The following is a 72,089-nucleotide window of genomic DNA, read 5'->3' on the forward strand; positions in this document are numbered from 1 at the left end:
CCCGGTTCCTCCCACCTGGGAACCGATTCCGACGCTGTTGTAGCAGAAAAACCCCATTTTTCCAACACCGTATAAACCCGAATCCACACCAATTCGCACCCAAATGTATTATAACACCAAAACAGCAACCACAAACACAAATTAACACATTTATAACACATTTCAACCATCCAATTCACACCATACATGATCAATACAACATTATTACTCAATTCTCCCAAAACCTAACATTTCTACAACCTAAGCATAACTCAATTGACATAAACAACATGTTCAATTCCGTCTTACTACCTATAATCCCATAATAGAAGATAAATGGAAGAGTGCCCCCTTACCTGAAGGTTGATTCTTCGCTCTTCCCCTTTTCGCACTTCTATGCTTCTCTTCTCTTTCACGTTCAAACTTTTCTCTTCTCCTTGGTTCTATTCCTCTTTTCTCACAATCCTCTATTTTGTGAAAAAAAATAAAACTATTTTAATTAGTAATATGGCCTACCAATGCACTCCCTCTTTACTAATCACAACTTAAGCCCATTTGCTTAATTTCTCAATAATTCTCAATAATTCCCCATAATTCAATTAAATTAATTTCAAATTAAATTATGAAAATATGGAGTGTTATAGAATTGTCTTACTATGACTGGAAGATTGGAGTGTTGAGAAAAATGATTTCTAGCAAGGTAATCAAAGTACTCTAAAGGCATGAGACTTCGATCGGATGAGCATTGAATGGCTTCAGCAATAGAAGCTTGAGAGATGACTATTTCATTGCTGAGTATGCTGGATGAAATGTTGTGTCCATCATTGCTTACAGATGCATATAGCCAAAAACAATTGACAAGGTTAGGATAGATTGGCTTGTTCAAAATTTCCTTATATCCGTTCCAGCCTTGATATGCAAAGCATTTGTGAAGACAATATTCATCATTTGACTCATTGATGCGTTTTTCATTGATGATTTCGAGCATGCATTCGTTTCTAAGGAAGGTTTTAACAGCCATGGAACTGGAGTTTTGCTGGGTAAGATGAAGAGGAATATTTTTTATGAGAGGAGCAGTGAAGTTTTGGGTTGAAGGATGAAGGATTTTATAGAGGCGGTTAGGGAGTGGAAAGGTTTCAAGGAGTGGTGGTTTGGTTTTTAGGGTAATGATTTTCAAGGGAGATGAACCTAGTGTAGAGAGTTAATCATTACATAGAGACGCATGAGAGAAGTCTAAAGGATTTTTGAGATTTTTCATTTCCTCAAGGTCATTATTCGTGAAACATTATTATTATCCTGCATGATTCCTAGGGAGAGTAATTAATGGCTTTTGATTGTGTGTTAGTTTAGACAAACGAATGTGGTTGGGGTTCTCTAAAGCATTTTCATTATTAGAATCTTAACAAATTTTGTGGAGATGACTTATTTTGTTCCTTTAGTTATTTGAATGATGGTTAAGGCAGAAACATTTTTCAATCAGAAGCTTTACTAAGGTTGGTCATAGAATAAAAATCCAACAATGATCACAATATTTCCACAGTCCTAGACTTAGGTATTACAGATTGTTAATTACTGCTTCTTCCACTAGTCTCAGATGGCTTGCATGCTGGATACCTTGATCAGAACTTTTGAGTAAATTCCTCCGTAAGAGAAATTAGTATCTGAGTTCTTCAATCTTGTTCACCCGCTCACACATTTCCGAAGTGAGAGCATGCTTAGGCCCTACTTGTCCAACTAATCTCTAGATATCATCTTTTATGATAAGTTCAGACAAAACTCTTCCATATGGGATGTGGAAGTGTGTCTGGTTTCGGGATATCCTAATGGTGTCCCTTAGATGGTTGAAGATTGTTTTAGGAAGATCAACCCTATAGTGGTGTGTTAGAAGAAACACAAACACTCTGTCATCATGAGTTATGACATTCCTTACTTGCATCCTAGGATGAAAGTTTGTTAGAGAGAATTTGAACCACATTTTAGGATAAGGAAGGAGGTGTTCAGGATTATTTGGTTCATAAGGAACCGAGTCATCAAATAGGGTTTTAAAGGTTTTTACCAACCTTAAGTCAGATTGGAATTCTTCAATGGTGACTCCAGATGAGACACAGCCTGTAGCTTTGACAATTGATGAGATGGTAACAGCGATGGGTAGCTTGAAGATTTCAGACAAGATGGTGTTTCCATCATCACTGATACTGGCAAATTTCCAGAATTCTTTTACCAACAAAGGGAACACAGGACCTCGAAGCATTGTGAAGTAGTTTTCCTAGTACTGGATTTGAGAGCTTTGGATTAATTCACTTGCATCATCCATAAGAGAGGCAAGGTTTGGATCCTTCTCAGAGATGATCCTTAGGTAGTTTATATCTCCATGGTAGGTTATGGCAGACATAATTTTTATCTAGTTTTGACGATAACAAAACTAGATTTTGAACATAGATTCTCAATCTTGTTCTAACAATTATTTCATATATAAAAATATTTGAATCAACAGTTAATTATTCCTATATTTATAAATATTTTTGTTTTGGAATTATTTATAAAAATATTTAAATCAATAGTAAACTTATTCTCGTTATTATTCAATATTTAATTAAATGTGTTAATATCAGTACCATATGCACGTACCATATAATTACGCATGTGTATCCGTAATATATTATTTTGTATTTGGATGGAATTGACCTCATTAAAGTTTTAATTTTAATATTTCAATTTTATATATATATATATATATATATATATATATATATATATATATATATATATATATATATATATATATATATATATATATATATATATATATATATATATATATATATATATATATATATATATATATATATATATATATATATATTTGATGAACTTGTCCCATTAAAATTTAAAATTTTATAAATGACAAACAAATTGTATGATTAATAAAAAAATATCATATAATTTTGATACAATTTATTCATACATTACTTATGTTTCATTCTATTACTATTTATTCAGACAGTACTTATGTTTCATTCGATTACTTATGCTTATTAACATTCATAGTTATTTTTAAATATGTTTTTAAGAAAAATAGTCGATAGATCTACTATATTTATTTTATTTAATGATCTCTTCATTAATATATATATATATATATATATATATATATATATATATATATATATATATATATATATATATATATATATAATTTTAATATTTTATATTTTAAATAATTTAGTAGTATTAGTAAGATATCTTATGTCCATATTTTTTAAACAATGAAAATAAAGTGGACTCATAAAATAAATAGTGTATTTACAACCGCTTTTCAAATGGTTGAATTAGAACAAACAACTTCATCCTCTCAAATTCCATAAAACTTGGTTATTACTCATATACAATTGTTATTATAGTTATTAGTGATATTAGTGATATTTAATCAACAATATATTAATAAAACTTAAATATATGTTATGATATTCAATTAAATATATATTAATATATGTTATCTTAGACAATAAAAACTTCGATAATACAACTAAATGTTATGTAGAATTAATATATGTTATGATATTCAATTAAATAAAAGATTAATATTATCTTAGACACAAGTTAAGAACTAAATGTTTAAAATTATCGAATGATAGAAAAATTTATTTTTATTTTTGAATTGTAATCTTGAATTTCTTCCTATCATGTTCGGTATATCTTATATTAGAATGATTTGTTTTGACCAATAATATATATTATTTTGACATTTTTTATAAAAAAATTATTTTTTAAATTATTTTTACAAATCAGGTCAATAGTTACTCTTAATTTTATTCAAGATCAACTTGAAACTCGAGATTGCATAACGGCTTCATTTTCCTCTCATCTATGCTACAAACGGTTTCCTTTTTACTCTCTTCTAGCAATTTATAATTTATAAAGATAAAGATAAGCCTAGCAATTTATAATTTATAAAGATAAAGATAAGCCATTTAATATTTTTGGTAAAACAATTTTTAAATATTTAACTAAATATTTTTAAAAACTATTTAACATCTTATTTCTCTTTCCGTCAAATGTCTTATTAGGTTACTTCTTAAAAACTAAAGAAAAATATTTGAATGAAAAAGAAAAAAAAACAATTTTATCAAAATTAATTTGACAAGATTTCATAACCAATTCCTTTTACTTTCTTATGCTCAATAATGACTTCCGTATACTCTATTCAATTTAATTTATGATCATTTATTTGGATAAAGATAACCTTTAATTATTTTTAGTAAAATACAATAATGAAAAAAATATTTTTAAAATGTGATATTTTATTAAATAGGAAAATATATAGTATTTTTTAAAACATTTTTATAGAAATATTTATAAAACCTTATTAATTATAGGTTGGATGGTCATTATTTTCAATATTACAATTTTCGTTTCTATTTTATTCTATATATATTTTTTCTTTTTTGGTACAAAGAAGGGCCAAATTTTATTCTATAGGTTTTAATGCACCAAACAATGCATTTATTTTCATTTGTCAGCGGTGATCGGCCAAAGATAAGAGATCTTTCTTTTAAATCTATCACTACAGAAGAGGGGTCAGTATTAACGCTACCTTTTTCAGATGTTGAGATTACTACAGAGGAGGGTCAGTATTAACGCTACCTTTTTCAGAGGTTGACATTATACCTTTTTCAGATGTTGAGATTACTACAGAGGAGGGTCAGTATTAACGCTACCTTTTTCAGAGGTTGACATTAAACAGGCAATTTGAGATTGTGACAGTTTTAATAGCCTCAGATCAGATGGAATTAATCTTGGGATTATAAAATAATTTTAGGATGTCTTAAAAGATCAGTTGATGTACTGACTTTTATCATAATCGAAAGTTGACCAAAGACATAAATTGTACTTTTATTTCTTTGATTTTAAAAGTTAAGAGTCCTCGGCATTTGTTTGATTTTCGACCTATTTCCTTTGTCAATTATCTGTATACAATTCTATCTAAGTTTATTGCTAGTAGGTTGAGATAGGTGATTGAAAGTGTTATTTCTGATCTAAGTTCATTAGTTACTCTTGTATTACACATTCAAAAATTATAAATAATTTTGGTCTGCTGTTTAAATTCACGACATCAACTTGAAATTCAGCCTAGTACTAGTAGCCTATTAAACAAAACAAAAAAAATTATAAATGAAAACAAATTATTCAAATTAATTTTACTGAGATTGCATAACAGCTTCATTTTACTGTCCTATATGCTATAACGGTTTCCTTTTTACTCTGATCTTCTATACAATTTATTATTTATAAAGATAAGCCATTTAACAGCTTATTTCTCTTTCCTTCATGTGTCTTATTAGGTTACTTCTTAAAAACTAAAGAAAAATACTTGAATGAAAAAGAAAAAAAACAATTTTATCAAAATTAATTTGACAAGATTTCAAAACCAATTCCTCTTACTTTCTTTCTTGTACTCAATAATGGCTTCCTTATACTCTATTCAATTTAATTTATGATCATTTATTTGGATAAAGTTAACCTTTTATTATTTTTAGTAAAACACAATAATGAAAAAATATTTTAAAAAGGTTAATGGATATGCACATATAATCTTACACTGCTATTTAATAGAAAATCAATGTTATTAAAAAAATTTAAAATAAAAATAAAATAGCGTGATTCATGATCGTCACTCGCCGTGCATCACCCATTTTTTATTTAAAAAATATGATATATTATTAAATAGGAAAAATATATAATATTTATTAAAACTTTTTTATAGCAATATTTATAAAAACTTATTAATTATAGGTTGGACTGTCATTATTTTCAATAATACAATTTTCGTTCCTATTTTATTCTATAAGTCTTTAATGCACCAAACAATGCATTTATAGTTATATAAATAGCTTAGCTTTGGGAAATAGAAATGAGAAACAAAAACAAGTCAAGTATGGAAATCAATAGAGAGAGTATTAGCAGAAATGAAGCAAAAGTTCACACTGTTGTTGAGCTTGGTGGGTTTGAGTTTGACACACAGAGTAGTGAAAAACAACAGAAGAAACCTCTTAGAAACTCACTTTCTCCAAGACAAATGAAGTCACTTGTAGCGCTTTGTGATACTCTCTTGCCTTCAATCATTGACAGAAACGTTGTTGCTTCCTCTGATGAATCTGTCAACAATTTCTACAGAACTTCAGCTTCCATGGCTGGCACACCAGAACATGTAGGATCATTGTAACTTTCTTTGTTCTCTCTTTTTGTTTTACTCCCTTTTTTTTTTTGGTTTATCACCACCGGTATAGTCCGGTTCGGGGGATCAGCTCTGGCATCAAGTGGGTCAAGCCCCCTCCCGATCGCAGTTGCGGGGATCGAACCGTGGTACTCCCTTTTTGTTTTTCTTATCTTGATCATTTGTTTCTGAAAAAATAGCATGCAATTACTCTCTTAATTAAAGTCTAAGGTCAGTTTTTATTTTTTTCCTTTTAATTTCTTCTCTTTGCATGAAATCATCATTCTTCAAACTTTACTTTGAATGTCAAAACAAAAGGTAGTCAGATGTTTTCAATATTTTGGTCTGTAAATGTTTACAAGTATTTGTATTCATTTCAAATATTATATTAGTTTTTGGCAGGGGCGTCAAAACAGGTCGTGGTCCGCCGGGTCGGGCTGCATATCCGCCAAAAGTCCGTTGTCTATTTGTTCAGCTTATCCTTAAGTCCATTTTTTAAGTTAATTAATTATAATTCTTGATGGTTTAACTTATATATTTATTTGTAAATATATGCAACATTTTTTTAAGTAAAATTTGTTAAAAGTGATATTTTATAAAAAATTGTTTTGAAAAATAAGTGAAAAATTTAATTGAAAATTAAAAAAAAAAACTATTAATTTACTAAAAAAATATAAAAATAAATTAATAAAACAATAGCCCGACAAACCCACTATCTGTCAACCCGCCACTTTGACGGGACGGACTTCATTTTTAGGTCGATTTTAACTTAGCGGATTTGCTCTCCCTCATTTTTTGGCGGACATAAGATGAAGCGGACAGTACGTTTTGCCAATCCTAATTTTTTGGGTGAACATTATATGTTAACTAATTTTTTTCTATATATTCTTAATTAAGAAGAAATGGGTCTCTTTCAGTTATTGTTAATTCCCTTTCTTTCTGCATATTCACTTAATGACAGAAAACTGATTGATCACCACATTAATTGCCGGTACACACTATAGCATGTTTATTATTCACGCCATCTCAAAATTCTGGTGGTTTTAATATTTTTATTTTGTTTCAAAACAACACATATTTCATAAATATATGGCATTAATTATATATTTTTTCCCAATTACACTCTTGATATGATTATAAGAATTTAATGAGTTATTTATTTCTTTATATTGAAAATTAAAATTTATAAACATTTAATGATAAATATAAAAAACATTTTAATACATATATCCATTAATTAAATAACATTTTTTAGATAAATAAGTTAAGTGTCGCAGATTCGAATTGGCCTCCCTTCATCTGATGCCTTTGCATCCTGTTTTAATTTGTGTACAAAAACCTATTTTTAACAAGTGTTTGAAACCTCAAACCACTGGGTCACCCAATAAATTTCATGCATGTACAGTCTCTGTTATTCACATTCCACCCTACAGAATTTAATACTAAAGGTTGTAGTAGCAACTACTCTAATTAAAGCATATAGTATATATTATATAATATATTATTTATTATGTGTATTTTAATTTTTGGTTTAATGATTTGTAGCTAGGAGTTTTGGTGAGTGAGAAACTGGAACACCCAAGTACATGGCTATTCATGTTATCCTTATGGCTACTATCAACATGGTTTGGCACATTGATATACTGTGGTGCTGCATGTCTCTCTACCAAATTCCCATTTTTCCATAGCTACCCTCACTTGTCGCCGGAGAAGCGCGAAAAAATACTGCAGGGTTGGTCTCAAAGTTACTTTGGTCTACTTAGGATGCTTTTCAGAACCATTAAGCTTCTCACTCTCTTTGTATTTTTTACTCAGGTAAATTATACTAATACTACTACTTTACTTCCTTGTTGAATGCATTGAATGCTTTCAGGTTCTTTCGCTTTCTTTTCCTTTTTTGATCATTAATAAGTGTTGCCACTGTTGTGTTCTGTGCTACTGAATTATTACTATGATGTACATCTTTTTTTCAACACTCTTGAAAAAATAATACTGTGAGGCTTTCTTATTCCACAAAATAATAAGACTTGATTTCCATTTGGGTTCCAATTAAAGACTGGGCCCTACACTCATTTGTTATTCTCGTACAATTTCCGAAGATGTAGTACTAAAAAGAACAAACATTAGTATATACATGTATTACAAATTTGTATATTTACTCTCATTACTTGTCCTTCACAGCAAATAGAATGGAAAACCATGTCAGGAGTTAGTTAATGTATACAATTCTCTCATAGCTTTAGTGTGGTCCAAGTTTTTCAAAAGTCTTTTTCAATGAACCTTAAAGCCCACCATGCACATGAGGATAGGACAATCCAATTCGGTTCTGGTTACAAAGTCGTCTTAAGTTTTTGGAGATTCTGTATATGTTAGTTGTAGTTTAACTATGACAATTTTAGACCTTGTGCAAGTGACAAACTTTGGACCATGTGCAGTAGCCCGCCTTGCACGCCTTCAAAGACGGTCCTGTTAGTTAGGTCATTTGCAGTTGCCCGCCCTCAAAGACGGCGCTGCTAGTTAGGGTCCACAGTGAATTAGGCCAAATTCTTTTGGGCTGCTAACCCACTTTGCATGGGCCAAATCAAGAGAAAGGGACTAAAACTTCTTGTCCAGATTGTATTTTTAAAATCATGTGCAGTTTTTATGAAAATGTGCTGGGTGATTAAAGTTGTTCTCAAAAGAAATGAGTATGCTCCTCTATTAAGAATGTGTGCAAGCAAAAACTTGCCCACTACTCTTCCTAGATGAAGTTTCTACAGACACAATTGAAACACCACCAATTCTGTGTACCTAAAGGAAAACGAATATATTTATCTATGTATGGAAGCCAAATAACATAAACATCTAAAAAAGTGTTAATAATATAATGTTTTCAAAACTTGAACTCTCTCTGGAATGAGAAGTTGATGTATTTGGTCTTAATATTTAACTCAACTTTTCACATACCATTTTTGTTTATATTTTGTTTCAAAGTATGTCTTTATGATAGCTTGGGACCGTGTACTAATTATGCACGAACTCTTTTGTTTTCAGATAGATGAAGAAGAAAACAACCTATCATGGAAGGCAATTGGATATAGTGGTCCTGAACCAGAGTTTAAAGCGCAGAAGAAGAAGAAAAACGTTTTACATAAAACATCGAAAACAGAAGAAAATTGTGATAATGATAAAGATGACGAGGTTTTTGGACCTCTTTACAAAGGACTTGTCCATATGAACTACCCGCGTCACATTATTACAGATTCTCTAGGACGAGTTGGATTCCCTGTATCCGTCGCTCCTCCAGAGAATAAAGCTTCTACTGTCTCATCTCCTTCTCTAGTTATTCAATGTGATGCGGTAGTTGTTGGTTCTGGCTCAGGAGGTGGGGTGATAGCTGGAGTACTGGCAAAAAGTGGTTACAAAGTGTTGGTATTGGAGAAAGGAAACTATTTCGCTCGGAACAATCTTTCCCTTCTTGAAGGACAAGCCATGGAACAAATGTACCTCTCGAATGGTTTGGTAGCAACGGACGATATGTCTGTCCTTATACTAGCAGGTTCGACAGTTGGTGGAGGGTCTGCAGTTAACTGGTCAGCCAGCATCAAAACCCCTCCCCATGTATGCATGGAGTGGTGCCATCGCCACGAGCTAGAATTGTTTGAAAGTAGATTATACAAAGAAGCACTTGATGTCGTGTGCGAGAAAATGGGAGTCCAATCTGATATTCAAGAAGAAGGATTTAATAACGCGGTATTGAGAAAAGGGTGTCATGAAATGGGGTATCCTGTTAATACTATTCCGAGGAACGCTCCACCTGATCACTACTGTGGTTGGTGTTGCTTGGGATGCAAGGATGGAAAGAAGAAGGGTACATTAGAAACATGGCTTGTGGACGTGGTAAAATCGGGCAATGGAGCGATTCTGCCTAGTTGCGAGGCTATACAAATCTTGCACGGAGAAAAGAAAGGAAGAGACAGGAAAAGAGCGAAAGGAGTGGCGTTTGAAATTGACTACAATGGTAAAAAAGAAATATGTGTGGTGGAATCTAAGGTCACAATTGTTGCCTGTGGAGCACTCCGTACTCCACCGTTACTCAAGAGAAGTGGTTTGAGAAACGAAAACATTGGGAGAAACTTGCGTCTTCATCCAGTGACAATGGCTTGGGGCTATTTCCCGGATTCACCTTCTTCGCCCGAGTTGTGGCCGGAGGAACATAAGAAAAGCTACGAAGGAGGGATTATGACAGCAATGTCTACAGTTGTTGCAGACATTGAGAGAACCGGATACGGGGCAGTGATCCAAACGCCTTCGTTGCATCCGGGCTTATTCTCACTTCTCATGCCGTGGAGTTCTGGATTGGATATAAAAGATCGAATGCGCAAGTTTTCAAGAACAGCTCATGTTTTCGCGCTGGCAAGGGATCAAGGATCAGGAACTGTGGATTCATCTAACTGCATAAGCTATAAGATAAAAGATGTAGACAGAGACAATTTAAACAAAGGAATTGAGAAGGTGCTGAGAATTCTGGCAGCAGCCGGGGCTGAAGAAATCGGGACACACAATAATAAGGGAAGAAGCTTAAATGTTAAGAAAGTGAGCTACAACGAATTCGAGAAATTCGTGAAGGAAGAAAGCTCAAGGCCATTAACTGACCTTTCGACGCCCATATGCTCGGCACATCAGATGGGGAGCTGTCGTATGGGCGTTAATCCGAAGGAATCGGTTGTGAACCAAATGGGGGAAACATGGGAAGTCGAGGGTCTTTATCTTGCAGATTCAAGTGTGTTTCCCACAGCTTTGGGTGTGAATCCAATGGTCACTGTTCAGGCTATTGCATATTGCACAGCACAACATGTTCTTCAAGTCCTTAAAAGGAAAAAATGAAGTTGCAGAATTAATAAAACTACTAGGCTAATGGAATCAGTCTAGTTCATATATCATTAGATTTTTTTTTCTATTTTTGTTATGGTTACTAAATAATCGGTGTTTGGAAATTCGTCAGAGAGAGATCAAACAGTTTGAGCTCTCTCTGAAGGATTTCCAAACATGTACATGTAATTGCTTATAATATACTTTTGTTGTTGATGTTTCGACTATAACATGTGTCTTTGATTGTTAACTTTCATATTAGACAGTATATTGCAAACTTTGTAAGTATAACTGGTAAATCAGAAACCAATATCTATACAGTCCTAGCAAAAAGCAACACAAATTTTCATTGGTACAGTTATTTAAGAAGGAGTGAATTCAAATAAGTGAAGGAGTGAGAATGGAAAAGTGTCTCCAAGTTTAAGATGCCTACTTCTGCAAAGGTTCTGTTTTTTATATCTTAGTAGGTTATATCAATCTTTTTGCAATTTTCGTCCACGTTTAAATTAAAAACCTCTTAGTTGTGTGTGTGAGCAAGTTTCATCTATTAATGTTTAGCAGGCTTAGCTTTGGAAATAGTATTTTCTTTGTTTTGAGCAATTTGATGGGGATCTTGATTTGTTCTAAATTCCACTTTGAGTGCTGCAATTGCCGCTAAAGTGATTTTATACTCATGACTATTGACTCAAAAATTTTTAACTATGAAAGATCTTGATTGTTCTTAATGATTTTATACTCATGACCATTGACCTAAAATTTTTTAACTATGAAAGATCTTGATTGTTCTTAATTCCACTTTTAATACTGCGGCAAAGGTGATTTTATATTAGTGACTATTGATTCAAAATTTTCTAACTATGAAAGATTTGGAAATGGATCTCCTGCTGCTCTTTTTGTCCAGCCTTTCCTCATGTGCTAATCCAATGGTTGAATTTTCATCAAAAAGAAATAAACAGAAAAATACAGTTTTGAAAAGAGGGGTAAAATGTGGATGAATGGTTGTGATGGGGGCAGGAGAGAGAGAGCAGGAGATAGCTGACTGGAGAGGATCCAGATCCAAAAGATTTTGATTATTCTTAATTTCACTTTTAGTGCTGCAATTGCGTCAAAGATGATTTTATACTAGTGACCATTGACCCAAAATTTTCTAACTATAAAAAATCTTGATTGTTCTTAATTCCACTTTTAGTGCTGCAATTGCGACAAAGGTGGTTTTATACTAGTGATCATTGATCCAAAATTTTCTAACTATGAAAGATTTTGATTGTTCTTAATTCTAATTTTAGTGCTGCAATTGCGGCAAAGGTGATTTTATACTAGTGACCATTGACACAAAATTTTCTAACTATGAAAGATCTTGATTGTTCTTAATTCCACTTTTAGTGCTGCAATTGAGGCAAAGGTGATTTTATACTAGTGGCCATTGACCTTAAATTTTCTAACTATGAAAGGATGAGACCCACTTCAACACAAACTCTGGAGAATCTTCCACGCCGACTTTCAATGTATTGTTATAAATTTTAATCAAGTGACTTATGGAGAAGGCCATGGTTAACTCGAAATTCTCATCATAGTAAACCAAATCTAGTCCTAGAAAGCACACCCAAACGATGGTTCTTTCCACCTTTGCATTTGGAGAAGCAAACTCATGTGTCTAGTTGGAGATGACGAAGTAGTAGTCCAAGGTCATTCAAGGTCCCTATGAAATTACTTGTTCTCTGTATGCAGCTTTGTCTAATTTAACCATATAAAAACTTTTATCATTATCTATAATTTCATACCCTCTTTGCAGTCTCTAAATTCTTTGGGACATTCATTCATTATATTATAGCTAATGTTTTTACCTATATTTGATCCATAGACTACACATGTCTTTGAAAATCTTCGCCTCTAAGTGGACCATAAGAAGAAGGAAATTTCCATTTTTAAGCACAATACAGACCTGAGTGTGGCGATCATGTTCTCCTTTTCATGGACGACAAGGACTTGAGAAGTAGCATCGACTTGTCTAAGAAGGATATTTTAGATGACTCAAATATGTTGAGGGTTTTACGTGGGTTGGGATTAGGGATGAGAATAGGTCAGGCTGACCTACAGGGTGCTATAGCCTAGCCAATTTAAGACCATGTTAGACTTATTTAATAAAGATGTCAGACTTAAGTTTTTTTAAAAGCCTATTTAATTAAAGAAAAATGATACGATGACACTATTTTGTACACTAACCTGTACATTCTACCATTAATATGTACTCGTTATTTTAATAATTTTTTTATCATATTTTGATATATGTGCATGGCTAAAAAAGATATACACATCGCGTGTAAGTTATATATGATGCCATTGAATGGTGTCATCGCAGTATAGCCCATAATTAAATAGATCATATGTGGACTATTAAAAAAGTTTATGAAGCCTTATAGCTCTGTATGTATTTTCATATATATATATATATATATATTAGAAAAAAAACTAATTAAGTTGGCCTATATATACATACATATTAGGAAAAAATACTAAATATTTCAGCCTATATATGCATATATAGATCGTTCTATAAGGCTTCTTAAATAATATTGATTAATTGAAAACCTTAATGAGAAACAAACTTTTAAATAAGCTTGACTTTTAAAAAGGTCAGATCATGCCACAGAAAAAAGTAAAGCTATCAAATGAGCTGGCCTGACCCAACCCGCTTCGGCCCGAGGGTCCAAAATATATAAAGGTGTTGAAGTGGGTCGGCCCGATTACTTTATGGACTGTCAAAAATGAGTCCAACCCAGTTACTAACAGACCTTATGGCCCGGTGGGCCGGTCCGATGGACCAGTTAGTCCTTTATTTTAATATTATAGTTTTAAATTTATAAAAAGGATGTAATAGATAAAAGCTACATAACATAAATAGAGAGTAATAATAAAATTAGTTAAATGATATTTAAAATATTCATCAAATCAACATCCATATATACAATCTCACGAATATATTTATGTAAAAGTATAGTGAAACTAAATATTATCTCCTATACTTATCAAACTTTCTCTTTTTCTCACAACTATTTCTTTAATCATATCATCTTGAAATATATCTTCATCCTCTTTAACTTTTTTTTTCACTTGAAATACACTTATGCAATTATATCTTACCTCAATATTTTTTCTCCAAAATTAACTAAAATTATTTTAAAATTTTATTTTTAATGGACCATCCCAAAATCCGCTTGGCTGATCCGGCCCGACCCATGAAAAACATAAGTCCGGTGGACTGGGCAAAAAAGATAGTGTTGTGTTTTTTTTAAAGGTTTTTTTGCAGCAAGACCCACGATAAAATATAGGGCTCATGGGTCAGCCTGATGAGGCTAGTTCATTTTAATAGCTCTAAAAATAAATAATAGACCATAGGCCAAACTCAAAATTTGTAAGTTTGTCGTAGGTCAAACTCAAATCTTTTAAAGTCTAACTTAACCTAACCCATTTTCATGATTATTATGATATAAGAGAAAACAAACTCAACTTGCATTTTCTCTAAAATAAATTTACGTTATCTTAGCATCTATTAGAATGAGATTCCTCACATGATATAGAAAAATTCATTTACAAGTTTTTTGAGCATACAATTTTTTGTTTATATATTTTAAATGAAAACAAAGAAATTAAATCAAAATAATAATAAGAAATTAAACACAACCCATTGAATATTCAATTTTTATTTCATAACCTAAATTATAAAATTAATTAACAATTTTTAAAAATTTTGAAATTTGTTTTACCGTAGTTTACATATTTTTAAAAATAAATATGAATTAAAGATATGTTTAAATTATACTAATGCAAAATTAAATATGAATTAAAGATATGTTTAAATTATATTAATGAAAAAAAGGTATCTACTTACTATAAATCTAAAGAAGTCATGATGGCAACCCTAGCCACATGTCTTCTTAGTAATAATATTATCCACATGTCACTTGATAACAATTCTAAATAAAAATCCTAATTATACAAACCTTTTATTAAAATAAATATTAATATAATAATTATTATAATTGTACAATTTTGAAATTTAAAATTAATAATTATTTCAAAAATTAAGAATTGAATTCTCCAACAATCAATATTAAAACCTCAAAAAATTAGTATTTAAATTTTCTAAATAATTTTAGAATATATTTTTAAAATAAGTATTTAAATTTTAAGGTTTAAGAATAATCCTACTAATAATAGGAAAACCTCAAAAAATAAGTATTTAAATTATATATATAATTTTAGAATTCATTTAAAAATAAGTATTTAAAATTTTATATATAAATTATAAGTATTTAAAATTTTATAAATAATCTATATAATTTTAGAAAGCATTTTAATATAATTTTAACCTAAGGAATTTAACATACATACAAAGATTAAAAAAAATTCTATCTATTAAATTTTAGGATTAAATAATCAATTTTATATTTAATTCAGATACAATCAAAGTAAAATAAACGAAAAACAAGAAAGATGGAAAAGGTGGATCAACTCAATATTGGAAATAAAGATTATGAATATACCATTTAAACAATAATAAATACTAAGAATAATAATATATTTAATTCAGATACAATCAAAATAAAATAAACGAAAAAGAACAAAGATGGAAAGGGTAGATCAACTCAATATTGGAAATGAAGATTATGAATATACTATTTAAAAAATAATAAATACTAAGAATAATAATAATCAATATGTAACTGCTTATGTTAAGAATAAATTTTCTAAATTAAAAAAAAAATTAAGAATAAGAATAAATATCAAACGTTATACAATTATAATAATGACAAAATTAAAATAATAATTATTGCATAAAATTATTATGTATAACTCTTATAATAAATTGTAATAAAAATTGAAACCTACTTTTTATGTCATTGGTAACGATAAAAAATTTAGACTTTTCAATTCTAATGAAATTAAAAATGTTGATTCACTATAAATATGTCTTTTTTAGAACCTCTTATCTCATATGAGAATTCCTTGATGGAAGAGATTGTATTCTGTGTGTGCAGAAAAATATTTTTATTGTGTATTCATATTATGCATTTGTATTTCATTCATAGTTTGAATTTATAATTATGTTTTCTTTGTGTATTTGCAGGGCCCTCTTTGAGGGCGTGCAAGGCGGGCTACTGCACGGGGACTCCAAAAAATTGAGACGGCCATGTGTATTTGTATTATGAATTTGTATGTCATTCATAATTATAATTTATAATTTTTATCAATTCCAATTTATATATTTATATATAATATGAAAATCTTGATTAAGTGTTATATTTATATATAATAGTTTTACATATAGTAGAATAAGAATAATTTGCCAATTTTTTTAGTTTTATTTGTATGTTGTTTTTTCTTCACTACAATGGTGATACTATTTTATATATTTTTTATAATATGCTACATTTGATTATAGACATTTTAAACGAATGCATATGGCAGGATGGTTTATACACATTTTGTAAAAATGCAGATGGCATGGTGGTTCATTTTATACGAGGTATATGAAAAAATTATAATGCAGATGGAATGGTCACAGTCATAGTAAATGAAAAAATATATTATATTTGGACAATGAAGGCAAGATCAAGCAAAAAATTTAAGTGGGAGATAGCATCTACCATCAATTTTAAAATATAGTATATTTACTGAGACTTTTAGAACGTTGTTTGTTTGTAATTTTAAACACAATTTTTTTTTATAATTTGTATTTGATAGAATAGTGATAATTGTTTATGATAATATTTATTTATAAAATTTTATCATTTTCGTCGCAATGTGTTAACAATAAAAATATTTTATTATTTTTTAATTAAGTCAATATAATAAAATGTAATATAGAATATTCATTTATGTGTATATTGAAAGAATTAGTATAAGACTAAAATATCATTTTGAATATGTAAAAATATTTACATTTGATATAAAATTTATTTATAATTTTTTGAACAATTAAACTAAAATTATAAATATAAATTTTTATTTTTTAAATTTATTTGAATTTATTTAAAGTTCAATCTATATAAGCCTAAATTATTTTTATCATTTCATATATTTTATAATTATATTTATTATATTTATGTTCCATTCATATATGCTTATTTTCATATTTAAGAAAATTTAATAAATAGATAAAAAAATAAGAACATAAATTGAAGTCTTTTAGATAAGTTACAAATAAATAGATATTTTAATAGTGATAATTGAAATTTATAAATTCACAACGTAAAATTTAAAAAATAATTGTCAATGATCTAATTGTGTGCAAATATAATCATGTTTTATTAGAATGATTTTTGAATTTTTTTCCTATTATTAATTTTTTTGTGAATTTATTTTCATATTATTTTACTTCTCTCACTCGCACATGTTATTATATTAATATTATTATGAATAAAATTATACTAATTTTATATTAATAAAAGTTTACTAATTCGACAATATGTGGCAGTATAAGACTAATTTTAATATTAATAAAAGATTTATTTAAAATTTTGTGTTATTATATTAATAATATTATGAATATTTTAATTTTTATGATAAATAAAAAATAAGCTTATATAACAGAATAATATTTTAATAAAATAATTTAATATATTATTATAATAAAATAAATATTAATATTATAAATTTCAATTTTGAAATAACCGTGCATCGCACGGGCCAACAATCTAGTAATTTTTAAATATCATCAAATATAATTGCAGAAGTTGACAAAAATAAATTTTAATTATAAAAAATTTGACAAGAATTATAACTTAGACATTAATTTTTACAATAAATAAATTGGATTTTTTTTTTTTTTTGACAAAAACATAAATAAATTGGATTTAGTTTTTGATAAAATACAAAAAATTACGTATTTTGGTCTATGAGGGTTAAAACCACAAAATCCTAATTGTTTCAGTTCCTTGTTAAACCCTAGCCGTAGCCCGTTCCTCGGAGTCCCATCACCGCATCTTCGCCGGTGTTCTGTTGCTGCAACCTCGCCGGAACACGATTTCGCAAATCCTAGCGCCGTCGTCTTCTTCTTCATCTTCACACTTCAACTCAGGTATTCATTTATGTTCCTTGTATTTTATGTCGTTTTGATTGCTTTTCCATTATACTTGCTTGCTCCTGTTGCTTGTTCTGATGATAATTGTGGGATTAGGCGGGTGCATGTGGCTTTCAGGGAGGTGTGTTTGTAAATCCGCATGTTATATATAAGAAGTGGTTCCAAATAATTGTGTAATTTTTGTGTTTCTTTTCAAGGATTTCAAATGAAGTAGTATTCATATAGGGCTGAGCACAACTACTGCTACATAGTGGAGTGAGTTTAGAGTGTATTGTTTAATTTTGCATCCATGCATCTTGTGTAATGGTCATGTTTGTATATTTGTTTATTTTATTTTATACGCTTAACTTTGAAGAAGGACATAATGGACTCGATCTTTGAAGTGGGGGAACTTTTTGTTTTAGTTTATTTATATTGTCTCTAACTACAATCTTAGTCATGAAATGATGTTTCTAGTTCATAAATTCCCTTTTTAAACATACTAAAAGTCACTTTTTGTTGTGCAGCATAAGGGCAACTACATTTGATTCAGAAGAACTTGTATTTCATTTTGTTATTGAAGTTCTATTGGTTGAAGCCGAAAATATTTTCTATTGTAGTCCTGTTTCTTCGGGATAGCACTCCCTAACAGGGTATAGGGTCAATGTTTTATCTCAGTAAGATTGAGCATAAATTGGCCTTGCCTCCATCTCTTCTTTCTCTTCCCATTGGAGAAGCCATACACACGGAGCTTGAGAGGCTTTTCTTGGATAAGGTTTTCTGTTGCTAACATTTTCATTTTCTTATGACCCATTATATATAATTTATTTAACTTATTTCACCTGTCTTTGTATTGTGTTTCTGTACTCATGTTAGGTTATTGCAAACTTGGGCCTTTGCGTATCTGTTTATGATATCATATCCATCGAGGGTGGGGCTATCTTCCCTGGTGACGGTGCTCCGACCTACCTGGTATGAGTATATGGGTTGTGTTGAACTTCTTGTCATATGATTGGATTTGAATTCTACATAATGAGACTATGAAGTTGATTGGATTTGAATTCTATATAACTGTATTCTGGAATATCTGACAGGTGGTATTTAATTTGATTATGTTTCGTCCATTTCCGGGGGAGATTATTACTGCAAAACTTGTTTCATCTAATGCTGATGGCTTGCGCTGTATGTATTCAATTTTCAGCTGGATTATCATGGATTATCAAATTTAAGATGTATTTTAAGATATTTCCTGTTTAGTAATTATGTATTTTTGATTGACAGTATCCATTGGATTCTTTGATGACATTTATATTCCTACTCATCACATGCCCAATCCAAACCATTATGAAGCAGAAAATAGGTAATGCTGCTTCTATACAATTTTACTTTTGGGATGAAATTTGAACATAATACTAAAGCATATCCACATAAGATCTTTTTCTTTTATTTTTTTCGTGCAAAACCCCCTCTCATTATGTAGCTAAAACATCATGTTTATATTTTGGTGAAATTTACAGCAACAAAGGCACATGGTATTGGGATTTTGATGAAAATGATTTATCACTCGGTATTAATTATTCTGACGAGGTTAGACTCCTTTTCCTTTTATCTCAATTGTATTCCTTGCCAACAAGCATGAAACAAAATTTTGGTTACCAACATGGCAGATCAAATTCCAAGTTCAAAGTGTGAGTTACCCTCCAATTCCAGTTGAGCAACCAAAAGAATCAAAGCCATTTGCTCCAATGTTGGTTAGTGTAAGTATTTCTTGTTCCCCAATTTGGCCTCTATTTTCTTCATTTCTCTGGTTCATGCATATCTTTTAATTATGAATCGATACTCATCGATTGCATCATCAACCAGCCAATTAAAGAAACCGAGTTTGAACTTATTACCATATTGATATGCGACGTATAGAAGATAGTTTAAATCCTAATAAACAAGCATTGCACATTGATGGAGGATTGATTTAATGTTTATTTTACAGGGATCATTAGATCAAGATGGTTTGGGTCCTGTTTCCTGGTGGTGATGAATTCATTCCTGGGATTTATTCATTTTCAAGGTTACAATTAGAAGAAATTGCCCCTATTTTGCTTTGGAATAAAAGAAAACGGTAAAGAAATTAGTCGTTATTACTTGTTAGGTTAGAAGAAATTAATGGTTTGCTCATGTTCTTGTGGACATCTCTTAAAAACATGGAATGTGTGATTCAATGAATTTCCATTGCTTTGTAAAGTTTTTAAATTTTGATTCAATGAATTCCATTGCCTTTCTATTTATACAACCGGCATAACTATCATCATGCTGTAAGAAAGGTACCATACTTTTGTTATTTCGTGGATATAATTACATGTCATACATTTTTTTTAACTCCTTACATTTTGGTATACATTTAATTTTTTTATATATATATTTGTCATACATTGTTAATTTTTTAGACAAGTATGGTGCATGACTTCACAACAGAAATAATGAGATTGATATATGAATAAGAAAAATATGCCACTAGTTTAGCCACTGCAGTCAACACAACTATATGAAATTGATTTTGAGTTTCAACTAATTCATACATAACTGTATGCCAGAAACAGTTGCACGTTAATTAATCCATTTCAGCAGTTGTGGAGATAATAATTTGATTCACAGATAGAAGTATAGAACAATTATTTTGATACTGTAATTGAATTTGTCTCGGACAAATTGGATGAGGATATATTGTCTACTTGTAGTGGTGGCATTTAAGGAGAAAGCAAGACCAGTTTTGGAGGATATGACACCGTTGAAAGTGGTCCTTGGAGCATTTTGATTACTTTATTTATTGGTGGCATTTTGATTACTTGAAAGTGGTCTATCTGATGGATTCGTTTGAATGCACCGAAGGCTCACCTAAGTAATTTTTCTAACCATATTATTTTCTTCCTATGAGGTTGTCAAACTATTTAGAAGAGTGTTACTACTAGTATCACCGTGCTCAAGATCTTTATACATTCAATCAGGAAAATATATTTTAGAAGTACATGAATCTCCGATGTCATTGTTCTTTCTTCCTCCTATCATTTCAAGAATCAACATTGTATATCTGTACACATCGGACTTGTAAGAAATCCCATCAAAAGCTTTACTAAATATTTTGGGCGCCATATATCCTATAGTTCCTCTTGCCCCTTGTATTGACATGATATTGTCCTTCCTTTAGCATATTTTAGTCAAACTAAAATCAGATATTTTTGGGCAAAAATCTGCATCCAAAAGAATGTTTTGGGGTTTGATATCAAGATACAAAATTCTTGAGTTGCATCCTTGATGCAAGTACTCTAGTCCTTTAGCAATGCCTATTGCAATTTGGAACAGAGTGTTCCAATCAAAATCACAAATATCATTAGGAAATTCACTTTTATAGATGAACTTATCCAACAAACCTTTGGGCATGAACTCGTATATTAGTGCTCATTTATTTACTAATTGCTTTGTATTTTGCAGCAGCAATAAAAATGACTGAATTTTTAAAACAGACATAACTGTATTTCTTCATTTTCCCAACCATGTGCTAATGCATTTTATTCTTGATGTTTGTTATGAATCAAAAGCTAATACATTTTACAGTCCTACAATATACTTTTATCTTTTCTGGGATAAAACAATGCTGAACAACATATTATGTGATGAAGCAAGCATAATACCTTTCTCTGTTTTCTCCCCAAAATGAGTACATGAGGTTTGTGATATCGCTGTCATAGTTAAAAGGGATATTGTAGTTCGTGTAATATCCATCATCCTCGTACAGACTCGTTGGAGTATTGATGACGAAGATCATCAAAAATGTGAAGGAGATAAATAAAACAATAATAGAAGAAGAATGATGAAGTAGATGTTTCATTCTTGCGCAAGAGCAAACAAGTAATAGTGTATAAAGGGTGAATAATTGGATTGGTTTTGGAAAGATAAAGATAAATAATGAGTTGATTCATTCAACTTGACTTTCACTTTCATGTTTAATTCAATGCAATATAATTTCCATACTTTGTGATGTTTCTATGAAACTGGGTCGAAACTACTGCAATTTAGAATCTAATACATGAACTTAGTTTTAGTTGTTATATTGAAGTATGATAATGTTAAATATAAAAAAGTAATATATTTCAATTGCTGAACGAGAGATCAATGATGATGTAGAAAGGAGCTCTTTGATATAGTAGAGCAAGGGTAGACCGGAAAAAATTAGCACTTCAACGTCCAAATTATTTAAGTTAAAGAGATGTAATATGGAAGAGTGAGACTGCATGAATACCTATTATGGCGCATGATAGACTTATATATGGTGAGCAATCAAAACCATTTCGACTTGATACGACATGGGTTACGAGGGACTGTCTGAGCAGATCTTATGGTTTCTGATGGACCAATAACTCGATTAGGTGTAGGGTCTTCTAGCGAGACTCCAATTGTGTTTCGTCCTTCAATGTGGGTACTTTGGATTTAGCCTTTGGAGTTGGGCATTTGGCCAATTGTGTTTCGTCCTTCAATGTGGGTACTTTGGATTTAGCCTTTGGAGTTGGGCATTTGGCCAGCTCGAAACAGTTATCCCTCAAGTCCTTGATGTCACGTGTAAAGACAAGATTGTGTTGGAGCTTTTAAACCATTCTTTTCTTCTTCACCACCTTGATTACCTGGGCTGACCCACACTCTAAAGAAGATGGCCGAAAGAGTTTGTTGGGTGGGAGTAGGTGCCCTCAATAACACACATTAAATCCTTGTCTTGTAATTAAAACATTTCGCCGTATAAATCCTCCATGTGGCCCTAGATCTAGGAGTAGAGATCCACTCCATTTCCTAAAAAGAAATGGAGGGTCCATTACTATAGTTTTACGTGTATATTACACGCATTTCTAAAATATGGGACATATATATTTATTATTTATTTAACTTTATGCACCTAAAACTATAGTAATGGACCTCCATTTGTGTTTAGGAAATGGAGTGGATCTCTACTCTAGATCTAGACGTATAGGTGATCTTTTTAAGATACTTAAGTTTTGTAAAGCATCAAGGTTTAATCAGGACCGTTAATGGTGATGGTGCACTTTCCTAGATCCTGGATTGTTATTTGTATGGCTGTCTCTAGTAAATATATGGACCTCCATTTGTGTTTAGGAAATGGAGTGGATCTCTACTCTAGATCTAGACGTATAGGTGATCTTTTTAAGATACTTAAGTTTTGTAAAGCATCAAGGTTTAATCAGGACCGTTAATGGTGATGGTGCACTTTCCTAGATCCTGGATTGTTATTTGTATGGCTGTCTCTAGTAAATATATGAAGTCTTAATGGTAAATTTGATCTTCTTTTATCCTTCCCACTTGTAAGACTCAAGGATTCGTGTCTTATTCTCCATTTCATCCAATTATATGTTTTATCGCTCCTATTCTCCTTAGTCTCACTCCCCTATTTTGACGGCTTTCACGACGGTGAAGCAACTCGACCCCTACGCGCTCCAGGAGTTGCGAATTTCCAAGGTAACGACATTGACCCTCTTTTCAATATTTTTATTTATCATTTTTTAGGGTTCTTGGGGGAATATGATTGGTGACTCAAGAGAAAACACTTCTTCTAAAGAGGGGTTGTTGATGTCAGCCTTGATCCATGGGAGATTGTTAGGGTTTTGCTTTTCCAAAATTTGGTATGATGAATTCAATTGTTATAAGTGACTCCAAAATTTGGTATGTCAAAATTGATTTTCTTTTCACTGTGATATAATACAATTTTTTTTTATGCATGTATGAGTTTGTTTGGAAGTAAATATAATAAAATAGGAAGAAAACAACAACAACAACATCAACAACAACAATAACATCAACAACAAAGCCTTATTCCATTAGGTGGAGTCAGTTACATGGATCAACTTTCTGCATTTTGTTCTATCAAGGACCATGCTTCTATCCAAATCATTAATCTTGAGATCTTTCTTAATAACTTCACTTATAGTTTTTCTGGATATTCCTTTTCCTCAAATTGTTTATCTTTTCTCCATCTGGTCTACTCTCTTTACTACAAAATCTACACGTATTCTCTCTACATGTCCAAACTACCTAATTCAATTTTCCACCATCTTCTCTACTATAGGCACAACCCCGACATTCTCTCTAATAATTTCATTTATAATTTTATCTTGTCGAGTCTTACCACACATCCACCGCAATATTCTCATCTCTACTACACTTACTTTATTCTCGTGTTGATTCTTAACCGCATAATATTCTATCACGTACAAAATCGCAGGTTTTACAGCAATCCTATAAAACTTTCCCTTCATCTTTAGTGATACCTTTGCATCACATAAAACACATAATTCCTTTCTCCATTTCAATCATCAAACTTGAATTTGATGGTTTACATCCCCTTCAATTTCTCCATCATTATGTGTTACGGACCCAATATATTTAAACCGTGTGACTTGAGGAATAATATGGTCTCTAACTTTCACCTCCAAAGTTAGAAACACTTCTTCTTTTGTTAAACTTACATTCCATATACTTTGTTTTACTTCTTCTTCTTCTTAGGCAAAAACCATGTGTTTTTAAAGCTCATCTCTACGTTTCCAACCTTTCATTTAACTCCTCCAAGTTTACAAAATAGGAAGAAAAGATCAAGAAAAAAACTTAAAACACATAGTTAAAAGTGATGGAAATACCATTGATCTAATCCCCCATACTTAAATGATGGCTTATCCTCAAGCAATTTGGCTTGTGTCGAAAGAATTAGGACAAATCCATAATTTTCAGACAAAAGTTCATGAAAGCATAAACACGGATACTCATACGAGAATCCATGATTCGTTCAGCTAAAGGTTTATTCATCCTATACTCGTTTAGTCCTAAGGGTCTTGTGAAAATTCAATCTAGAGTCTCCCTCTAAAATATCAATTATACTACGGACTTGACTATATACCCGACTTTTTCTCTTTTCAAACACACAACGTTAAATTTTATACATTTCTAGAACATATTTCATAACATGTATGCAATCTTAGATTGAATAATTTTTTTTCTATTTTATTCACGAGATTGGAATAAACTAACTTTTGGAAAGGGAAACATGTTTAGGGTAATACCTGACTTACTCCAATTAGCTACTCCTTATTCAATGTACTTACATATGCACTCATTTATAAAACATTGGGGATCAACCATTGTTGAGTTGAATATCCCGATGAGGGTTACCCAACTTAGTAGGTTTAGTTGTCTTTTATTACCTTTATTCAATTTTTTATAGCTTCTCAGTTAAACAACACACAATATACAAGAATTGGAACTATGCTCGACGAATTCATGTGAACGACTAAAAAAAATATATACAGGTTACATAGACTACAAGTCAAGTTAAATTGACATCTCATCGTGAGACTTTAGGTGCTAGGACAAGATCGATTTAGTAAAATTTTCCCAGAGTCCTTAACCTTAAGTCTCTATTTACATGAAGTCAATATACTTTCTCTATGTAGTGAAATAAAATACTCTTAAATTTTTTCATTATTTTCCATGATGATTTACTTTAGGGAAGGATTTAATCAACCGTAATAAACACACAAATAAGAAAATAAGAAAAACAAGCAAAACTAATTAGGAATTGAAATACATACCCCCATACTTAAATAAAAGATTTTCCCTGATGTTTAAATAAAAAGTAAAAGAAGAGCAAAGTAAACTTGCAATAGATCACTGATCTAGAGGAGGTTGTGGTTGGTATAAGTATCTCTAAGAGATGTGCCAATTATACATTTGTTGCATCATCATCTATTGTTGGCGGATTAACTCATTCTGACCATTAATCAAATGAGACTGCCCCATCAGTAGGGCGATCTATCTTTCCCGTTCTTCATTGTTTCTTATCAATTTGACCTCAATTCTCACCCACCACTCCTGATAGATATTTGATGAGGGTGCAGTTACCGTGCATAGATAAAAATCTATGCACCATGCATAGATTATTATGGACCCTTGGATCATTGGATCAAATTCTAGACATATATTGTTATTACTCAATACTCAATACTCACCACTCAATACTCGATACTCAATACTCAATACTGGATTAAAAACATGATCCAATGGCTTATGTAGGCTTATGCATGATGCATAAGTAAAATCCTTATGCATATTAGCCAAAGCCATTTGATGACGCATAACATATGGTAGGAGGAGGCAGTGGTGAGGTTTTCTCTCTTAGAGGCATTTCCTCATTATCACTAAATCAATCAATGTAGCATACAAATCATTCTCACTATATCTCTAGTTTGCCATATGTTTACAGCGGTGAGGGATGAGTTATGGAATATTACATTGTCTTGGGCTTGTTTTGGATCATTAAGACATATCCACCACCTCTCTTATTGATGAGTTTCATATTTACATAAGCCTCCGAGTCTGGCCTTCTATTTCCATGCACGACAGGTGGGAGATCTAGTATTCGCTCATACCTAATGCTTTCATAAAGTGTTGAAATTAGACCACCTATCACTATTTTCCATTTTAAGGCCTTATCTACTTTTTTGAAGGGCTTAGCCATTAAGCTTGCAGTGTTAAAGTGTTTTTTATTTATTTAACATACTCCTGATAAAAAAATATTTAGTTTTTCCCCGTGTTACCTGGACTATCCCCCATTTTGAAAACTGTATGAGCCATAACCTTTTGTGCATAAAGGGACTATGAATGTGTAAAGATTTTCCTCTCCCAGGTATGTTATTTTCTAACGTGATAATTGATCCCATAGTCATTTTTAATTAAATATTTTGATTGTTTGTCTTTTAGCTTTTGGTTTTGCGATTGCATTTCTCAAGTTGTTTTATAAATCCGTTTTTGTGCATGCATAAACCAAAGTGACTAGTTATAGTTTAAGAAATATGTTTCAAGTAAATTTATCGAGTTTTTTTATCAAGAATTATATTTGAAAGTGTTTCAAGTCATGACATTTTTAGAATCTCAAAAACACTTTAAATTTTACAAAAAATTAGACTCTAGAGGTGTGATTCAAATCATACCATTGCATCAGGATTACATAGAGCTCAGAAATTTATTTCATGTTATCATTATTCGAATTACATAAATGTTTAATTAGAATCACAACATTCTGATTTGAATTACAATACTTTTTGATTTGAATCACACTGGATTGAAATTTCACTAGTTTTGATTCTAGATCTCTTATTTGAATCATGCTGAATTGGAATTTCACTGGTTTTGATTTTGAATCTCTTATTTGAATCACACTATACATGACTTAAATCATACAAATGGGTTCTCATATATTTTTACTTAATTCAAATCACTTAATCCCTTGACTCAAATCATACCCTTTGCTTACGACTCGTATCATACATAATTTTCACTCTTTTTTGTGCTAGATCTCCAACACATATAAAAGTTTTTTCGCTTAAAACCTCTCACAATATTCGAAAACATACACTTCCACTATTGATTTGAAAGTTCTTAACACACTTGTTCTCTCATTTTCAAAAGGATTTTGAATTTGTTTTGAGTGTTTTGCAAACAATAATTTTCATCTTATACCTTATTTTTTTTCTATTTTCGTGTGGATCTATATCTTATCTTTAGAGATTTGTGATTTTGAGGAGATTTTGTTATTGTGATTAACATTTCTTTGAAGATTTTTTTAGATCTCAGAGGTTTGCAAAGAGTGTATGGATGCGCCTGGTTTTGACAAGTCTGGTGGAAAACACGAAGATACTTTTCTCTAGAATTACTTTGGTAGTGTTGTGGGGAAGTCTATAGATAAAATGGAAGTTAATCTAAACCTTCAAACATACCAACATTCAAGATATCGGTAGCATCGAGAAAAAATCATTGCAAGACATAAACTTTGGAGCCGAATTGTTTGGGCTAGAAGATTTAAGACGAATTCGAGTAAAGATTTTGCGAGGATTTAGCCAGGATACTATGTACACGTCAATCGAGTCCACATCGAATATTTATATTTTCAGTATTATTTGGATATTCATTGACTTGTACTAAATATCGTGTAATTTGTAATAAATTATAGTGGAAGACCATAATTTTCAAGGTGATACCATGGGAGAGTTAATAAGCTTAGCAAGGAAGATAGCTGAACCACTATAAAACTGACGTACACTTCTCTCTCTCTCTCTCTCTCTCTCTCTCTCTCTATATATATATATATATATATATATATATATATATATATATATATATATATATATATATATATATATATATATATATATATATATATATATATATATCATAGAATTGCATGTTTGCATGTTTAGGTTGCCTTTACCGCTTTTCTATAACCGTATGTTGTTAGGTTATTGCCTTGGTAAAGATTATTCAATTAAGAGTAGGTTTTGTTAAATTGGCACTGCGAATCATCTTGTTGTTGATTAAGACTAAAAATATGATCATAGAATTCTCGATTGTATTGACGTAGTATATTCACACGACTTGTGTAAATCAATATTAATTCAATACACTACTTTGATTAGTTTTTTTGTTAACTACTAGATTTAATATGTTATTTTTTGCATACCGACTAAGGTGCTTTATGTATATATTGTCCTATAAGAATAAATAATCTTTTGCGCACTTTTCTTCTGATACGCAAACCGTTTCAAACTCTAAGAAGTTTTTAAAACTAATTTGTTTGTCAAATCAGTCAAATTTTATTTGGGAGGTCTATCCACCCTCCTCTAGACCGTTGCATTATTGTATTCTTTCCCAAAAATATTTACCTAAAAGATGGTCTTTTGATTAGGTCTAAGTGATCCAAAAGTTAAGAATATCCGCAACGACGATCCAATGAGAGCGTATAGTAAAGCCCCAAATTTCAAAGGCAAAAAGTTATGCTTATTGGAAGGACAAAATGCTTTCGGTAGCAATCACCGTCATGCCTTTTATTCCCAAAACCAAAGTCGATGGTTCTATTAAATCCTAAAAGATTAGTTAAATGATGAAACAAAAAATCATCCTATGATATGAAGGCGATAAATATATGTATCTCCTCATTAAGCGCTAAAGTATATTACTCTATCTCACTTCATAAGAGTGCACAATCAATTTAAAACTCTCTTTAAGTCCTTTACGAGGTAATTGAAGACGTTAAGGGTTCTCAGATTAATGTGTTGATAGAGGTTATGAACTTTTCCGTATGGAACCCATTGAAACTTTGGAGTCCATGCATACTCATTTTCTCCATTTAATCAACAAGTTGGACATTTTTGAAAAGTCCCTTTCTAAAAAAGGTTGTGTTAAAAAAAATTTAGGATATGTGCAAGGAATGGAAACCTAAGATTAAAGCCATTAAATAGTCAAATGGTTTCAATAATTTGGATATCACAAAACTGTTTGGAAAGCTGAACGAATATGAAAATGAATTGAAACATTTTTCTCCAACCGAAGTAAGCTCGGAAAAAGAAAGAGAAAGTCAAAAAGATAAGCGAGATATTTCTTTGAAAGTTTCTTCGTCAAAGACAAAGAACTTAGAGGATGATATTGATAGTTCTAAAGACTCTTCAAAAGAAGAATAGATGAGGTTATTCATCAAGCGTGACAACTAATATATAAAGAAGTACAATCTCATCCATTCCGACAAAAATTTGATCAATTTCAAGAAGTCACATCGGTATAAGAAGGAAAATAAGAAAAAGGAAGAAGATGTCACAAGATACGATTACAAAAGGTCAGATCATTAACGAACAACATGTTAGAGTCTCAACAAACACATCAAGAAAAAGGATAAAGACTCCAACAAGACGAAGGACAACCATGCCAAAGGTCGTTGGGCCTATATCGCTTGGGAAGAAGAAAATAAGAGCTCATTTTCATCTTCTAGTTCTTGCTCAGATGATGAATGTGCAAATTTGTGCTAGATGGCACACATGAAAAATAAAGACTCAGAGGTATATGGTTGTTATTCTGAAATTAAACCTTCTTACCAACAATTGTCGAAAGTGTTTAGAGAAAGGCATGCAAACACATTAGGCGCTTTTAAGTAGATTTCTCTCCAAAGAAAACTTATTTCAAAAGAGGGAAAATTTTGAATATGTTTTGAGTGTTTTGCAAACGATTTATTTCATTTTCTACCTTTTTTTTTCATTTTCGTGTGGATCTAAGTCTCATCTTTAAAGATTTGTGATTGTTGATGAGATTCAATTATTGTGTTTTACACTTCTTTGAAGATTTCTTTAGATCTCATAGGTTTGCAAATAAGAAGTACAAGGAAAAGTCCAAAATTAGCCTCATCCATGTCATCTTTTTTATTATTTAGTTTTACAACTTTTATTTTACTATTTTCTCACTCAAACCAACCATAAATTGAGAAGAACTCTCACTTTGTATCTAGACTTCTACACATTACTATTAAAATAATTTAAGAGAGAAGAAACTTAAAAAAATCTAACATGGTTAATATTCCTTCCTTAAAAACAATACAAAATAAAAATAATCCCATTCCTTATCAATATTGATAAAGACCAAACTACAACATTCATTAAAATCAACCCTCCTTATAAAAATTTAGGGGAAAAATAAAAAATATCCAAAATTCTCCAAAAACATTCACACCAATATATAACATCAAAACTTATAAGCTCATCAGATAAAGAAACTAAAATAATAATAATAATAATAATAAAAAAAAAAATTAAAAAAGAAATGATTTGTATCTTCTAGGATTGCAATATAATGTTGCAGTTGTAAATTTATAATACTTACAACTGCAACATCATATGTTAAGGACGATTTGGCGGTGCATCATGGCCCACACCCGGACTATGACCTGGACTAGTTGGACGAAAAGCATCACCTTGACCTTCTTTGACTTCATTTATGTTATAAAAACCAATAGAAGGAGCTTGTGGACTCCTCAACAAAACTCTTGGTATAGCTGGTGCTGCTTGAAAATTCTTCCCTAACACTTCCATTAACCCCAAATTTAGCACAAGAATAAGGTAAACAAGAAATGTTAACATGATGGTTTTCTCTGCCATCACTAGAGGAAGAGAATTAATATTTAAAACTAGTAAATAAGTGATGTCTTTGAGAGGTATATATTTAACATAACATTCTTATTAGGTCCCACGTGCGATGATATTCTTAATTGTTTCAACATGATGATAAAATAAGTGCTTAATTGCACATGGATGTGTCGCTTAAATATTGATCAAGGTGCAGAGAAAGATAAAGGTGTAAGCACTCGAATATTTCTCCATGAAGTAAGTCCAGCATTTCTTGGCCATCCTAGTGATTTCTAATTAAGGTATAACTTGTGATCAAAGTTCATAAAGTAAAAAAAAGATTGATCATGAGATTAGACAACACTAAGAATAATTGGAGTTATAATAATGGTTATTCTGCTTATGATTAAGAAAATGCTAATTATTCTTCCACTAAGTAAATTATGGAATAGTTGATGCATAATCTTTCCTTCATTTCTTATTTTTAGGGAAAAAATGCTGACTTTACTACTTATGGTATTGTTGTATTGTTAATGTAGAAGATCATATGACCAATAATAAATTAATATCAAATGAAAATAAATACACAATTGTTTTGAAATAAGACTCTTTGTATCTATTTAGCCTCCAACTTTATTAGTAATACAAAATTCCGTCTCTAACTTTCCAAAAGGTTAATTATATCGGTCTATCTAAATTTTATATATGGCAAAGTATACTTTATAAGAAAGGAAAATAATATACAAACAAAAATGCAGGAGCAAAGCCACACACAGTGCAACATGCCAAACTATCACAAGACCACTTCTAATCTAAGTAGACACTCCTAAGCTAGCAAACGTCTCGAAAAGTGATAAAATGTTTTTATTGATGGTAAAAGATCAACTCCATCCAACCACCTAAATATCATATACCACAACGTTAAAATAAATGAGAACCCGACTCTAACGCACCCAAACAAAACTACAAGACTCCTCACCCTAATCTAAAAAAACTCTATGTTTTAACAGATTCTCTCTAGATGAAGATTTATCTAGTATAACCTTCTAGGAGAAAACAACCATATTTAATAGAGTTCAATTAACGCAAATAAAGGAAATACCTAGATCCCTCATATTTAAGAGGAGAATAGAGGAAAACTTATCTTCAAGGAGGAAGTGGTACGTCGATGTGATCGAGTAAATCTCACTCTTTCTAACCTGGCACCACCAGCTATCCCTAACATGAAAAAGAGTGACCCCTTGTAGGGCCAGGAAGTAACTATCCACTAACGCATGCTCACAAACAAAGAAGATTCTCTTCCAATGAAAAATCTACTTGATTGAGTTTCACTGAAACATTGCTACCTCTCTCGCCGATGTGAAGTGGCATGTTGCATGTCTCTGCCCCATGGATTAAAAATTTTGATTGCTTGTCTATTAAGCTTTTAATTTTATTTATTTTTCTATTGAGTCTCATGTTGTGACACAGTAAAACGACAAGCAAAAGATTGAAAATATTTTGAATTTTATCGTATCCACAGAGATCGGTGCGAGGGAAAGAATGTCATTCAACAGTTTCCGCGTATTTGAGCTTAGTTTTGAATGGTTTAAAATGAAAACATATGAACAAGAAAATAAATGCATTCTTAAGAGAGGAGAGAACTGTCTAGCATGAATTTAATCTACTCGTCACAAACTTAAACCTGTTGATCAGTTGCACTCAACATACAATACTCGTAATTATCATCACGTATCTCTCACATCAATGTCCATTTTTGAAACACCTATGAGATTCACCACAACTCAGGTTATGTCTAACCCAAATTGCGAGAACAACCGTATTACGGCGATGTCTCGCGCGACTCGAACAACGCGGAAGTATTAAGCTTCGATACTAACCGTGATTATTAGCTCTAAATCTATGTCTAGAATCTAGAAACAAACAAATATGCATCCTCAATCAAGATTTGTGAGGTATATGTCTATAATAATAAAATTTTAAACATAAATGCAAAAGGATCAAAAAAGACAACAATAATGATTTGTAAAGCATATATTATACAACATCATGATCAACAAATATACATAAGTTCAGAGTAAGCTTACAAACACAATCCAACAAATAGAGAAATACATAGAGAGGAAGAGAAATGAACCAACACTCCTCGCGTTATCAGGACGATTCATACAAACCCATCTCGGATTCACCAAGATGCAAGCTCCAAATGTTGTTTTCTAGCATCTCTCTACCAAAGAATGATTCTGATGGAGTTGGGATAAAAAATACCCAAAACTATCCCCTAAAATCCGATCTAATTCTATTTATATAAAACTAAAATTTGCAGACCGCGCTAAGCGGGCTAGGCGCGCTAAGTAGGTTGCCACTTAAATTACACACTAAACTGCCTAAAACGCATAGTGAGCTTCGCGCGCTTAACAGGTTCAAACACTCAGTTCTTCCCAATGAAAACTTCTTGTAGCGCGCTTTAAGATGGGCTTAGCAGACTCGGAATTTATTTTCTTCCAAAATCACATCGACACTTTATTGCCCATTGCTTCAAACATGCACCAATACCTACAAAAGAAAAGAAAATCTATCAAGCGATACACTATTTACACGAAAACACAATTATACTCAATACGTACAAATATACCTAATATGTTCAAATTCACACACAAGTTGAGATAAAAGAGTCGATAAGTGCCACAAAACTGTATACAAAAATAACTATAAACTGTTCATATTACTAATTTTTTTCGATTTATAAATTTAATTTAGTTTTTAGGTTGAATTTTTTATTTAAGTTAAAAGTTTTTTTTTCTTTTATTATATTCTTGTTATTATTTCTTTTTGTATTTTGTATTTTTTGGGTGTGGTGCAAGATTATTAGAAGAAATTATTCGGTCCAAGTCCAATTAATTTGCAAGGCCCATTCATGTTTGATCCATCAAGTTAAGTGCAAGTTTTTAGCCAAAATGGAGCCATTCAAACTATGAAAGAAGATTGTTGTGGGACCTCATGTACATGTGCTTCACACAAGAGAATCACACGCTTTCTATACATCAGTTTGCAGCAAACTCATTTTCAACTTTTCATTTCAAAATTCACTCCAAATTCAAACTTTCAACCAAAATTACATTTCAAATTCAAATCTCATATACATAACAAATTCTCAATAACAAGTTCACAGCAAAATTCTACAAACTCAATCCTCACCATGTAAGTTAATTCATCAAAGGCCTACAATTCATCCTAACAATTGCCACGGATAGACATCAAAAAAACTCTTCCAAAACTCAGATTTGTGTAACTAACTCTCCCTCTAATTTTTAGATTCAAATCTTACAATTCCACTATGTGAACATGCAAGCCATGCACGCAAACAAGAGTGGCAGCCATTGTTGACTTAGCCATAAGCATAGATGCATGTGATGAGAAAGAAGATAAAGCTAGAAAGAAGAAATATATTCAATCCCAGTTTGTTACAGCAGTTACAAAGTGTTTATACAGCAGTTACAAAGTCCTTTTCCCAAAATCATATAAGTGGAACCGTGGAAGATGATGAAGATGGTTTCCCTTGGTGGTTCTCAGGTGTGTATGGATTTCCAGAAGAACAGAACAAAAAACACACGTGGAGTCTAGTTGAAAAGCTAAGGCAGGAAGGTAATGGGAAGTGGATATGCTTTGGAGATTTTAACGACACGGTTTCGGAGACGGAAAAAGTGGGAGGAATTGCAAGATCCATCAGGCAATTCGATTGGGGGAGGCAGGCCATTGACGCCTGTGGATTACAAGATCTTGGCTTTGAGGGCTATCCCTTCACTTGGAGTAATGGGCGTGTAGGAGATAACAATATCCAATGTCGCCTTGATAGAGCAATGGCAACAGAGGCGGGAGTCAATAGGTTTCATCCCATTCAGGTTACTCATCTGCCACGATTTGGATCCGATCATATAGCTTTGAAGTTTGTACTTGAAAAAAGCTCTACTGAAGAGAAAAGGAAAAAGCATCACTTGTTTCGGTTTGAAGACGCCTGGGCCAGAGATAAGAGATGTGAGCAAGCAGTCAGAACGAGATGGAATGCAGCATCGGAAGGAGGTCTATCCAAAATCAAAGCTATGGTGGAGCTGGGAGAGGATTTTAAGGAATACAGAAGTGGCTCCATTAGAGCGGAAATTAAAAGAATTGAGGAGAAGCTGAATGATGAAGCTAGGTGGGGAAGTTCTGCTGAAGATATCCAAACCTTTAAAGCCATGGAAAAACAAAAACACAATTTGCTGAAGGTTGAAGAAGTAATATGGAGACAGCGAAGCAGGGCGGTGTGGCTAAAAGATGGGGATCGAAACACTAAGTTCTTTCATGGGAAGGCAAATCAAAGAAAGAAAACTAATTCGATAAACAAGTTGAAGGATGAAAACGGAATTTGGTGGCGTGGGTGGGAGAAATGTGAAGCAATACTGGTTGAATATTTTAATAAATTATTCACCTCTTCATCCCCGTGTAATGTCCAGGAAACGTGTGAAGTGGTGGCAGGGAAGGCTAAAGAGGAAAGTAAGAGGTGGTGTGAGAAGATGTACAGCAACCAAGAAGTTGAAGATGCTGTAAATGCAAGCTTCTCAAGCATAGTGTGTTTTGATGAAGACAATATGGACATCAAGCTTTTATAAAGGATGTGCAAAAAGAATTTCAAGTATCAAGCAAAAATACATCATTTCAAAGTCTTGAAGAATTTGTGAAGATTCAAGGATCAAGCTAAAATGTCAAAGGTATAAACAATACTCACTTTGACATATAATTGTTCACAAATATATTTTCATGCATATCATAATCATACTACAAAGTGTCATCCCTCAAAAGTTCATTTAAAACCTTTTTCATAGTTAAAATTCAAAATAAAGGTTTTAGGAACCGGGTTGTCCCTATGGGGGAACCGGTTCCCAGCATTCTCAATTTTCAGCATTCTGTGGTTTACTATGGGGAACCGGGTTGTCCCTATGCAGGAACCGGTTCCCACGTTCAAAATTCAAATTTTCTGCTGTAACGTTCAGCAGGAACCGGGTTGTCCCAGGCAGGAACCGGTTCCTACTGAACCAGTGTGTTTTTTCATTGCATGATCTTATTCAAACGAATTCTTTTTCATACCACTTGATCATTGCATTGTTTCATGGAAAAATAACCATTCAAAGAGGTGTTTAACACACTATAAATTCTACATATTTCAAAATCATTATTCACCTTCTTCATTAACAATTCATAAACCATATATTCTTCATCTTTCAATATTTCCAAGTGTTCATCAAATCTTATTTTCAAGTGAAACTTTCTATACACATTTTCATTGAGAAATCCATTTAAAGTTTCATGCATACATTGTGAACACTTATATTCATTTTGAGAATTGTTTATTTGAAGAAGAAGATCAATCCAAGATTGATAGTGCTATACAAACTTCATCTAAATCTCTTGTAAAAGTTCAAAGAAAATTATCTCCTTACTATCCAGGATTGTTGGAAGTAAGTGGTGTGTTTGAAGAGGATTGTTCTTCATTCACATTAGTGTTGATTGATCTTAAAGGTGTTAAGAACCTTTGATCACCCTATAGGTTAGATAGTAGGCATAGGCTTGTACAATAATTCTAACTATAGTGAAATCTCTTTCGTGTTTGAAAGGGGACTGGAGTACTCTCGGATTGTGAGGGGAACCAGTATATATCGTTGCGTTCTTTACTTTTCCGCACTTTATTACATTCATCACCATTACCAAAGAAAAGAAAAGAACCTTACAAAACCTTCAAACACTTAACCAAAAATTATTAGAAGTATTCTCATAAAACCGATTAAATTTTTGAAAACCTAATTCACCCCCCCTCTTAGGCGCACTCTTATACTTACATTTGGCATCAGAGCAAGTTATAGGTAACTTGTTCCTAAAGATCCAGAATGGCTTCCGCAAATCAAAGACCGGTTTTCAAAGATGGTGGTTCTAACAACAAGCCTCCATTGTTTTGTGGTGAATATTTTGACTTTTGGAAAATCCAAATGAAGGCTCATCTAGAAGCACAAGGAGAAGAAGTTTGGGAGGCTGTCCTACAAGGTCCTCATGTTCCTACAACGGTCGTTAATGGTGTTGGATCGGAGAAACCTAAAGCGTCATGGGATGATAATGATAGAAAAAGGGTTCTTGCTGACAAAAAGGCGATCAGTCTTCTTCATGGTGCTCTTAGTATGGATGAATTCTTCCGAATATCAACATGTACGACATCAAAGGAAATTTGGGATACTCTTGTAGAAACTCATGAAGGTACCGCTGAAGTTAAAAGATCAAGGTTGAATACTTTAAGCCAAGAGTACGAACTGTTTAGAATGAAGCCCGGAGAAACTATTCTCGATTTGCAAAAACGATTCGTACATTTGACAAATCACTTGAAGGCACTTGGTAAGACTCTTACTACCGAAGAACTTAATCTTAAAGTGCTCAGATCTTTGACAAGGGAGTGGCAACCAAAAGTGACGGCGATATCCGAAAAGAAGAATTTATCAAAACTTACTTCCGCAACACTATTTGGAAAACTTCAAGAATATGAGACAGAACTTGGAAGATTGGAAAAGCATGAGAACTTAGAGAAGAAATCCAAAGGCATTGCATTAAAAGTAGATTCAATAGAAAGCAAAATGAAAGATGCATCGGATGAAGATGAAAACTTCTTGCTTCTTGTAAAAAGGTTAGGCAAATTTTTTGGTAATAAAAATAATATTGATAATACTAACTATGTCAAAAGAAAGAAATTCTCAAAGCATAAAGATAAAGAAGCATCCACTTCATCACAAGAAGTTACATGCTATGAATGTGGGAAACAAGGACACATAAAGCCGGAATGTCCAAAGCTTTCGAAGAAGAATGTATTCAAAGGCAAAAGGGAGTTCAAAAATAAAAAGGCCTACATAGCATGGGAAGATAATGAAGTAAGTTCCTCATCGGACTCCGATAGTGACGAAAGTGCAAACCTAGCACTAATGGCATCACACAACTCCGACGATGAAGAAGGCGAGGTTAGTTATGATGATTCTCTTTTTGATAATGGTGCGCAAGGTGCAATAGAAGAATTATTAAAAGAATGTAAAATTCTCTATAAAACTATCTCATCTCAAAAGAAAATAATATCATCGTTAGAAGAGAAAGTTAAGATGATTGAAGTAGAACATAAAGATGACAAAGAAAAAATGATTAGTGTTCAAGAAGATAATGTTGCATGCAAGAATTGTGAATCACTTTCCTTCCAAATTGTCCAATTAAAACGTGTTTTAGAAAGATATGAAAAAGGGCAAATTGGATTGGAAAATGTTCTTAGCACACAAAGATACTCCAATGATAAGAGCGGACTTGGTTTTTCTAAATTTGATAAACCAACATCTAACAAGACTATCTTTGTCAAGGCTAGTAACCAACCAATTCAAGAGAAAGTGATCAAGCCTAAAGTAATGCAACATTATCCTAAAAGGAAGAACTTTGTTAAGAAGAAATCTTATCCTCCTAGATATAGAAGTAACTTTGAACCTACTTGTTTTTATTGTGGTATTATTGGTCACACACCCAATGCTTGTTATGTAAGGAACTTTAGTGTTCCTAGTGGACATTATGTATGGGTGAAGAAAGGAACTAACTATGATGGACCCAAAGCCATTTGGGTACCTAACAAAACTTAATTTGTTTTGTAGGTATGCTTGAAGACCACTTCAAACCTATGGTATCTAGATAGTGGTTGTTCAAAGCATATGACGGGTGACTTAGACCAATTTTCAGATCTAAGGTTAAAGGCCAAGGGTTTTGTCACTTATGGAGACAACAATAAGGGAAGAATTCTTGGCAAAGGCAAAGTTGGTGCACCACCTTTCACATCCATTGAAGATGTTCTTTATGTTGAAGGACTAAAGCATAATCTTCTAAGCATTAGCCAACTTTGTGACAAAGGCTTCAAGATCAAATTCACTAAGGAAGAATGCTTGATCATCGATGAAGTCACCAATGAGGTAAAACTCAAAGGTACAAGAATTAATAACATTTTTATGATTTCTTTAAATGATTTATCTTTGAAAGTAAAATGTCTTTTGGTAAACAATAATGAATCATGGTTATGGCATAAAAGAGCAGCCCATATTCATATGGATCATTTAAATAAGTTAACCAAACATGATCTTGTCATTGGCTTACCTAAGATAAAGTTTGTCAAAGATAAACTATGTGATGCTTGTCAAAAGGGAAAGCAAACCAAATCGTCTTTCAAGCCAAAGAATGTGGTGACTACAACAAGACCACTTCAATTGTTGCATATGGATCTATTTGGTCCATCAAGGACAAGAAGCTTCGGAGGTAATGTATACGCTTTAGTTATTATTGATGATTATTCTAGATATTCTTGGACTTTGTTTCTTGTGCAGAAAAGTGATGCTTTTAAAGCCTTTAAGAAGTATGCAAAACAAATCCAAAATGAAAAATCATTAAAGATTGTATCCATAAGAAGTGATCATGGTGGAGAGTTTCAAAATGCATCGTTTGAAGAATTTTGTGAAGAACATGGTATCTCTCATAATTTTTCAGCACCAAGAACTCCACAACAAAATGGAGTAGTTGAAAGGAAAAATAGGTTTCTAGTGGAACTTGCAAGAACAATGCTTAGTGATGCAAATCTTCCTAAATATTTTTGGGCGGATGCGGTTAGTACGGCATGTTATGTTGGAAATCGAGTAATCATTAGACCTATCTTAAAGAAGACTCCATATGAACTCTTCAAAGGAAGAAAGCCAAACATTGCTCACTTTCACATTTTTGGATGCAAGTGCTTTGTTCTCAACAATGACAAAGACAATCTTGGTAAGTTTGATGAGAAATCAGACGAAGGTATATTTCTTGGTTATTCTCTTTCTAGTAAAGCATATAGAATTTATAATAAAAGAACTTTAACTATTGAAGAATCTATGCATGTATCTTTTGATGAGACTAACACTTCCAAAGAGGAAATAGTTGTTTATGATGATGATGATCCTTTAGATTTACCCCCGGAAGAACCTTCAAATGATACAATTGTGAAGGCACCGGAAGAACCTTCAAATGATATAATTGTGAAGGCACCGGAAGTACAACAAGAAAGTGTTCAACAAGAAAGTGTACAACAAGAATCAAACACCAATGATCTACCAAAAGAATGGAGAACTCATAGAGATCATCCTATTGATAAAGTTATTGGTGATATTAGTCAAGGAGTTGCAACAAGATTAAATCTCAAAGATGCTTGCTTACACATGGCTTTTGTTTCTCAAATTGAACCTTCCAAAGTTGATGAAGCCTTAGGAGACGATCAATGGATAAATGCAATGCAAGAAGAATTAAATCAATTCGAGAGAAATCAAGTTTGGGAACTTGTTCCTAGACCATGTAACAAACACATCATAGGTACTCGATGGGTGTTTAAGAACAAACTTGATGAGAATGGTATAATTGTTCGAAACAAAGCAAGATTGGTGGCCCAAGGTTACAATCAAGAAGAAGGAATCGACTTTGAAGAAACATTTGCTCCGGTTGCAAGGTTAGAAGCTATTCGTCTTTTACTTGCTTATGCATGTTCATTAAATTTTCAGCTTTATCAAATGGACGTCAAGAGCGCATTCTTGAATGGCTACATCAATGAAGAAGTCTATGTCAAACAACCCCCGGGATTTGAAGACTTCAAGAATCCTTCACATGTCTTTAAGTTGAGAAAGGCTCTTTATGGATTAAAGCAAACACCTAGAGCATGGTATGATAGACTTAGCAATTTTTTGTGTGAAAAGGGTTTCGAAAAGGGTAAGGTTGATAAAACTTTGTTCATTAAGAAAATCAAGAGTAACACTTTATTGGTTCAAGTCTATGTTGATGATATCATTTTTGGATCGACTAACAAAGAAATGTGTGAGGAATTCTCATTGATGATGCAAGGAGAATTCGAGATGTCTATGATGGGAAAGATGAACTACTTTCTTGGACTACAAATTAAGCAACTCAAAGATGGAATATTTATCAATCAATCCAAATATTGTAAAGAACTATTAAAGAAGTTTGATATGGACAATTGTAAAGCAATGAATACTCCAATGGGCTCCGGTACATATGTTGATCAAGATGAATCCGGTACTCCAATTGATATTACCAAGTATCGAGGTATGATTGGCTCTTTATTGTATTTGACGGCAAGCCGTCCTGACATAATGTTTAGTGTTTGTCTTTGTGCTCGCTTCCAAGCAAATCCAAAGGAATCACATCTTATGGCAGTTAAAAGGATCATGAAGTATCTCAAAGGAACAACCAACGTTGGCTTATGGTATCCTAAAGGTAGTGTTTGCAATTTAATTGGTTATTCTGACGCGGATTATGCAGGATGTAAAACTGATCGTAAAAGCACAAGTGGTACTTGTCACATTCTTGGAAATGCATTAGTATCATGGGCTTGTAAAAAGCAAGCATGTGTTGCTCTTAGTACGGCCGAAGCAGAATACATAGCAGCGGGTAGTTGTTGTGCACAAATTCTTTGGCTTAAGCAACAACTTCGTGACTACGGACTTGATCTCGGATGTATTTCTCTTCGATGCAACAATACAAGTGCTATAAATATTACAAAGAATCCGGTCATGCATTCAAGAACCAAACACATAGACATTCGACATCATTTTCTTCGCGATCATGTGCTTAAAGGAGATGTTGAAGTCACTTTTGTAGATACTCATAATCAACTTGCGGATATCTTCACCAAGCCTCTCCCAAAAGAATCGTTTTACAAAATTCGACGAGAGCTTGGAATTTTAGACGAAGGTGATGTTTAAAATTTATTCGTCATTCTCAAACATCAAAGGTACACGTTTCTAAAATTTTTTAAGTTAAAAAGTACCTTATAAATGTTCATTCATTATGTCTTGGTAAATATGTATGATATGTATGCTTTATATTTCATAAAATAAAAGATTTTGGAAATTTTCAGTCCAGGAACCGGTTCCCATGTAGGGACGAACCGGTTCCCCATACTAATTTCCAGAGGCATGTTTTCTTTGTGTCTCAGGAACCGGTTCCCATGTAGGGACGAACCGGTTCCCACGTACATTTTTCCAGATTTTTGCTTATCTTTTAGCTGTTACGAAAATGTTGTGTGGCTAGTATTGTTTTGTATATTTTTTCTTTTATATCTTATTTTTATTTAATACACATTATATCACTTCACACCACACATTTACACTCATTCACTCACATTTACTCTCATTCAACATTCATCTTCATCTTCTTCAACCTTCCACCTCCATTGTCAACCCAATTCAAAGCTCCATTATCTCACCATAACTCTCCAAATTAAATTACCCACTACCTCTAAACACTATATAATCCTCCACTCTTTCACACAATTCACTCAAATCCTTCTCCACTCACCAAATCCTAAAACCTCAACTTAAACCCTAACTTTCAACTCCTTTCAACAATGGCACCCAAAGTTTCAAGAAGTGCAAAGGGAAAGAACAAAATGGGAGAGACAAGTGAAGATCCTCAAGAGATCCAACCAACGGTCAAGAGTCGGAGACTCACATTCAACATCCGGAGTCGAAAACTCCTTGCGGCAAAATACGGTAAACTACCCGATTTCCCTAATCACAGCTTCAATTTTCCGGGTAGACTAGCTAATGCAGGGGTCGCTAATTTTGTGCTTGACCATGGTGATTATTATCCGGATTTGGTTAGAGAGTTTTACCACAATCTTAGGATAGTAACCGATGAATTTGATGATTTCACATTATTGTCAAAAGTTTCAAATAAGGATATATGCTTAGATGTTGAGGAATTTGGAAGAGTGTTAGGAATTCCATCTCAAGGCTTAGTGCTCCTTCAAGGTAACATACCGGAGGATTGGCAACCGTATAGTAAGATTGATGTTTTTGTGGATATGTGCCGACCAACTCAACGCGAGTCAGTTCGCCAACAGCTTGCTATCAAGTTTAACATGTTCGGTTCAAGCTTATCGGTGAGTGATAGGATGCTCCATCTTATCATTGCTTATGTTTTATTTCCAAAGAATTCTAACCATTCCAGGGTCAATGAGTTCGAGCTGATGGTTTTGCTTGCTCTAAGGCGTGGCATTGAAGTCAATTGGGCGCTTTCAATCATGCGCCACATGCAGCTTATGGCTTCCCTTAAAGGAGGCTTACCTTATGCAAGGGCCATCTCTCATATTGTTCGGAATGCTGGTGTTCTCCTCCAACGGGAACCAAAGAAAAATATGGATGAACAAGAGTGTGCTATCACCACCGCTACCGCTCTTAAAAATACAGGAATAGTTACGGATCGTGAAGGTAGATTCGTTTACAAAGTTGATTTTGAGCCAGCCGTGCCACAAGATCCTCAACGTCCCGAAGGTGGATACACAATGGATATGATGTTTGCCAAGCTTTGTTCTATTCAAACATCCATTGATAACAACAAGAGGGAGAATAACTATGAGCATAACCTTATGAGAAGACAAATGCGGGAAATTCAACGGACTCAAAGGCGTATCTTGGCTCATTATGAGGGAGAAGAAGGAAGTGAAGAAGAAGAAGAAGAACAAGAGGATGATGATGAAGAACACATGGATGAAAGTGACTAAATTATGTGCTTTAATTTCTATGTAATGTTTTCTTTCTATTATTCGTTTTTTATGTTTTCTAGACAATGTTCCATTTATGTTCGTGATGTTTAGGACTATTTATGTTTGTGTGTTGTAACCGTAAAAAACTACGTTTCGTATCTTTTAAATTTATGTTTGTGTTGAATTTATGTTTGTGTTATATTTCATATACTTTTTATCTTTTTCCCCATCCTTTTTGATAATAACAAAGGGGGAGAAGAATATGCATGTGTTTTTGTTGTTGTTTTGTTTCAAAGATAAATGCAGGCCATTGTTAAAATTATCAAATAAAACTCATCACCATAAATCAAGGAATCATGGATTTAGGGGGAGTCTCTAACATAGGGGGAGCCTTGCATTGTTCAACATAATTTCAAAAACAAAACAATTTTTTCAAAACATTTCCAAGACTTGGTTGTCATCATCAAAAAGGGGGAGAATGTAAATGCAAGCTTCTCAAGCATAGTGTGTTTTGATGAAGACAATATGGACATCAAGCTTTTATAAAGGATGTGCAAAAAGAATTTCAAGTATCAAGCAAAAATACATCATTTCAAAGTCTTGAAGAATTTGTGAAGATTCAAGGATCAAGCTAAAATGTCAAAGGTATAAACAATACTCACTTTGACATATAATTGTTCACAAATATATTTTCATGCATATCATAATCATACTATAAAGTGTCATCCCTCAAAAGTTCATTTAAAACCTTTTTCATAGTTAAAATTCAAAATAAAGGTTTTAGGAACCGGGTTGTCCCTATGGGGGAACCGGTTCCCAGCATTCTCAATTTTCAGCATTCTGTGGTTTACTATGGGGAACCGGGTTGTCCCTATGCAGGAACCGGTTCCCACGTTCAAAATTCAAATTTTCTGCTGTAACGTTCAGCAGGAACCGGGTTGTCCCAGGCAGGAACCGGTTCCTACTGAACCAGTGTGTTTTTTCATTGCATGATCTTATTCAAACGAATTCTTTTTCATACCACTTGATCATTGCATTGTTTCATGGAAAAATAACCATTCAAAGAGGTGTTTAACACACTATAAATTCTACATATTTCAAAATCATTATTCACCTTCTTCATTAACAATTCATAAACCATATATTCTTCATCTTTCAATATTTCCAAGTGTTCATCAAATCTTATTTTCAAGTGAAACTTTCTATACACATTTTCATTGAGAAATCCATTTAAAGTTTCATGCATACATTGTGAACACTTATATTCATTTTGAGAATTGTTTATTTGAAGAAGAAGATCAATCCAAGATTGATAGTGCTATACAAACTTCATCTAAATCTCTTGTAAAAGTTCAAAGAAAATTATCTCCTTACTATCCAGGATTGTTGGAAGTAAGTGGTGTGTTTGAAGAGGATTGTTCTTCATTCACATTAGTGTTGATTGATCTTAAAGGTGTTAAGAACCTTTGATCACCCTATAGGTTAGATAGTAGGCATAGGCTTGTACAATAATTCTAACTATAGTGAAATCTCTTTCGTGTTTGAAAGGGGACTGGAGTACTCTCGGATTGTGAGGGGAACCAGTATATATCGTTGCGTTCTTTACTTTTCCGCACTTTATTACATTCATCACCATTACCAAAGAAAAGAAAAGAACCTTACAAAACCTTCAAACACTTAACCAAAAATTATTAGAAGTATTCTCATAAAACCGATTAAATTTTTGAAAACCTAATTCACCCCCCCTCTTAGGCGCACTCTTATACTTACAGATGCGTTATTTCAAATGCATCCCCTAAAATCTCCAGGTCCCGACGGTCTCCCAGCTCTATTCTTTCAGAAATATTGGCATTTCGTTGGTAATGATGTTAAGAATATAGTGCTTGACATTCTGAATAATGGGAAAGATCCTACGGAGATGAACGAAACACTTATTTCATTGATCCCTAAGAGCAAAAATCCTAAGACACCTAAAGATTTTCGTCCCATCAGTTTATGCAACGTTGTTATGAAGTTGGTTACGAAGACGGTTGCGAACCGAATTAAACAGATCCTACCAGAAGTTATAGATATTGAGCAAAGTTCTTTCGTAAAGGGGAGGTTAATCACAGATAACGCATTGATAGCTATGGAGTGTTTCCACTGGATGAAGAAAAAGGCGAAAGGAAAGAAAGGGGTTATGGCTTTAAAGTTGGATATGTCGAAGGCTTACGATAGAATCAAGTGGAGGTTCATGGAAGAAGCGATGCGTGTAATGGGATTCCCGGAATCCATGGTGATGTTGGTGGTCAGATGTATCTCTACTGTATCGTACAAGGTCTTGCTTAATGGGCAGCCGAGCCGGAAGGTCTTGCCGAATCGGGGTCTCCGACAAGGAGACCCACTCTCACCTTATTTGTTTGTTCTTTATGCAGATGTTCTCTCGGGGCTCCTGAAGAAAGAGGTGGGTTCAAACACCATCCACGGCATCCAAATCGCTAGAAGCGCTCCAAAGATTTCACACCTTCTATTTGCAGACGACAGTCTCCTCTTTGCTAGAGCAAATTGTGGCGAAGCAGATAAAATAATGGAAGTCCTTCACAAGTATCAAATTTCTTCTGGTCAGGTGGTCAATATGGATAAATCGGAAGCCTCTTTTAGTCGAAACGTGCGAGATGAAGTTAAGGATATGATCCGGCATAGGATGAAGGTAAAGACTGTGTCTTCTCACTCTAAGTATCTGGGGCTGCCAGTACTGTTTGGGAGGTAAAAAAAAGAGATCTTCAGGTTGGTGATTGAACGCGTCTGGAAGAAATTGAAGGGGTGGAATGAGGGTTTCTTGTCAAGGGCAGGTAAGGAGGTCTTGATTAAAGCTGTTGCCCAGGCTATCCCGACTTACGTGATGAGTTGTTTCAAGCTGCCGGACGGAGTGTGCCACGAAATTGAAGTTTTAATGGCAAAGTTCTGGTGGGGGGCTCGCGAAGGAGTTAGGAAACTACACTGGATGCGATGGGAGAAAATGTCTTTGTCAAAGAGGAAAGGAGGAATGGGGTTTAGGGGAATCTCGAAATTCAACCAAAGTCTGCTTGGGAAACATTTATGGAGATTATCGCAAGGTGAGGCAACATTGCTAGGGCAGGTTCTTAAGAGTAAATACTATCCCAATAGGCCTATTAAGGATGCTAGTTTGGGGTACTCCCCAAGTTATAACTGGCGGAGTATTCTCGGAGCGAGAGAATTGGTTTTGGATGGAGCTAGATGGAGAATTGGGGATGGCCGCTCGGTTAAAATATGGAGTGATAACTGGATCCCCCATAACTCGGGATTCAAAGTGATGGGGCCGGTGAGAGGATTACAGTCAGATGCTTTGGTTTCAGAACTCATTGATGAGGATCTCTGTTGCTGGAAGCAATCACTTCTAAATGAGTGTTTTGATCATTATGAAGGGAGACAAATTGCTGGTATACCGTTGCCCAGGAATGGTGATAGAGATAAGATGATTTGGCACTGGGAGAAAGGCGAGAATTATTCTGTGCGCACAGCTTACCACCTGCTGGTTTCTAAGAGGGACGCTGCGAAGGTAGGAACCTCTGGCATAGCGGATGAGTCATTTTGGAAACTTCTGTGGAAAGCCCCAGTCCATGTCAGGATCAAAAACTTCCTATGGAGACTATGTAATAACATTCTGCCGCTTAGAACGAACCTCCTGAAAAAAGGTATACACATTGACCCTTCCTGCCCGTTTTGCGATAGGTCCCCGGAGACTCTTGATCACTTATTCTGCCACTGTGATGTCACAAAAATGATATGGTTCTCCTCCCCCCTTGGTTTACGTCTTGACCCTAATGCAGATCCACTCAAGGTGCTTATTAAAGGATTTTCGGACAGGGACTTGTTTGTAAACCAACTGATGTGCACCATGTTTTGGAAAATCTAGAAGGCTAGGAATAAATGTGTCTTTGAAGGAGTCACGGTGTCCCCCCCGAAAGTGGTAAGTGATGCGATTAACCATATGTCTGGATTTAGCTGTTTTATTCCCCAAGACAGGCATATGCAACAATCCGAGAATGCTGCATCCAGGGAATGTCCTAAAGATGTCTTCCTGGTGCAAGTGGACGCTGGCTGTTTCAACGACGGGATGGTGGCCATGGGTTGTGTGATTAAGAAACATAATGCTGAGGTGATAGTTGCTGCCTCCAAGAGGATAAAGTTGTCGGTGAGTCCAAGCATGGCTGAGGCTATGGCTATTCGTTGGGGCCTCCAGGTGGCCCGCGACCTTAAGCTCCAGAAAATTGTGGTGCAATCAGATGCTGTGGTAGTGGTGTACTGTGTAAACAAAGTGGATTTTTCGGTTGTTCTTGAACCGATAGTTTTAGACTGTAGTGAGATTAAACCTTATTTTGATGTTGTTACTGTCATGTATGTGTCTAGGAATTTCAATACTGATGCACATCATATGGTGGGCATTGGTAAAACTGCTGGTTGTAGAACTTGGCTGGGCATTATCCCCAAGTTTGACTCTGTTTGTTCTCATTTGCCTCTGGTGGGCTCTTAATTGAATTGCAGTTTGATTCAAAAAAAAAAAACAAAGTGTTTATATAGCTAGCATTGAATTGAGAAAATTAACTAACTAACTTTATGATGTAACTAACTAATTGAGTAACTAACTTCTAAGTTTCATTGTATGCTTCTTCACTTTTATTATCACATGTATTATCATTCACACACTTTATATAAAGAGTAATTCAGATTCAGAAAAGGGGGAAAGAAAATTGAAAAGCAATATCGCTACTCTGCACAAATTTTCTCAGAAAAACTTCCTCAATCTTCAATCGCACAACCAAAACAATCATCATCGATCTACATCAACCTTCAGCTTTCCTCCACAGCTTCCACAACCACAATATCAGCTTCACCGATTCGCATAAATATCGTCGCGAACTCTATACATTCAAGCCTGCAAACTAAATCCTCTTCCAAACCAGTTCATATCACCTTCAATTCACACGATCAACATTAACAATCGGTTCTTCAATTGTAGCTTCATACCTTCAATCACTCACCAATATATCCACAAAACTCAACTCAACAGTTCCGCATCCGCAATGATTCATCTCACACCTGCAGATCATAACACAACACTCTCCAATGCAAGATCCACGTATCACCATATCTTCAAGCAACGCAGCAGCGAGTTCGTTCAACACCATCACAACAAAGTTCAACAACAACAGCTCAGCTGCAACAATTGACCAATTCGCAATTCAACAAATTGCAACCTCAAACTGACACGAACTCCTTCACGACTCAACAACTTCACACATCTTCATCACACATCACCCAGCTGAAGCAACCATACCTATATGTTTAACTCGCAAATAACACTGATTCTTCGCGCATCGTCACCACCATTTGGATTACAACTGATCGCTTCAACGCACAACAATGATTTTGCATCACGTATCTTCATCGAGTCACCTTCGACGCTTCTCTTTAGAGTAATTGTGGTTTGAGAATTGTTTTTGCTTCAACTAAATTTCATGCTACTTTTTGTAAATTTTGTTATGTTATTTGGTTTGAATTTCTGTGTTGTGAGGATTGTTGATAATGGTGAGAAATAAAAGAAACAAGGGAAGTAAAAAAATGGTAGAAAGACTTAGATCATCCACATCCATCGTATTCATTTGAATTTTTTAAATGGGACCCACCTAATTTTTTTATATTATTTCATACTTCTCAATTTTTTAAACAACTCATCATAATTCTCAAATATTCATCTAACCCATAAAAAATCTAAAATGGATCCTACTACAGTCCATAATATATTACATAAAATATAATTAAAAAATTAATTCAAATATATCAAAATATATTATAAAGACATACCTTCAAAATAAGGCTAAAATAAATATATATTAAATAAAATAATACATGACACAAATGATTCATCAAAATTACATTAAAAAAATCATAAATTTAAAAATGCATCACTAATACGAAATATAAGAAAAGATAAATTTAAAACAATTTTTAATTATTGTTATTCTCATTCCCAAAACATTGTCATACGTGTTCTATCAAGTCTTGTTGAAGACGCCGATGAATTTGTTTGTCACGAATATCAAATCTTATACGTAAGAACTCTTGAAAATCAATATTAGAATCATTCGGGAATATTGTGGGGTCATTACTCAAATGATCATAAGAAAAATCAAAATTTCCACCATATGTGGCCCGTTCATCTTCAACAATCATGTTGTGTAATATGATGCATGCATTCATTATGCGCTGGAGTGTGTCTAAGTGCCAAGATCGTGTCGGGTTATATATGATTGCGAATCGGGATTGAATAACTCCAAATGCTCGTTTAATATCCTTTCTTGCCCCTTTTTGATGTTGGCAAACCATTCAGGATAAATACCATCTAATAGATGATAGCCTTTGTTGTATTCAGTATGATTGATTGTATAATGAATCTCCAGAGCTCGTCCTTGCATAACATCGTTGAAGACATTTGATTGGTTCAACACATTAATATCGTTGTTTGAACTCAACACACCAAAGAATGCATGCTAAATTCATAAGTCTTGTGAAGCCACTGCTTCAAGCATAACAGTTGGTTTCCCATGATCACCTCGAACATATTACCTTTCAATAAAACTTAACAATTTTTCCATTCCCAATGCATAAAATTAATGCTCCCTAACATGCCTGGAAATCCTCGTGCCTCCCTCATTCGCATTAGGCGTTCAATGTCTCCAGCATTGGGCATTCGCAAATATTGTACCCCAAAGATGCTGATCACTCCTCTTGTAAACTTATCAACACATTTTAGTGTCGTGGTTTCACCAATTCTCAAATAGTCATCCATACTATCAACAGATGTTCCATAAGCCAACATATGAATAACAACAGTGCATTTCTATAATGGTGAAAGACTTGACCTACTAGTTGCATCAACCATCATTCGAAAATACTCATCTTGTTGTCCCAGAGCTTCAACAATACGAAGGAACACATGTTTATGCATTCATTACCTTGGACGAAACTGCTCATTTGTGTATATCAGAGTTTCTGAATGCATAAACATGTGTTCCTTCGTATTGTCTCACATGTCCCTCTTCACGATTTCTCTCTATATTCCTTCTTTGACATCTAGGCCTTTTAGAACTCGAGGTTTCTTCTTCCATAAAAAATCTCACAAGTTCTTCATCTATATCATCATTCATAAAATCCATGAACATTTTTGCAATGTGAGAAGGATTAGAAGGATCCATGTGAAAAGAAGTTTGATATAGATGAAAGGGGTAGATAATGAAATGAATTAATATGAAGCTTAGTGTGCATGTTAATACTATTTATAAGATTAGTTTGTCTCGTTTGACTTTGAATAATGTCCAATTTGAATAACGACTAGTTTGAATTTAAATAACGACTAGTTTTAATTTTGAATAACGGCTAGTTTGAATTTGAATAATTAAGCACAAAATTCATAATCATACAAAATAATAATCAAATACATAATCATACTAATTAAGCACATAATACATAATCATAATAATCCAAACTACATTATCATACTAATTGAGCATAAAATGATAATCATACTAATTAATTCAAAATACATAATCATACTAATTAATTCCATATTTTTCTCTAATCATGTCGCACAATATTTCATGAGCTTGTAGTTTTCTTGCATCTATATTTGATGTATCTTTTGAGAGTATTTATAGATCATTCATCTTTAATCTTTCCTCAACAGTTTCAACCTTCTTAATCTTTGCATCAACCTTATTTCTCTCAATCTCAAGTTTTTCACCATCAATGTATGCATAGTCCTGTGCAAACATTGACATCGGATCAATTTTCTTTTCTAAGTCATCTTTCAAAGAACCATATTTGAGATTTGGTGTAGAAGACATTTCCACCAGCTTTTCTTTCTCCTTCCTTTTAGCTGCCTTTTAACCGATTGGACGAATTGACAAAGTAGGTGATGATGGATCGTATTCGCTGATTATTGGTGTTAATGGATTAGAAGGTGAAGAATATGCTCCTGAAGCCGAATTTTTCTTCTTTTTGTAGAAGCTTCTGATGAACCTGCGAGCCATTTAGGTTCATCTTTCAATAATCTTCATGCATCCTCCAATGTAAACTTTTCACCTTCATCTTGGAAATAGATTTTATATGCAAATTGCATGATATTGTTCTCGGAACACCCACTTTGTTGTGTAGACACGACTTGTTTGTAGCATCCAACAAACCTTTGAACAGATGGGTTAATTTTGTGTCATCTCCCTTTTAGTTGTGCCAGTTTCCTCTCTTTGTAATTGATGTCACGATGCTTGTTGTAAGCTTCGTCGATCCTCTTCCAAAAACTATCTCCTTTTTTATCAACTCTGGCAATTGAGTCCTTTGAAACGTTGAGCCATGTTTGAATGAGAACTTCATCCTCTCTTTGTTGGAATCTTTGTTTATGCGTATTTACAACCGATGGAGGTGCAACTTCTTCACTAAGGTTAGTAGTTTCTAAGCTACCTTGAGTGCAAAATTGTGGTGTTTCACGTCCTTGATCATCTGGTTGCACACCACTACTATATATTTGAGTCCCATGAGGCATAATGGGGTTAGTTGATTGAGATGTGAATTATTGATATTGATATGGAAAAGGTGGTGTATAGTATGGGTAATTTTTAAAGTGTGGATAATTTTGTGAATTTGGGATAAAATGAGAGTTTTGAAAGCTTGGGTTATGGTGTGAATTTGCGATAAAAGGTGCATTTCTAAAGAATTGGTTGCTTTGTTGATTTGGAATAGAAGGCGAACTACCACTGTTTTGCATAAAGTTAGATCAAGAGCTATTTTGATTTGGATCCATTGACAAATAATATGTAGAAGAAAAAATTTAAAATGAAATAAAATCAATAGTTTAAAAGTAGACTAGCTTTGAATGAAAATTATAATAAAATTACCAACCTATTTATATAATTGAAAAATCTTACTATTAATTATTCAAAAATCTTAACGTTACTTTTTCTTGAATTCAAAAATATTACCGTTACTTTTTCTTAAATGGTTAAATGTTATAGTAATTAATTAATTAGGTTTTATAATTAATGATATAGGTTAAAATTAATAATAGGTAACTGTTAAATGTTATAGTAATTTTTTATTAATATTAACAGTCTATTCTAGCTGGCAAGTGTAAATCGTTCAGAAACAAACTAATGTCACATACTAAACAATCATGTTTCTTTCTAAAATATCCATTAATTCTGACAATAACAGCTTTGGTTAATGTGTAGCAACTTTCGAAATCCACCGATAATTGTACTCTTAGGAAAAAAAGAGTTTGGGAAACGTGAAACAAGGAAGTAGATGAGAGAAAGAAAGAAGCTTGGACTCTATGCAAAGTGGAGGCGGACAATATTAGTGAGTATTAAGTTTTTTTTGTTTTTTTTGTTATGGGCTTAAGCGTAAAAGATGAGCCCAATCTGATTTCTCCTAGCACACACTCCCTTCTGCGCCTCACCCCCTCCCAGGGTTTGAACCAAATGTTCTTTGGGCCCTCACTATCAAGCCCAATTCATTTCCACCTTTCCCATCACCCAACTTCCAGTGAATACACCCCATCTCGTGCCTTGAGATTAATAATTTTGTATTTTATTTAACCACTAGAGACATCCCAATTTTTTACCATTAAAATACTCTATGAATATATGAAATTAATTATAATTATTGAGTAAATATTTAAACATTTATAACTACTATTGGATTAACTTATAATTGCGCAGACAATGACGAAGCAAGACATATCCTTTAATTCGATCTCATGAAAAAATAAATTGGTTACATCAAGTTTTTTCTCGGTACAATATTTAATTGCATTAATTTCTTTTTTATTTTGGTCAAAGAATTGCATTAACTTCTAATAATTAAGAATCATATAGTACATGTTTTATCCATGGTTTTTCTCTTATTAATTATGGAACGGTCACTAATATGTGGATAAAATATTGTTGAAGCAGCAGACAAAAACGATAAGTGCTACACCAAATAAGTTGTATGCAAAAATGTTCGAACCCTCCTTGTTGCTGTTTTACAATTAAATTTAAATATGTTTTTAGTCCCTATTAATATGACAATTTTTAATTTTAATCCCTGCAAAAATTTTCTTCAAACAATGGTCCTCGCAATATTTTCCGTCCTTATTTTTAGTCCCTCCCGTTAAATTTCACTAACAGAGGCTTACGTGGCACCCCACGTGTAACGCCACGTCAATTAAAGTCAATACTAATTAAAAATAGATAGATTGCGGGGGTTTTAAACCCCCTTTAAATAACTTAAAAAATGAACTGAGCAGGTGAAGCAAGGATCTGTTTAAAGAGTTGTTGTTGTTGGTGCTGGATAAGGTAGTGTGGTTGCTTCACTTCTTCGTATCTTTAATTATTGTTAAGTTAATCAGATTGATGCTTGGGATTATGTTTCGTTTGGATAGATTTAGAATTCATATCATTGTTATATGCACTTAACTTGAAATTTTTGTTCCTCACAAACTGATTAAATTATCTCGGTCTAAATTTGTTTTTCGGGTATAAAGCGGGCTTGCTGCGGCTTACAAATTGAAATCACATGGTTTGGATGTAACTGTAGAAGAGCGGGAGGGAGGCTAAGAACGGTTTCTCGAGATGGGGTAGTTTAGGATGAGGGTGCTAATACAATGGTAAGGTTACTAGTATAAGCATGCATAGTTATTTAAATTTACAGTGCATGTAAGTAAATGTTGATGAGAGATTCAGTTCTGAGTGTAGATTTGCCACCAATCCATAGATTTTTGGATCATATTACCTAATGGCCCATACTCAGTGAAGTTTCATTTCCAAACGAAACATAATCCAAGTTGTACCAAATGGAAATCTTAGTTCCTTTCTCACAATTAGATTACTACCATCTACCATCCAAGTTGTACTCTACTATATTATTATTATATTTCCCAACAACATAATATGGATTTTCCATAGTTTTCTGTAGATGAATGAGTTTCTTATAATTTTTTTCTATTTTCTATTTCACTTCAACATAGTTGTTGTATTTGATAATGGTTGAGTTTTATAGCATATTTTCCCATTAAATAGTAACCAAACAAGTTATTTTATCCTGACTGTTACATTACATCACGAAAAATGGAAAAAAATGGTGTTAAGGGAAATTCTGGGGTGTTATTGAATGTTAAGAAATATCTAAATATTTGAATTAATGATATTCCAAAAAAACTAATTAAAAAATTGAAATCTTTTACACCCAATTTTCTCATTAAATAAAACAGTATGTATTAAACATCATAATATTCCATCATCAATTCTAATATTATTTTTTTTACTAGCGAAATTTCTACCATGTAAACTTATCAAAATTTTGTATTACATTGACTTATTTCTCCCTCTGTTTCTCTCCTTTTTCTATCATATTATTATCCATTATTTTTTTCTGTTATCTTCCTCTCTTGCATACATATCACACACACCCACATTAAAAGTGTGATACAATGGAAAATTCAAATTCTAATGTTTTTTAAGTTATTTAAAGGGGGTTTAAAACCCCCGCAATCTTTCTCTTTTTTTTCTATTATTTACCTTAACTGACGTGGCGTGACACGTGGCGGGCCACGTAAGCCTCCGTTAGTGGAATCTAACGGGAGGGACCAAAAATAGGGACGGAAAATATTACGAGGACCATTGTTTGAAGAAAAATTTTGTAGGGACTAAAATTGAAAGTTGACATATTTGTAGGGACCCCTAACATATTTAACCCTTAAATTAATGATGATGATTATCATGACTAAATATGTGTTCCTGTTTTACAATTAAATTAATGGTGATGATTATCATGACTAACCATGTGTCTTGCATTGCAATTTGCATGTCCTCATTTTCTTTAATCAAGTCAACACCCATTTTGTTTGTGACCAACCACTTTTAATATATCTACACTCTGCAGCTACCAATTAAATTATAGTATTTATCAAACACTTGAGCTAGATATTTGATAACTCATTCAAATTAGCGTAATTGTATCCTCAATTAGTTCCACTTGGCTGTCTTGATGGTAGAAAGAATATTCAATTACTTTATCGAATTTGGATGAGAAAAAAATTATCTCTCGCATCAGAGTCATCTCTTTTTCTATTCCAGTAAATATAGTCTGCATCCTCTATAAGCTTAAGCAAATGTTGTATCTCACTTCTTTGACCTCTTATCTCTTTTTCTATCACACTTTTGTGCTTATATACTTGTGTGATCCGAGTGACATTCTCGGGATCTCGCCCTTTCAACAAAATCAAGATGTGTCTAGGTGGGACATGTCTCTTTGTCAAATCAAAAACATGTTGCTTCTCATATGTGCAGAGCCGGCCCTAGGGGTAGGCCACCAAGGCTACCGCCTAGGGCCTCACATTTTCATTGTATATTTATATAATTATTTTAATTCTTTTTTAAAAAAATAAGTTTTTAAATTATCTTATATATCAATTAAATAATATACATTAATAATATCATTGATTTGTTAATTTAAATTTCACATGTGTGTAAAATAATTTTTTTAATATAGTAGGAGATTTGATTAAATATTTTTAAACAATTTTGGCATTATTTTTAATTATGATTTTTTTAAATAATGAGAAGAGTATTTAGATGAATTATTTTTATTATCAATTAAAATAAAATATTAAATGAAATTAATTATGATAAATTAATGACTTTATATCTTTAAATATCTAAAATATATTAATTTTAAAAGAATATTTTTATTATATTAAAAATATTTAATTTTGAATTTTGTCTTAGGCCTCGAGATGTGTTGGGCCGGCTCTGCATATGTGGTCAACCTACCAACAAAGTCATGGCCTTCTAATCTATCAAGTAATCCATGATTATGAACTCCACATTTTACATCAATCTTCCATCGAGACCCATCTTTTGTCGGAGTCGATCTGATTTTGAATGAACATCCATATTTCTTAGTCGCACTTTGAGTTTCACTTTTGTCCTTGTATTTTTCCTCTGTATCGCAACCAAATATTACTTTGTTGCTTCTTCCTCTCTTGTCTATTTCGTTGTCTGAACGAGTGATAATAATAATTACTTTATTTATGATTTCAACCTCTTTAATCCATCTTATAACCACTTCTCGTGTATTGAATCTTTGAGCAGTTAAGAATATACTTGAAAAGAAATATTCAAAAGCATACTAGAACAGTTCCAGGAAGAGTTCCGGTTAACAAAAAAATATAAACCGGATGACTTTGGAAAAGTGTTCCGGTTTATTTAAAATTTTTGAACTATTCCGGAACACTCTTTTAAAGTCTTTTGGAACATGTTTATTCAAAACCGAGTCACTTTATGTAAGTGTTTCAATTTGTTAATTTACATACCGAAAGTCTTTTTCAATGTGTTCCAGATCGCATGTTTAGCGGTGCAACTTTCAGATTTTTTTGTTGAATAGTAAAAAGTGAAATTGTAAATTTGTTAAAAATATTAAAGGGTAAAATTGACAATTTTTTAAAAATCATAAAGATACAAGTATAATCATAGGAGTACAATGCAATGAGATAAAGTCGAGTGAAATTGAATAAGATTATTTTCGATCATTTAGATTTATAAATAGAATATAAAATACATTTCATTCAATTCTATATTTTATGTTCATTTTTATTTTTCTATTTGAGTGGAATAATATTTTTATTGCATTCCATTATAATATTAGCTCTATTCATTCTACTTTATTCTAGTGTTACTATATTAATAGTCTAGTGTTACTACTCTAGATAATTGATAAATAAGTCTAATTAATAAGTATATTTTGTTTATGTCTCAACATTAGTTTTAGAAATTAGAGAATAATTAATAACAAGAGATAAATAATATTGTATTGGATATTTTGATGAAGATTGGAATTTGAATTATTAATATTTGAATGAAATCGACAATTTAAAGTTTTAAAAGATCATTCTAAGAGGTATAGTCCATGTATAATTTTGTGATAGATAATATTGAGACGAGTCACCTAGAGAGATAATACTTCATTTATGACGTACCGAGCCATGCTTAGGGGTGGTAAATGGGCCCGACTCGTCGGGCATACCCGTTTTGCTCATACTTGTTTGCGGGGAGGGGGTTAAGGTTTTAGACCCGCACTCTCTAATATGTCTCTTCCATTTTTTTTGCAAATTTTTATATGTGCGGACATTAACATGAAATTTGTAATTTTTAGGGTTAAAAAGTACAAAGCCCGCGAGTCTGTCCCGTCCTCATTTTCTTGCGGGCGGGAAAAAGTTTTATGTCTGCACTCTCAGCTATATTCTTCATGTCCCGTCCCATTTTTCGCTTATTTTGAATCTTTATTCATGATGAGATTAGAGAGAGATAAGAAGATAATGCAAGGTTGAAGCTATGCTTCACTTATATTATGATTATTGTTAATAGATCTTTACACATGCTAAGTTGTCATGTATACAAGTTAGTTTATGTAAAAGTTAGTTATGCAATTTTTAGGAACTTAATAACCAGTGGCGGACCTAGGAATTTTAGGCAGCTTGGGCAAAAACTTTATACCATTGGTTATTCATCTGTTTTAATTTTCACACGCTATTTTTACAAATTTTGCCCCTAATTTTTCCTCTGGTTTTGTCTAAAAATCGGCTATTAAGTTAGGAGGAGTATAAAGAAAATAGGGGTTGAGCCCGGGCGCGGGTCCGGGCTCGCTGGGCCTTGGAACCGCCCCTGTTAATAACCATGAGAACAAACTTTTATAGAAACCTTAACTACCGCTCAACTACTTTCACTAACTTCATCTCTCACACTTCTTCAATACTCCCCCACAAACTCATGGTGGAGGAAGTAACGACACCTTGAGTTTGGTTTGAAAATCTAAGAATAATACAGTAAAGAGTGGTTTTGCTAACATCCACAATATAAGCATGGGTCGGGACATGTTGAATGAGGAGTTGCTTGACCATCACCTTTTCACGGACAAAGTGAATGTCGAGCTCGATATTTTCTTTCTTGCATGAAGTATAGGGTTATGAGACAGCATTACAACACTGAGATTGTCACATAACAAGGTAGGAACCATGTAAGGAATGTGAAGTTCAACAAGAAATTATTTTACCCATGATAACTCTGAACTTGTATGTGTTAGCGTGCGATATTATGCTTCAGTGCTTAAGCGTGCAATCAGTGCTTGTTTCTTCAAACTTCTTGACACGAGGATATGACTAAAGTAAACACAATATCCTGAGGTGGAACGGAGATCATCTGGGTCATTGGCCCAATCAGAATCGTTGTATGCACATATAGAGAATTTGTGAGAAGAATTGACTGGAGCAAGGATTAAACCATGAATTTTCATACCACACAAGTAATGAAGGATACATTTGACTGCTTACTAATGAATTTGGCATAAACGGACATGCCTTATTGACACAAAATGCAATATTTAGTCGAGTCAAGATGAGATATTACAATGCTCCAATAGTTGAACGTTAAAGTAATGAATCAGGAAACACATACATGCCATGTTTGCTAAGTTTGCAGGTACTAACCATAGGTGTGGAAACTCCCTTAGCAATGATCATATTTACTTTGGAAAGCAGGTCCCAAATATATTTGGTTTGTGTAAACAGCATTGATCCATTTGGTTGATGATGCACCTAAACCCAAAGGAAGTATTAAGGTGCACCCAAAAGCTTTAGTGCAAATGCCATATGGAGTTTGTTGATAAGTCTCATATTAGCAGAGGATCATGTAAGGAGAATGTCATCTATATTTACCACTGTATAGAGTGTGATATTATAATAACTATACACAAATAGAGAATGATCACACTGGCTTGAGACAAATCCAAATTGAATGAGTGCATGATGTAATTTTTTATACCATTTATGTGGCGCCTGCTTCAGGCCATAGATTGCTTTGTTGAGCTTGTAAAACAAGACTGGATTTAAATCAATGAAGCATGGAGGTTGATACATGTATAGTTCTTCATGAAGTTCTCCATTGAGAAACGCATTATTAATGTCAATCTACTGTATCTCCTACTTATATGTGACGGCCAAAGTAAGAATACCATGTATGAGAGTTGGCTTGACAATTGGGGAAAAAGTTTCATGGAAGTCAAAGACACGTTGTTGATGAAATCCCTTAGCAACCAAAGGTGCACTATATTTATTGACACTCTCATCCAAATGTTTTTCGCTTTGAAGACCCACCTACAACATATGGCCTTTCTATGAGGAGGAAGATTGGTGAATGTCCATGTACCATTCCTTATGAGAGAATCATATTTATATTGCATGGCCTCAACCCACTCAGGACTAGACAAGGATTGTTTCGTTGTGGTTGGCTTAAAATGAACAAGGGATACCTTTAGTGAGCATATAATGTGCATTTTGGACAAGAGGAAGTGACATGTGACCTACAGTACTATGAAAGGAATGTGACAAAGAATCAAAGGAATAGAATAACTCATTAGGAGTAGGACTATGAATTTTTTACTTTGTAAAGATGATTTGTAAGATAAAGTTATTGAGTTTTTAGGTGGAGGTGACATGAGTACTTGAGTGTGAGATATTACTATCAGACACATGAGACACTTCTAGTGTTGTACTTATGATAACAAGATTAGGATAAGACACTGGCATAGAATTGGATGAGGCAAGTAATATCACAACAATAGGTTCATTGTGTAATGCTTCAGCCTGGTGGTTATTAGGTTGTAGTGATGGTGTTGTGATAATATTGGAGGTAGAAGTATGACCTTGTGGATTTTGATCATATGGGTAGACCTTTGCTTTATACATTGTAATTTGTAGTATCATTATGAATACTGGAATTTGGAAGTTCAGAAGTTTGGAGCTTAATGTTGCTAAAGAGAGAGTTAAATCCTTGATGACTTTGGGAAACTAAGGCATGGTTCTCAATATTAAAATCATTTTTGAATGGAAATTATAGATGATAGGCTACGATCTTGAGGGAGGTGAATAGATCGCAAATGAAAATTTCTTATTAAAAATTCTATTTTGAAAAATGTTTAACTATGTGCGCAGAAGCAATCTCAGATTGATAATTGTTTATACCAAACTGTTATCGAAAAGATAGGATATGCGTAAGATGAGAAAAATATTCAATATATTTTATGCGAAGACGTTTGAATAAAAAATCACAAAAGGGTAGTCAATTTCCAATAAAATTTCAAACAAAAAATGACTTAAGCAATTTGTCGAACACTTGATGTGTAATCTCTTCAAATCAGATTTTTCTTTGATTTTGTTGATATGAGAAACCAATTACAATCACATAGATTGCAATCAACTCAACAAAAATAGTTTTAAGTTTTAGACAAAAAAATATCTCTATGTATCGATTGCACAATTACAGGTTTCACAATTTATAAATAAATGTAAAAGAGAGAGAGAGAGAGAGAGAGAGAGAGAGAGAGAGAGAGAGAGAGAGAGAGAGAGAGAGACACACACACTCATACAAGGATTTGTTTAGGAAGTTCCTCAATTGGCCTCGTTATGGGTACTTCTGCCCCCCAAATTCAAAAGGATTTGAGATAATGAAAATTAATCTTTGCAAATATATTTTACAAGAGAAAAAGTAGCAATCCAACCCTCCAAACCCTATGGTTGATTTTGGTCCTATCTTCTTATATTCCCTTGATCTTGAGCTCGATCAAGTAACCAGATACTTGCAATTTGATCCTCCAATTACCGTTACTCCTTCAACATAACCCTTTTCTTTGAAGCTTTCACTCGGTTGAATCTAAATTGCGAATATATCGTGACCCAACATTACCAAAATGATCCTCTAGTTACCGTAACTCCTTCGACATAAATTTCTTTCTTCAAAGATTTCACTCGGCTGAATTCAAGTTGCGCAATCTTGTAAAAAAATCCCAAATCAATCCTCGATCTTGGAAGAAAACCCCAATTGGATTTATCTTAAAACCCCCCAAAGAATCCTCAACTCAATTTTATTACACCAATACTAAATCGGACCTTATAAATCTAAGTCTAGATGACACCTAACAAAAATGATTATGTGTAATTGTTGTGTGTATGCATAGAGAGAGGTTGAAAATGATGAGAAATGTTTTGTATATTTCTGGTTTCAATGCATTAGAAATGATGCATGAATGACTATATATATGTGTGTGAGGTAAAAGAATGAAATAGAAGGGGGTTGACACATACGATGAGGGAGTCGACTCCTAGAAGGCAAAAACATTTTAATTGAAAAACACTACAGAAGGAGTTAGTCCGTTCGTGTTGTGTGTCGACTCATTATGGACAGAGACTTGTTTCAAAAAAATAATTAGTGGGAGTCGACTCCTGAATGACGTGTGTAGACTTTAAAGGCCCTATGAGTCTATCCATTTTTTGACAGAACCAATTATTTTCAATATTCTTCAGATGGAGTCGACTCCTAACACGGGTGAGTCGATTCCAAACATGGTTTTTCATGAAAATGCATATTTTGACATTTTTTACTTGTCCAAATGATTTTGACTTGTTTTATAAGTGTCCTAAGATGAAAGTGCAACCTAGACACAGAGAGATAAGGTTCGATGTACAAATATTACATATTACCTAATTTTGACATCATTCAAAATATCTAAGAGATGATATTGCAGTCACATACTCCCCTTTTTTATGATGGCAAAATATTCGAAGTATTTGTAGTCTCTGATCATATCTCCCCCTGAATATGAGTATCTTCCTTTTAATATTTGCAAAACAAAAATGCTTTGTTCTTTGTACTTGCATAGCTTATCCCCCTTTGACAACATTAAAAAAAAGCCACAAAACATAAGAAGTATCAAGTAAAACACACAGCCACATATATACCACCATGAGGCGTTGCAAAGAAAATTTTGATTAACAATAACAGCACTCACATAGAATAACGTTAAAGTGAAAATGTATAGACATAAATAAAGAACAACTCAGACAAAATCTATCAGAATAAAGTTGGAGAAAAACAATATATAACAACATGCTCAAACACAATGGCATCCAAATGTTCAAAATTTATATCATGAGATACATATGATGATGAAATACAAATGGTTAAAACATGAAGTCTGTAACACCCCTTTTTATACCCCAAATATTTAACATATAATCAGAGAATAACATGCATATAATTCAAAAGGGCGTCACATTGATGCTTTTAGAAGAACTAAAAACCTAAAAAACTGACAGCATTTATCTACACAGCACAATACTCCTGGTCATTTTAATAACACTCAATATCAAATCACACTTTAACCTGGATATGCATTCACAGCAGAAATATAAGATACTCATGTGATTTATAATGATTCATGTCCCATACCATGATCATACATCGATTAGTAGTCTCAATTCAACATAAAACATAATCAAAAGGTTTGGCTTGTAAGCCTCTCAAAAGACATGTATCCAATGAATAAGTTCACAAGTCATAGCATAATACATACGCAAATATAACATGAATTCAATACACCTAGTCTACCCAGTGTTACATGACCAGAGTATCGACTCACTACCTAATCTCCAATAACCAAGGAAGAACCTCCGGCTAGGTCACACGCCAGCTACTAATCGTCAAACCTGCATGTCGCCAAAACGAGGGCAACATTAAAACAGAAGGGTGAGAATACGAACCATTATGAAGAAAGTATAACAGAATATAATGGTTAAATCAATAATTCAAGTAATTAGTCATACTATGTAAAACGGAATAGATAATACTACCTCCGTTTTTTATTATATGACGTTTTGGAAAAAAAAATTGTATTTAAATATAAGTCGTTTTGTAATTTCAATGTAGAATTAATTTTTCTTTTCCTAAAATGCCCCTAAACTCTCTCTTTTTTCTACAATTTTCATATTTCAATTAATGGGGTATTCCAATGCATTCAATGTGGTATTCCAATACATTAGTCCAAATTCTTACGAGAAAAATTTACTCTCGTCAAATTCTCCCATTAAAATTGTGAAATTTTCAAAAAATTTAACTCTCCATTAAAAAATCTAAAACATTTCTCTCCTAAACTTGAATCTATATATTCTGCAATTTTATATTCATTCTTCCTCTCATCAAAAAAACTTTAAAATTATTGGCAATGGAAAATCCTAAAGATTCAACCATAGAAATAGTAGAAGATTCTTTGGATTCTAATATGGGTTCCGATAATGAAGATGATGAAGATCTAATATCTCCAGAAATCGTACAAGATTCCATTGATTTAGAGATTGTTGAAGATTCCATGGATGAACAAGATGATGAAGATTCCATGGATGAACAAGATGATGAAAATCCCATTGACTTAAATATTCGTCAAGATAATGAGTGGATAGATTTGAACAAATTTCCAGATGAGGAAGATGAAACTCCAGAGGAAGCAGAGCTCAAAAAAGAATGGAAGAAGTTACGCAAGATTTATCTTTCAAAATTTTATTAAAATTAAGAAAAATTATGTCTTTCTATCATGTTATAATTATCTGGGATTTGAAATGATTATTTTGATTTGAAAAGATTTTTCCAATAAGTTAAAATCTTTATTTACTATAGTTACACTTTTCTAGCCTTTTTACTTATAGAGTAATTTTATAGAGAATGAACGTAACAATTTATAAATAGAGCAATTTTATAAGGAATGAACATAACAATTTATTTTTTTGTTTAACTAACACTCAATTACAAAGAAAGCAATTTTAAGAAGATTGAAATAGTTCATCATCACCAACCATATCTAAATATCCCATAACATCTCTCACCAATTGGATATCACATTTCAGCCGTGTTGGCAGTTGATTTCTACCTTCCAACATTTTTTTCTTCATATGTGGAATTTTATAGTTGTGGGAACCTCTTGCTTTCATAATTTCAATCATACATGATTGAAGAGTTAAAAATATATGATTTGATTTGGCAATTTCAAATCCTTGAAACGACTTATCAACTGCACTCACAAGTTCATCTATAGAATTAGGAGACTCTCTGTGTTGCAAGGCTTGTATTGAACTGAAAAAACCAAGATCTAAAACATTTAAATCAGGTGAATTTGGGGGTTGACACATTAATCGAATGTCAAATCCATCTTGTGAGGCTGCTAGACGAAATTCTCCATCTTCACAATTAAGGTGTGTCCTTGCGTTATCTTGCTGAATGAATATCGGATGTCCAATATCTTCTCTTGGCCATTTTTCTTTAATAGCTGGTAACACTTTCTGAAGCAAAAATGTTCTCATGACATCTTTAGTAACGGATGTCATTGCTTTAGTCTCAAGTGTCCCTGCAGGTCTATTTACACTGGATCTTCTAGCAGGCTCTTGTATGACAAAAGGAAATACACCGATCAATCCGTTGAATGTTACATTTTGTTGCAAATCAAACCTTGGCCTAGCTATAGCAACTAGAAACATAACTTTTGGTATGAAATTTTTACTTTTACAAGTACGAATTGGATCTTCTTCATCCCGTACCAAATAAAAATTTCTTGACTTTTTTTTCATATAAAACCATTTTTCGTCAATATGAATTACGTTATACATTCCTTTAAAAATGGGATCATTATTATGTATGCTATCACTATCTAGCATATCAATGCAAAATTGTAATCTAGATCTCTTATTATCTTCTGTTAAATAAGGTTTGATAGCATTCGAGTGTCTTCTTATTTCTCTCGACTTTAAACATCTTACCAATGTGCTTGTACTCACTTCTAATGCATGAGAAAGAGCCCGAATAGAGGTTCGTTGCTTCAAAGGAATGTCACGCACTAGATTAAGGTCTACATTGACTCTTTTGCGCCCACAATTTCCTACTTTTTTATGAGTCACATCAGCATGTACTCCTTTGTTCTCAGCAAGTTTCCAAATACGTTGTATTGTGCGCATATTAACTGAAAATAGAGAAGAGACTAATTTGGTTTCCCCTTTTTTTAATTTTCCATCAACACTTTTCTCTAACAAAGCCTCATATATAATCCTTCTCTCAGAATTAGAGAGCACTCTTCTCTGTGTGATTACTTCTGAATTTGTACCTATGAGAAAATTAAGGACACATTAATTTCATAAATTACAAAGAATAAATTAAATAAATTAAAAGAGAAATTAAATTATGATACCAAATTCAGATTCAATATTGGCATGTATGTTGTTGTTTTCCACATCATTTTCTTCATTTTGTGCATTGTTATTTTGCACAGCATTTTCTTCATGTTGTATGTTGTTGTTTTCTTCATTATTTTCTTCTTCGTATTGTTCAATTTCTATAAGAACACAGAAAAAATAGAAAATCCATATACAATTAGAAAAAATGAAAACTCAAACGAAAATCTCAAAATAACTATAACAAAAATCACACTATAAGTAAGACATATATAAACAAATTAAATTTTTCGAGATTTTTTTTATGGATCATGAAGAAACAAACAAATAAGCATAAAAAGCGTGAAAACATTGTTACCTACCAATGGGGTCATGAGTATCTTCTTCCAAACACACATGAGATATGTGCGTATTTGGAACGTTGTTAAGATCAATACTATCTACAATATTGAGATTTAAATCGGGTAGATTAGGCACTATATTTGCATTTTGTTGTTGAACATATTCTTCATCTTCCATTGGAATAACATTGAGATCAAAGTGATTTAAAGCCATTTTAATATCATAATATGTGGTGGAGTTAGTCTAAATTTATAGGAAGATAAATTTATAGGAAGAAGATTAACCAAAAAAATTAGAGGGAAATATGTGGTGAAATATTGGAGGGAAAAAAATGGAATGAAGAGTCCTAGGAAATTGGTTTAGATAGTTAATGAAATATTGGAGGGAAAAAATTAAGCGTTTAGATAGTTAATGAAATATTGGAGGAAAAAAATTAAGCGTATCCTAATTTTGTTGAGGGAGGGAAAAATGGAAACAGTATAATGACTTTATTCAACCGAAACAAAATAATAATGTAAATATTCTAAATTAGCGTTTCACGAGAAAAATAAAGGAATGGAGTGATTTAATGTTTCAGGAGAAAAATAAGGAATGAGAATAGAATTTTTTTTTATCAATGGAATAAATGGAAACACACGTACATTTTTTAGTAATGAATCATAATGATCAAATCATAATGATTTATTTGGAAAAAAGATATTTTTAATGTAACTTTAAAAAGGGTAATATTGGAACATCCTATAATATATTAACAAAATTAGCAAAAATTAAAGATTTCCTTGGTATGTGTAAAAAGGCTAAAGCGACATATAATAAAAAACGGAGGGAGTAGTAATCAATGCATATTTCACATGTTATCGAGTATACAACAAGCTTAAATAGTATAATATTTCAATTCTACTATTATATTCTCAATTAAGTACACGATCATAACTCTCACATATTCACACATCTAATCAAATATGTATTCAAACTTCACTCGTTTTCAATTATCAAACTCATACACATATCACAACTACATCAACTTCACATACTCAATTATCGCATAATTTTAATGTGACTCAATGCAAGATATGTGACGCTATGCATGTGGTACCGAATTGTGAACCCAATGTTTCACCGCTTTCCGATTCAATATCTAGAATCCAAGCCACGCTTCCGATCCGGACAAGACCAAAGCCCACCAAAATGTAAACATATAGTTTACCGCTTCCGATTCACTTTAGAATCTAAGCCTCGCTTTTGTTTCAAAGCAAACCACATTTGTTTCAAGGCATCCATGATATGAATGTATGTACAATGTTAATCGAACATATGCAATTAAGATCATTGTCGCACCCTAAATTTTGACCTAAGTTTTTTCATCCGATTCATTCACATTAGCATCAACCAATTCACCTGCATCCATATTAAGTTTCGACTTCGCGCGTTGCGTTTATTTTATTTTAGTTTATTAGTGTTGAAATTCACAATTAATTTGTCATCATTTCAATTAACAATTTATTTTAGCGTTAAATTCATTCATAATCATATTCTGCATATTGAGTTCGATTTTTGCATCTTGAATTCAATTTTATCATGACATGTTTTATATACTTTTTAATAAATTAACTTGTTTTTTTTGTCCTTTTTTGAATTCTATTTAGATTAGTTAATGATTAAATTATCATTTAGTTGTTATCATCAATTTGAATTAGAAATTAAAAAGAGACTATATGATTCATTGATTTAGAATAGGGATAATTGTTACAGTTTTTTATTAAGTGAGGCCCATTACAACAAATACAATATGGCCCATCACATAAAAAAAAACAAACAAAACAAAAACAAAAAAAAAAACTCTGCTGCATCTCCATTCCATCCCATGTGATACCTGCTACACAAAACAAAAACCCTGCCCCATTACTTGTAGCAACGGTCCAATACTTGCACAAAAATGGACAATCACAAACCTGCAGCATAAAGCATAGATCAGTATTCCATAATTGTTCAAAATTCAACAACATTTCCCCCCAAAAAACCCTTACAATCCCTCTATAAAACAGAGAAACGGTTGACAAGAAATGAGGGGGAAAAAACCTAAAAAAAGCTTGCATATTAATCTCTGCTAAAGCTCCTCCAAAACCTTCACGACCACTACCTACAATCTTCACATCTCAAATTCAGCCCTCACACACAAATATCATCACTCACAGACCTTCACCGAAACACTCAAAAACTTCACCTTCAAAACCACTCAAACCTCCACCCACACATAAACCATGAAACCAACCTAAATACACTCTTCAATAACTCATTCAATCCATAACTCACCAACTACAGACCCTTCAACACCCAACTCAGAAACAACCTCACTCGAAAACCACTCAACATCATCACCCTCGGCAACAACAACACACAAAACAACATAAACAAGAAGAATCATAAGAAGACGAAGGAATCAGACTCAGAGGCTCAGAAAGAAGATTCGAGCAGAGTAAAGAGTATTTACCTTTATTTTGTTTTTCGTTTTATGCTTGCAACACCATGTAATCTATCTGTAATCTTCGAATCTTAATGAATTGGGGTGATTTAGGGTTCATGTGGGAATTGGGTCTATCTGTTTGATTGATGTTGTATTCTTGAATCCGTGAGAGAATCGAGGGATAGAGAGCTTGCTCCCGACTCGGTTGGAGCTTCGAAGCTCCTTCCATGGTGTTTTTCTTTTTCACAGAATGTTTGAAAGCAGAGAGCGTGTGAGATGAGAGGATGAGGGCTCCGTTACCACATAGTTGGCCTTTAGGGCTTTGTGTTAGACCATTTGGGTCATATTCAATTCAGACCCGGTTCGATCCAACTTGGCCCCACATCATCATTTATTTATTTTTGCTAACCGATGCATCTCCTGGTCTTTCAAACAATAATCATGGGCCTTAAGCCCTCATCCCATTTATATTATCTTTTTCTTCTATTATTTCAAGTAATGAATGATGTTAATTGAGTTTTAATTAACTAAAAAGGTTAATATGCTCAATATAACATTTTCAAATAAAAATAAATCTTTTAAGGATAACTTCAAACAAATGATCAACATCGAGTCGCTTTTTCATTATGCTTCATATTCGAGCTTTCACCTCAAACAATTTCACAATAAAACTTGGTCAATACCAAGTTCTTTCCCAATTTTCTTCTTTCATGATAAAAATGCTTTTAATAATCGAATTGAGTTTTGTCAATAATGGTTGAAAAGAGGGGGTTGTACGTACTTGTACAAGTTGCTCTAAAGCATTTAGACGATGGCCGTTAAGCTTTTGTTTGAATGCTTTGATTCCATTAAAGATCCTTAAAATTCTATTTGTCTCACCTTTCTCTACAAAACGTTTTTTATCAAATCAATTTCGGTTTATAATGGATTAATCAAGAGGGGGTTGTACGTACTTGTACAAGTTGCTCTAAAGCATTTAGACGATGGCCGTTAAGCTTTTGTTTGAATGCTTGTATTCCATTAAAAAACTTCATAAGAACTCAATTTAGCAAATGCTCTTTCAAGTATTCTAGGCGATGGCCGTTAAGCCATTGTTTACGTACTCGAATTCCAATTTTTCATAAAACACCTATTTCAAACTCATCTTCTCTTTGCCCAAGTGCAAATCTCGCCCAAGTGCGAACCACATTCAAAAACTCGTCTTCCCGCCCAAGTGCAATTAGACCCATAAAAATCAATCAACAAACTCGTAGTTCCTTCGAACTACAATCGCTCTGATTCTTCCATTGAAGATATGTAGGCACAAGACTCAAATGTCTTGGCGAGCACACTAAATAAAAAAAATACAAATTCGTAGTTCTTCCGAACTACATTCGCTCTGATTCTTCCATTGAAGATATGTAGGCACAAGACTCAAATGTCTTGGCGAGCACACTAATAAAAAATATAATTTCGTAGCCTCGAACTACGAACGCTCTGACTTTCCCATTGCACGAGGGAATACGTAGGCACAAGATTCAAATGTCTTGGCGAGCACAATAATAAAAAATCCAAAACCCGTTTCTTTCTTGTCCATATAATAATTAGAACGCAAGTAGATAATAAGCTAACAATCGATCACAAGAATAACTAAATGGGTCCCATCGAGTACGATGGAAGTAAGGGGTGCTAATACCTTCCCCTTGCTTAACCGACTCCCGAACCCAAATTTGGTTGCGATGACCATCTTTGTCCATTTCATTTCATTTGTGGGTTTTATCAATATTTTCCCATTCCCATTGGAATAAATAAAATTTGGTGGCGACTCTGTTCGATACAATTTCGTGGCGATGATTTTTTGACCCGCGACAGCTGGCGACTCTGCTGGGGATTTTCCTAAAGAGAGTCAACCCTAATTTAGTTTTATTGTGATATTTGCTAGTTTTATTTACTTGCTTCTTTATTGTCTTTAATATATCTTTGTTTGATTTCTCATTATTGTGGTTGGAATCTCTTGATTATTGGCACTTTATGGACAAAGCTCTACACCCGAGCTCAAGAAACACATAAGATAAGATGGTGGTTTAGTATTAAACTTGCTTGACGTAGTGTCAAGTGGGAGGTACTAATACCCCGCCTAGAGTAGGTCCTTTGAGAAGATATCTTTGGTTGAGTAAGTTATTTGCTCGAGCGATGATGTTTTCAATTTGGATCGTTAACTCTAGGGACCTTTAGAAAAACCCTAAAAACCATGACTTTTAGGAAATGGTGGTTTCGCACCCAACTTGCGTAACGTAACTATTACCGTGGGTAAGTGCGAAAACCACACTCAGAATAGGCTTCGTTTGAAAACACATTTGGATGGTAAGTTATTTACTAGATGACTGAGTTTTCAAAAGGAGTTTGTAACTCTGAGAACCGCGTCTAGAACCTTTTCAAGATAAAATCCTTAGAACGATCCTGTGGTGAGCCACTGTGTGCCAAGTAATTTGAATCTTGTTGTATCTAGTTGATTGGAAATCCATTACTTGTGAATCATACATGATATAACATGGCATTCATTTTTGCATTAAAAAACAATAAAAATCATCATGCATCTGCATTCATTTGCATCTCAATTCCAGAATCCAATACTCATACTTTTCCTCCTCCAACGGTTGGCAAAGCAAGTCAAGTACCCGACACTCTATTGGACTCGAAGCATGCCTCAGAAGACGTTGAGTGAGCTCCAAAGAGATAAGAGATAAATTCAGAAGATCCGTGGTCAACATCATGGAAATGCTTCAAGCATTAATCACCAAGAAGGGTCAACCTCGACACACGATGTGGTTAAACAACCCCATGCCTTGAAGAGTGCCAAGACACTGAGAACACGCATAAAGCCAGCTATCAGACGAGAAAGTTCGTCCTTGTTGGTATTGTGCTGTATTGCATTTGAATTTTGTCATCCTTAATCGTAATTTTAATGAAATGAGCATTGCATTTGTTTTGAATCAATCATAACATGTTCCCTTGTTCTATTTTTGTATCACTTACACAAATTCAAAAAAAAAATACAAAAATTGTGTTTTTCCACTTCACTCTCTTTATCAGCTTTCTGTCTAAACAAGATTAGAAGGAGGATGACGATAAACGAAATATCCAATTTGCATCAGTGTGCTTTCAAATGAAACTTTGTTGATGATGTACAGGCATTCTTTCAAATCCCCAAATACTGGAGATATAAGGGAGATAATCCTTCGTTAACCCCTTTGAGCCTTAGAAGTAGGTGTTTTCTTTCTGCATGAAAATTGAAACCCTTAATCAAAACCTGGGGGAGGGTAGTTGTTCAGTTAAAATGACTAATGCATCTGATTTCCAAGAGAATCATTTCATGGGAACCATTCCTGACCGAAGGTTCAACCGCATCCTCTCTTCGTACACCATGTCGAAGTTAGTAGTGAACATACGAAGCTTATAA

The 72,089-nt window shown here is 33.1% G+C and overlaps 3 protein-coding genes across 3 annotated transcripts; 2 read left to right on the plus strand and 1 right to left on the minus strand.

Moving 5' to 3' along the window:
• Window positions 1-5,889: 5,889 nt before the first annotated feature.
• Window positions 5,890-11,294, plus strand: LOC131636410 (long-chain-alcohol oxidase FAO4A-like). Its single transcript, XM_058907015.1, has 3 exons — window positions 5,890-6,187; window positions 7,739-8,008; window positions 9,227-11,294. Exons 1-3 carry the CDS (start codon window positions 5,891-5,893, stop codon window positions 11,057-11,059), a joined length of 2,400 nt encoding a protein of 799 aa, XP_058762998.1. The 5' UTR covers window position 5,890; the 3' UTR covers window positions 11,060-11,294.
• A 6,645-nt stretch (window positions 11,295-17,939) lies between these two features.
• On the plus strand, window positions 17,940-20,365 carry LOC131636409 (DNA-directed RNA polymerase III subunit RPC8-like). The gene is made up of 8 exons (XM_058907014.1): window positions 17,940-18,125; window positions 18,635-18,882; window positions 18,984-19,079; window positions 19,202-19,289; window positions 19,389-19,467; window positions 19,625-19,694; window positions 19,775-19,864; window positions 20,095-20,365. The coding sequence occupies exons 2-8, from the start codon at window positions 18,772-18,774 to the stop codon at window positions 20,137-20,139; spliced, it is 579 nt and encodes a 192-aa protein (XP_058762997.1). The 5' UTR covers window positions 17,940-18,125; window positions 18,635-18,771; the 3' UTR covers window positions 20,140-20,365.
• A 44,081-nt stretch (window positions 20,366-64,446) lies between these two features.
• On the minus strand, window positions 64,447-66,399 carry LOC131636411 (uncharacterized). Its single transcript, XM_058907016.1, has 3 exons — window positions 66,207-66,399; window positions 65,862-66,005; window positions 64,447-65,777 (listed from the first exon to the last, which is right to left on the minus strand). The coding sequence occupies exons 1-3, from the start codon at window positions 66,397-66,399 to the stop codon at window positions 64,447-64,449; spliced, it is 1,668 nt and encodes a 555-aa protein (XP_058762999.1).
• Window positions 66,400-72,089: the final 5,690 nt, after the last annotated feature.

The sequence above is a fragment of the Vicia villosa genome, unplaced genomic scaffold, assembly GCF_029867415.1.
Source record: "Vicia villosa cultivar HV-30 ecotype Madison, WI unplaced genomic scaffold, Vvil1.0 ctg.001716F_1_1, whole genome shotgun sequence".
Classification (NCBI taxonomy): domain Eukaryota; kingdom Viridiplantae; phylum Streptophyta; class Magnoliopsida; order Fabales; family Fabaceae; genus Vicia; species Vicia villosa.

What these genes read in the sequence shown, in the direction of transcription:
- LOC131636409 (XM_058907014.1), top strand. Translation starts at nt 18,772, where the DNA reads ATGTTTTATCTCAGTAAGATTGAGCATAAATTGGCCTTGCCTCCATCT. An exon ending in TAATGCTGATGGCTTGCGCT is followed by an intron (nt 19,290 to 19,388) that starts GTATGTATTCAA and finishes TTTGATTGACAG; the next exon opens with TATCCATTGGATTCTTTGAT. An exon ending in CATTATGAAGCAGAAAATAG is followed by an intron (nt 19,468 to 19,624) that starts GTAATGCTGCTT and finishes TGAAATTTACAG; the next exon opens with CAACAAAGGCACATGGTATT.
- LOC131636411 (XM_058907016.1), bottom strand. Translation starts at nt 66,399, where the DNA reads ATGGCTTTAAATCACTTTGATCTCAATGTTATTCCAATGGAAGATGAA. An exon ending in AGATACTCATGACCCCATTG is followed by an intron (nt 66,006 to 66,206) that starts GTAGGTAACAAT and finishes GTGTTCTTATAG; the next exon opens with AAATTGAACAATACGAAGAA. An exon ending in CAATATTGAATCTGAATTTG is followed by an intron (nt 65,778 to 65,861) that starts GTATCATAATTT and finishes ATTTTCTCATAG; the next exon opens with GTACAAATTCAGAAGTAATC.
- LOC131636410 (XM_058907015.1), top strand. Translation starts at nt 5,891, where the DNA reads ATGAGAAACAAAAACAAGTCAAGTATGGAAATCAATAGAGAGAGTATT. An exon ending in TGGCTGGCACACCAGAACAT is followed by an intron (nt 6,188 to 7,738) that starts GTAGGATCATTG and finishes AATGATTTGTAG; the next exon opens with CTAGGAGTTTTGGTGAGTGA. An exon ending in TCTTTGTATTTTTTACTCAG is followed by an intron (nt 8,009 to 9,226) that starts GTAAATTATACT and finishes TTTTGTTTTCAG; the next exon opens with ATAGATGAAGAAGAAAACAA.